General features: G+C 38.7%; 1 protein-coding gene across 1 annotated transcript; it reads right to left on the bottom strand.

The window, feature by feature from the left end:
- Positions 1–25,039: 25,039 nt before the first annotated feature.
- Positions 25,040–55,754, bottom strand: LOC150088593 (lactosylceramide 4-alpha-galactosyltransferase-like). Its single transcript, XM_090370817.1, has 2 exons — positions 55,665–55,754; positions 25,040–26,374 (listed from the first exon to the last, which is right to left on the bottom strand). Exons 1-2 carry the CDS (start codon positions 55,750–55,752, stop codon positions 25,473–25,475), a joined length of 990 nt encoding a protein of 329 aa, XP_090226943.1. The 5' UTR covers positions 55,753–55,754; the 3' UTR covers positions 25,040–25,472.
- Positions 55,755–72,089: the final 16,335 nt, after the last annotated feature.

Raw genomic sequence — 72,089 nt, 5'->3', positions numbered from 1 at the left:
TTGAACTGTGGATGGACCACATTGCACAGTTCTCAAACACTGTGGTCCCGATGTACCTAGGCAACGCACCCGTCAACAACATTCCTGCTGATACGCTCGCCACTGTTCGCATCACAAGGAAGCAGCTTATAACTGCTATAAATGGACTGCCGCCCACTGCAACTGGAGGACCCGATTTTGTGCCACAATTCATAATTAAATGTCTTAGTTCGTTTATCAACGATCCTCTACTATCAATTTTTAACTGTCTTAACACAGCACTACTTTCCCCCTCTCTGGAACAGATATGCTGTGAGGCCACACCCTAAATGCCAATCAGCAACCCTCATTAAACAGTTCAGGCCAATCGCTCATTCTTCCAGCCTCTTTAAGATCATGGAGAAGACATTACTTTCAACCATCACCAATCAAATTATGTCTCACAAACCCTCACAGATTCACTATTCCACTCCAGGAAGATCCACAGTCACTAATTTAACATCCATAACAAACACCATTCTCAATGTACTAGAAGCTAAAGCAGAGCTTGCCGTCACGTACATCGACCTGGAAGCTGCCTTCGACTCCATCAGTATCCCCTCGCTTCTTCACCTTCTAGAAAACTATTTCTGCATAAAAGGTGACATGTTGTGGTTTATCACAACCCTGCTCTCTGACAGAACCGTTCTTCTTCAAGCGTATTAACACACAATCTGGAGAAAGGTCACTGCGGGAGTTCTCCCAAGTGGAGTTCTCTCCGGAGCATTATTCACTGCAGTTATTATTCCGTTTGTGCAAAAGAGAGAAGACATACTCTGCTGTTCCGTTGATATTAAGATATATACTCAGCTTAACCCCGGCGAACATCACTCAAACTTTAATAAAAAGATCAATGAAAAGTTACACTTCTTAAGATCCTATCTCCATCAATTGGCCTCCTGATTAACCAGTCCAAATTGTCTTTTCTCTCAAGCGCCAACCCACTGAAATCCAAGCTTCTCTAGACGACATTCCCTTCCCAGTGGTCAAGATGCATACGGACTTGGGAGTCGTCTTCGACTATAAACTGAGCTTCAACCCCCACATTGACAAGCTTATAGCAAAATTCTGTCAAATGCGCTGGACCACAAAACAACAACTGCTCCATGTTGGGGATCTGGATGTGATTCGTCGGTACGTAAACATCTCAGTATACTCTGTCGTATTATATGCCTCGGAAATTTGGGGAACCGCGGCCCCTGCCAACGTCAAGCGCGTGTACTCCGCCGAATTCAGGTTCCTTCGTTGGATCAGGCATAAACATCATCCACGCCAGCAAAGGACAACTGCGATGACGATCTCACTATATTTTGTCCGACTTCCAGATCTTGTATTGGAAAAAAGCCTTGTTCTCACCCCAAAATGACAACCGGAATGGTCTCGGAGCCAGGCATCTGGGAACTGTACGGCTGGAGAATCCCTCTAGCCGGATTTAGGTTAGCTCCCACGCTCACAGCCCACTATAACAGACTAGCGCTCAGTGACCGCTTTCTCCCTAGGGAGATGCTCCCAACATTCCAATCAATTGACGGCGACCTCTGTAGGTTTGCGAAGGATCGGAGGTACCGAAGACAGATCCTTAAGAGCCTAACCTTGGCCAGCCAAACTTCACATTCATATAGGCAGCATAATAATGCCCAATATATTGTAAATAATGTTCAAAGTACGATGTCTTTATGAATGTGTTGCGAAAAAAGTGAAAAGCAAGAATATATGAATATAAGTATTAATATAAATATAGATATGAATATCTTTATTAATACATTGTAAGCATAATATTCTGTAAATAATATGACACTGATTATATTGTTGCCTCGGGGGGGGGGGGGGGGGGCGTTGATCCTGAACTTCGATGTGGGCCTCGTCCACCCAAGGCTATTGTCCACCAGCCAATGTAAAACTCCTGGCATTATTGCTGGTTGTATTATATTGTATATTGCATATATACAATACAATACAGGGTGTATTGTATATACCACTCTTTTACAATAATGTTACATATATATATAATATTTATATTATATATATATATATATATATATATATATATATATATAAAATATGAAAACGAAGAAGTGGAATTGAAAAGAAAAAGAAAAAGAAAACGAAAAGAAGTAACAGAACGTGTACCTGAATGCGCCAAGCAGCAAAACAGGATACAGGTATATAAATAAGTATTACAAATGAAAGTAAAATGAAATAGAAGCAAATATAGATGGAGAAGTTATTTATATCAAAATGCTAGGCCTAGTTGAAGAAAATAAGAGAGAAAGAATGTTAAGAACCTAAAAAAAAAATCATTAAGTAGAATTAAGGCTGAATTAACAGGCTAATCATATGTACAAAAGCCCAAAAAGAAAAAAGAAGGAGGGTAATAGAGATAAAAATTATAAAATTAAATTAAAAATTAAAAATTGGTACATAGATCAGGTATTTCATCAGGGGGCTACACCTCATCATGTACCAAACACTCTGTTTCTATGCAAACTCATGTTGATGGAGAAGCTATTAAAATGAAATAGATATGAAAAAAAAATTTTTTTAATTAAAAAATTAATCTCCAGAAATATAAGTAAGGTAACCCCAACGCAGTGTGTTTAGATTAATAAATTGAGTCGAAAGTATGTAAGAACGCAATGTGTTTAAGTCGAAAGTATGTAAGTTAAAAGTATGTAAAAAATAATAATAATAATAAATAACAAGGTAGCGGTATAGAAAAAGGAAGTAATGCAAGGTAATGGAGGGAAAAGAAATTAAAAATATAGAGGCGAAGATAGTGAGAATGTCCGAATCACCCTCGCATTACACTAATAGTTCAACGGACGGAAGAACGAAGAGCAGAAAGTATAAAGATGTAAAGAGAAGGAAAAGAGTTTAAAGGATACTAGGCATGCCGGGTGTGTAAGTACCCAACCTCACAGAGAGGGCCTTGGCTACCAATTTAGGCAACTTACAAGCTTCAGATCTTCCATGTCATTGTGATGATCCCATATATGCACCTTACCTGGACATTATTAACAACGTTCCACTAAAGTCTGCCATGGAAAAAAGTTTTAAATTCAGACCCGTCCATAAGGCCAACTTCAATAATATATATAAAGATATATATATTAATATCTTTAACTTTTGCAACCAGTGGCATATAAATATAGAATACCCCACGAAGCTTTTTATAATTGGATAAATGTTACATATCAAGACATTAAAAAATTATTTCTAAGACTTACTTCCTTTACAATAATTCACATATCAGGTACTCTAACCTGAAAAAAGCCATTTCAGATTTACTACAAAAATTTAGTATCACCCCTATAGATAAGGCTTCTAATAAATTTGCTATCTTTTGCAAGCAGTTTTATTATACCACCCTCGAAAAGGAAGTAGAAAGCAGTTCCACCTTTTTACTCTGTAATCTCGGCATTAATACAATCACCAAAAAATCATAGCCTTGCATAAAAAATTACATACTAAAATTCGCAATACTACTTTGCCTTTCTTGTATATGTTAGCCAAATGCCATAAACATCCAGTTGGCTTTAGATTCATCACTAGTGCCAAAAAAAGTGGCTGTTATCAACCAAGTAAACAAATTTTCAAATTATTAACTACCATTCTTATTAATATCCCTTCCACTTGGATCATCAACAATAACCACAGTATCATTAAAATTTTTAATTCCAACACCTATTCCAGCATATTTAGTATTGAAACTTATGACTTCACCAACTTATTTACCTCCTTACCACATCACTTGATTGTCAATGTACTTAATCAATTGTTCCTCAAATACAAAAACGTTATACCAACAGATGAGGTTACTTGGAATAACTACATCAAGCTTTGTATTCCAAATAATCGTATTTACGATGGTAAATACACTTCTAAACAATCTATAGGAGTTCCCATGGGTTCACAAATTTCTAGTATAGTATCCAATTTATTTCTTCATTATTACGATCATCTATATATTCATAACAACCCGAACCTTAATTTTTTTGCATTTCGCTATGTTGATGACATTCTTATTCTCAATATTTATTTTGAAAATATTGCAAAATCCATAAATCCCACTGAACTCACTCTCAATAAAGAAAACATTGGCAACCAACATGCAAATTTTCTTGATTTAAGTATTACTTTAAACAGTCCCCCTCTTCGGTCATAATTTAGAATTATTCGACAAAAGAAGCAAATTTAATTTTAATATTATTTATTTAACGAATTGGAACTCGAACATTTCGATCAAGGTTCATAAAAATATAATCTACACACAAATTATCCGTTTGGCTAATATTAGCAGCAATCAATCAATCACTTTTCGCTGGTGCTTTAAATGATCTCTATACCAAACTTCGCAATAATGACATTCCAATTAATTTCTTAAGTTTTATTATAAAAAATCTCTCTGATTTTATTAAATAAATATTCGGTTTCACCATGTTCCACCTTGATTAGGGTTAATTGGATACCTGTACAGTTGTACATTTGAATGGTGGTATTTCCACTGCTTGGAAAGTGATCACACCTTATGACTTCTATCAGAACGATGTTCGTGTTCTTTCACTCTCTAAGTTTTTCTTTTCATTTGTTCTATTTTATTAATAATACCAGTTGATCAATCTTATTTTCTCTATTTTACTTTGACAACAGAGGGCTCCCATAGTTCTTCTCTTCTGAGCAACTCCACCGTCGTTGTCATAGTTCTCCCTCTGTTTACATTCCATTCTTATTAATCATGTTCGCATAATTGTATCTTCATTTTTTGATTTTATTATATTCCACCTAACTTGCTGCTGCCAAATATCACAGGTATTTAATTTTTCTTCTTTCATTAGTCATTCTCCCGATATTTTATATTTTATATCATATATTTTATATATCTATCACTCAAAATATACACTACAAGCTAGCGGTATTAATTTCTACTTCTACTAAAACTCACAGCCAAGGCCCTCTCTATGAGGTTGGGTACTTTCACACCCGGCTTTATACTTTCTGCTCTTCGTTCTTCCGTCCGTTGAACTATTAATGTAATACGAGGGTGATTCAGACATTCTCACTTTTCTTATTCTCACTATCTTCGCCTCTATATTTTTAATTTCTTTTCCCTCCCTTACCATGCATTACTTCCTTTTTCTTTACCGCTACCTTGTTATTTATTATTATTATTTTTTTTGTTACTTTTAACTTACATACTTTCGACTTAAACACACTGCGTTCTTACATACTTTCGACTCACTTTATTAATCTAAACACACTGTGTTGGGGTTACCTTACTCATGTTTCTGGAGATTAATTTTTTATTTTTTTTTTCATATCTATTTCATTTTAATAGCTTCTCCATCAACATGAGTTTGCATAGAAACACAGTATTTGGTACATGATCAGATGTAGAAATACCTGATCTATGTACTAATTTTTGATTTTAATTTTTTTTTAAATTTTGAATTTAATTTTATAATTTTTATCTCTATTACCTTCCCCTCTTTTCCTTTTTCAGCTTTTGTACATATGATTAGCCTGTTAATTCAGCATTAATTCAGCCTTAATTCTACTTAATGATTTTTTTTAATCTTTTGTTTGATTTAGTTAATTATTTCTTCTCAATATTCGTGTTATGCATTGAATTAATACCATCGAAAGGGTTCAAGGTTTCAAACAACTTCTTGAGCGGAATCCAATTTAAATATTCTGATATCGAGATTCCAAAGACGTGGGTTATTTACCCGGACGTAATTATAATACTAGACATTGAAAGTATTACAGGTTCATAGAACTAATTACAAATTTAACACAATTCTAAAATACATTTGAATAAAGCAGCCCTTTTAAAAAATATTATGAAAATCCCACCAAAATATTTCACCTTTTCAGTTTGTTTCAATTGTTTCTTTGTTAGACATTTTGTGGCTTGTTCTATTTTGAATTTTAGAAGCCAATTCAAAAGAACAGTGCCCAGCGATTTATTTTATAAAAGACTTGCAGCAGAACGAGACTCCGTTAGAGATGAGTCGTAAATTAACCTACCTTCTTTTGAATGAATTTAGAAGCCTCAGAGAGGTTTTCGGGGACATGTGGACATGTGTTTTTGTAAAGGGCGGCTCCTAGAACGTGAGTTCATCTCCGCCTCGTATCTCTGCGAAGAACAGTATCACTACAAACGGGCCAGATATGTGTGTGATGTAGGTTTGTGTGTATTATGTGTGTGTTCTGTTGTTCTGTTCTGGCCTCTTGGCTACCCAGAAGCATCAGTCACCTGGACAGATGATTCTGGTTACTCGTCCACACCACGGGAAGGTGGGCCAGTCCCAATGCAGCACGTACCCTCTCGATATGAGAATCTGAACCACCTTAACCACCAAAAGGTGGGCCAGATTTCTCTGGGGACCCACTCCAGAGAGGGAAAAATAATAAATAAAAAGTAAATAAATAAATAAACTAAAAACAAAAACAAAATATATTTCCCGTGGTGCAAAAAAAAAAAAAAAAAAAAAATAAATAATAATAATAACTAAAAACAATAAAATAAAAAAATAAAAAATAAATAATTATAATAATTCTCTGTGGTGAAAAAGAAAATATATTAAATAAAAAAATAATAATAAAAAATAAAATAAATAAATAAATTCCCTGTGATAAAAAAAAAAAAAAAAAAGAAAGAAAGAGAGAGTTGTCGCACCATCATCTTCAGGTATTTTCAATCCACTGCAGGATGAAGGCCTCTCCAGCAACTTTCCAGTTCCTTTTGTTCTGAGCACTGGCCATCCATTTACTACCCAAAAACTCATGAATTTCATCTATCCATCTCCGCCTTTGTCTTCCAGGTTTTCTTCTAGCTCCTCTTGGGTACCATTCTGTTATTTTCTTAGACCATCTGTCATCATGTCTTCGAGCTACGTGTCCTGCCCAAGACCATTTTAGTTCTTTAGTTTTGATAAGAATGTCCTTTACTTGAGTTTGCTGCCTAATCCATGTGTTTCTCTTCTTATCTAACAGTTTGATTCCCAATATAATTCGTTGTCTGGCACCAATGACAGCCCAAATCCCAGGTGTCAGAACAGAGTGCGAGTAAAAAAAAAAAAAATGACGCTAAGTAAACGAAAAAAAAAATAAAATAAATAATAATAATAAATAAAAATAATTAAAGAATAAATAAATAATTTTAATCCCACACTCTGGCTACAGTGAAGAAGAAGATGTAAGTCAGGTGCCAGCAGAGAGAGAATGAGAAAAAAAAATGGGAGAGTGGTTATCTATCCTGCACAGAGTGAGAAAGAAGAAAAGGTGAGCCAAGGCTGCTCCTAGTTCTAGGGTAGGACCCGGAAACAGTGCAGAACAGAAGTTAGAAAAAAAAAGAAGAAAAAAAAAAGAACAGTCAGTAGAAGGAGTGATTTTCAGTTGGCAGTGGAATTGTTAATGATCGGCATTTCCACGTCGGTGATTGGCGATCAGTGTCCTCCTCCAGGCAAATACCTCAGCTGCAAAGGTCTGGAAGGCTTCGAGGTTGTTCTGGGTACATATCAGTTGATGCAGATCTGCAGGTGGGAAGTCCTGGATCTTATTCTGGAGACGGTTTCTGGTGTCGTTGTAATGTACACACTCCAGAAGCAAGTGTTTCCAACTTTCACTTTGTCCACAAAAGCAGTAGGGAGTGTCGATGAGTCCCAGTGTATGCAGTTTCTCATTTATAGAACCGTGTCCGGTAATGAGAAAGGAAGATTCGAGGCTGAGGGAGAACCATCGGGCGTTATTTTTAGTGGTTGCAAAGGTTACCTCCGGAAGAAAACTCCGAGTTACAACCCCTACAGTAGAAGAATCCCATCTGGTCTGCCATACACTGAAGAGTTTATTGAGACATCGAGATTTCGCCTGCTTTATATCCGTAGTTATTGAGAGTTCTATATCCAGGATTGTTGCCGGAATACCTTTTTTAATTCGATAGAATAGCCCCTTGTAGATTGTGTAAAGGTCGAGTGGGAGGGTGCCTGCTATAACTTGGAGAGCTGCTGTAGACACTGTACGGCAGATTCGATGGGTCGCCAGTAACATAGCTCTTTGTATAGAGTTTAGCTTTTCTTTCATCTTAATGATGGGAACTCTGTGAAACCAGACCCCGGTGGCATAGGTTACTATTGGGAGAAAGACAGCTTTATAATAAAGAAGAAGGGTTCGTTTTGATAGTCTCCACTCACTTCTTGAGATCCGTATAATTGCGGCGGAGAACTTTTTGGTCTTGGAACTCAGATGCTGTAGATGGAGGAAGAAAGACAGGCGGTTGTCTATTACTACTCCCAGGACTTTTGTCTGTTCTATGAAGGTCAGCTGGGTTCCATTGATTTTGACTTGGGGAGGCCTTCGTAAGTCGAGTCGGTTTTTAAACACCATCATCTTAGTTTTGGCAGGGTTAATTTGCAATTTTTTGATTGTTGATTGTCCAGGCAGAGAGATGATTGAGTACTCGCTGTGCTGTGAATTCGAGGGCTGCTCTGGAATGACCAGCGACCACGATGGTGAGGTCGTCGGCGAATGATATGATTTTTGTTTTTTCAAAACTGTTACTGAGCCAGCTCTGGAGCATCATATTCCACACCAAGGGCCCCAGGACAGAGCCCTGGGGACACCTACGGTGGATGGGTTTAAGGACATGGCGATATTTTAACTTAACTACTATTGTACGTTGTGAGAAGTAGCTTCTGAACAGCCAGTAAAGATTGTTTGGACATTCTGCTGTGCGAAGACGTTCCAGTGCACTTTCCCACCATACATTATCGAAGGCCCCCTCGAAGTCAATAAACAGAGCGAGTTCATATTTGGATTGCGAAGTTTCCAGATGTAGGATCAAATCAGAGAGGGCATCTTCACATGATCTGCCCTGGGTGAATCCATATTGGGCTGGTGAAATTATACCTTTGGAGAGAAAGAGATTCGTGATTCGGATGGCCATTAGTCTTTCCAAGGTCTTGCCCAGGTTTGCCAGTAGGGCAATTGGTCTGTACGAACGAGGGTTCGTTATTGGTTTATTTGGTTTTGGTAATAGGCGCAGAAGTGCAGCCTTCCACGGGTGGGGGAACTTTGATTTTTGGAGGCATTTATTGTACAATAATAGAAGATGTTCTGGATTTAATTTGTGAAATCTAATGATGAAGGCATATTCAATTAAATCCAGTCCCGGGCACTTTTTGGTATTTACTTTTTTGAGGACCTGGTTCAATTCCAGACTGGTGAAGGGTTCAGCTTGGGTCTGTGTTATATATTCGGCATTCTTCTTCCGGATACTATTGTGTTCCGGCAAGTCATTCTGAGGGTTGTCGACTGGGAAGAGCTTATTTATGATGGCACTGACAGAGTCAGTCCAGTTGGTGATTTCATTTTGATCAGCCAGGACAGTGCCAGAGATATCTGTTGTGAAGGTTTTTCTCAGTGTTATTTTATACAGTAACCCCCAGGGGTTTGAATTTCCAGATTCTAGGACGAATGTAGCCCAGGTTTCTTGCTTTATAGTTGCTATTGCCTTGGTGTACGCATTCTTTTTATTCAAGTATTCCCTGTGTAGCCTTTCGACGTCTGCTGCTGGTCAGTTTCGTCGGTTCTGATACTGCTTTCGTGCGCGGTGGACTTCCCTCCTTAGTGTCATAAGTTCCATGTTCCACCATGCACAAGGTCTGTTGCATGGGATTTTCTTCCTTGTTGCTCTATACGAGGCTCTGGTAATTGCTGTTTGTATTACTTCACTGTATTCTTCTTGTGTTGCTTCTTCATATTGGAGAGGGTCATGTGTTGGAAAGTCTCTATTGATGGAGAAGTCGAAGGCATCCCAGTCGACTGTTCTTAAGGGAAACCTTACTAATTCTGTCACTCTTTCCTTAGTAGTTGTCGGCAGGCGCCTGGTCCCAATGTGAAAATAGATGACCCGATGGTCACTTATCGTCCAGTTAGGTATTGTGACCCAATCCCAGACGCATGTCCGTAATTCATTGGTGGTTAGTGTGACATCAATATTAGATTGTCCAGTGGTGCTACAATATGTCGGAAGATTGTTGGGTAGGTTATGGATGGTTAAATTTCTGTTCAGAATTAATTCCTCTAGAAGTCGCCCACGTGCATCCAAGGAAGTTGAGAACCATAATGGGGATTTGGCATTAACGTCTGCTGTTATTAGTATACTGTTAGAGTTAAGAAGGTCATTGGCAAACTCAATATATCTGAGGAAGTCATCTATATCCCTGGAAGGCGGACAGTAGAGGGAGATGATATATAGTGCGATTGAAAAGAACCTAACCTGGATGCAAGTAGCAAACTTTGTGCGGGGAACCGCCCGAGATGTGAGATTAATATTCCATGGAAGGATGGATTTGCGATTTGTGCAGTGAATATCTGTTTGGAATAAATATAACGCCAAGAGCGATACAGTATTGTCGATGCAGGGGAAGCATATTTGTAATGTGCTATGCCAAGAGAGAGAGATTAGAAGTCAGAGTAATCCGTAATAGAGATATGTGACCTTGCCTAGAAATATCAGTATCATCGAAGATAAGCATCCTTTTTGCGAATTATAAGAGAGACAAAAGATAAGACAGGTATGAGTTTAAAAGGCTTGAAATCAACTAAGTTATCTATTCCCCACTGAATAATTACCCAGTCAGCATTTAGGAAGTTGGTAGTGGATATTCGAGAAGTTGAAGTTGTTTGTGCAGGGCAAGGTTTCTCAAACTAGAAGGTGGAATGCAATCTGCAATCATCAGCAAAAATATAGATAGGATTTTCTGTCAATGGAAGAAGGTCATTAATATACAAGATATAAAAGAGTTGGAGAAAGAACTGAACCTTGGGGAACATCGGCGTTAGTGAAGAAGTTTAAGGCAGAGAGCCGTCAACCATCACCACTAGTGAGTGGTCAGAGAAAAACCTGAGTACCCAATTACAATGAACAGTCGACAATCCATGAGATGGAGAGTTATTTGAAGACATTTATGACAAACACGGACAAAAGCCTTTGAAATGTCAAGAGCAACTGCTTGAGCTTCAACAAACTTTTCTGTTGAATTTACCCATAGACGGTAACATACGCCAGTATATCACCAGTGGAGTGGATGGACTCTGACAGAATCCATACTGGGAATTCTTTGATCAGATGGAAGGTTTATTGATAATTTAGGACCTGCCGGTTAATAGATTTCTCCATTACTTTAGAAAGAGTAGAAGTAAATATAACGGGACGATAATTGGATTGGAGGGATTTGTCACTCTTTTTAGGAAGTGGCTGGATATGAGAAAATTTCGAAGCTGAAGGGAAAACATCATTGGAATAAGAAATTGCAAAAAAGGCGACACAGACAGGAGTAAGCTCAGGAGCACATTCTCATCCTGACATTCGACTAGAGCACAGATCTAGAGATGATATACTGTTTCTCTGTTATTTTATTAAGACATTTAAGGATCCAGTACTCTAGCCCAAGAAATTTGATGAAGTGGGTTTTAGGGGCTGAGAACCTGATGACGGAGGAATATAATGGAATAGGATAAAGGTAGTGTTGGACATATCGGATGATAAACTGGGGATCATGTATTCCTGTGATCTCTTGACGTTGCAGCAACATTGCTGCATAGGTCTTCGTTTTGGTGGCGCTTAGATTCTGCTGAAATGTGAGGCCCTCATCCCAAGTTAAGCCTTCTTATGTTAGATGATTTTTGCTATAAATTCCTCTACGATACAGATTTGTCTGTTGTTCATTAAGCTTTTGTTTGGAAAGGTTATTCGAACTGATTTAGCATGATTAAGTTCTAGACTGATTGAATCTTGATACATTTCTGAACTGATTGAATCTAGATACATTTCTAGTTGAATTTTGTTGATTGGCCAGTTAATCGATGATATCTTCTTGATTAGGGTTAGATGATCTTATGTAGAATTTAATGTTGTCCGCATAAGACAAAGTCCCGTTGTGATGCAAGAAGAGTTCAAGGGTTGCAGCGAACAGTAAGGGGAAAAGGACACCTCCCTATGGTACTACCCTGGTCACTAGCGGACAAACTTTTGATGAGTGGCTAGAAGCTGTCTAGGTTTTAGAATTGCTTGTAAAATTCGTAGAGCATTACCAATAACTTTGAAATAGTTCTCCAAGATATGTATTAATGCGTCAATACTGACACGGTCATATGCTGCTTTTACATTGAAGAAGACGACACCAAGTTGCCCTGCGCCGCAGACGGTTATTTGTATTCTTTTGTGTCAAGCAGGTTGGTACTAGTAGACCTGCCTTTGATTACTGTGTGGAGAAAGGGAAGCCTGTGGTTGAAACAATGTTCTGTAAGTGTGTTAAGTTTAATAGCCTTCTCGAAGGGTTTTAGACTAAAGCCGAGAATTAGGGTTGAATTTGAAAGTGTCTGCAATTCTGCTCAGACACGTTGAAGGGAGTATATGATGAGAGCCTTGTCGATCAATTCGGCCCTGGAAAGAATGTGCAAGGCTCAAGGGGTAGAATTTTTTTCAGCCTGGACTGTACTTGTTAACAGGAGAGACCGCTTCTATAGGAATGGGATACACTTAAATACAAAGGGTGCAAGAATATTTGCTGATGCTATCGAGGCAGTGTTAGGTGGGTCGGAAAACTGCTAGCTTGGGGGAATACAAGGACTAATAGTTTAACAGTAGCCGTAGGCAGAGGTGAAGGTGATTCTTGCACAACATCTATTAGAATAAGTAGCGACCTGGAGCGTGGAGTGTTGGGGATTTCAGGGACGGATGGCAGTCATCCTGAAATAGGTGGGAATATGAGATGTGTTAGGGTAACTAAGAATAGGAATAGGAGCATGTATGCTTGCATGTATACCAATGCTAGAAGTATAGTAAATAAATTTGATGAATTTGAAGTGTTGGTCAAGACATCAAAGGCGGATATTGTTGGGATAGCAGAGACGTGGTGTCACACAGATATAAGGAATGCTGAACTGGAATTTGGGGAGTACAATGTGTACAGAAAGGACAGACAGGATAGAAAGGGAGGAGGTGTTATGTTGTTAATTAAGAAAAACATAAAATCAAAAGAAGTGCATCCAGTTGATATAGATGAACAGTGCACTGTTGAGTCAGTTTGGTGTGACATAAGCACTGCGAAAGCAAAAATAAGAGTAGGAGTGTGTTATAGGCCTAATGACTCGAATGAGTACAATGAACAATTGTACAGAGAAATAGAGTGGGCTAGTAAATCGGAATGTCTTATAATGGGGGATTTTAACTTACCAGATATTAACTGGAACTTGTGGGTTGGTCACTCACACACTAGTCAGACTTTTGTGGATTTATTGGATGATTGTTTTCTGCAGCAGCATGTTCGAGAGGCAACCAGAGAAAGTAATACTCTTGATCTGGTTATCAGCAGTGATCATTCGTGTATTAAGAATTTGCAGATAAAGGAACCACTAGGTAGCAGTGATCACAGTGTACTGACGTGGGATTTACTTAAAGATTTAATTACCATCAGGAGTAAAGGAAAGGGTTTTTGCTTTCGTAAAGGTGAGTACAGTGGTCTCCGACAGTTTTTAAATTCTGTACAGTGGGATAAACTGACGATGTTACCAACAGTAAATTCTAATTGGGAAGCATTCGTTGAATTAATCGTGGAAGCTACTAAAAGTTTCATACCTATTAAGAAATATTGTTCAAGGTTTAGGCCTAAATGGTTATCTAATGAACTAATGAGACTCGTAACAGAGAAGAAAAATGCATGGGATGCATATAAATTATCAAGCGACTCAGAAGCCTATGGCAGATATAAGCTAGTATGTAGTCAGGTGACAAAGGAGGTTAGGCAGGCGAAGGCAGATTACGAGAAATCCTTGGCAAAAGATGCTAAGAAAAACAGCAAGGATTTCTTTACTTATATAAACTCTAAAAGGAAGGGGATGAATCTGATTGGTCCACTTGACATCGATGGTTCGACTGTTGATCATCCTGCTCAGATAGCAAACAAACTGAATGAGTATTTTGCATCTACATTCACACAAGAGGAATTATTGAGGTTTGAAAAAGGCAGAAGGTTATCAAATTGTAGTAGGATACTTAATGATTTTGGAATAACTGAAAGCAAAGTGGAGGAGAAATTGTTGAAGTTAAACATAAGAAAAGCGCCTGGGATGGATGGGATCTATCCAGTTATATTAAAGGAGGCGGCAAAGCAACTAAGCAAACCCTTAGCCATAATTATGAGAGCGTCCTTGGACTCAGGGGAGGTTCCCACGGACTGGAGATGTGCAAATGTATCCCCAATTCACAAAGGGGGATCGAAGGGTGACACAAGTAATTACAGACAAGTTAGTTTAACTTCTGTTCCGGGTAAAATAAGGGAGTCACTGGTTAAAGATGCATTGCATGATCATCTAGAAAAGACTGCAGCGATAATTCAGACACAGCATGGATTTGTTAAGGGAAAGTCTGGTCTGACAAATTTGATAGGATATTATGATGTGGTTACAAAGGAACTGGATGCAAAAAATAATTTTGATATCATATATTTGGATTTCAGGAAAGCTTTTGACACTGTTGCGCATGGAAGACTATTGTACAAATTGGAGCAGAATGGTATTAAGGGTAAGTTGCTACAATGGATAAAAGGATGGTTAAGTGGGAGAAGACAGAGGTTGGTAATCAATGGGTGCTGATCTTCTTGGACTAATGTTATTAGTGGAGTCCCACAGGGTTCGGTGTTAGGTCCACTGTTGTTTTGTATATTTATCAATGATATTGATGAAGGTATATCAGGCTTAATGTCGAAGTTTGCAGATGATACAAAGGTTGACAGGGTTGTTAATGACAGTAATAGCAGTGTGCTACTGCAACAGGAACTAGATAATTTGGGCAGATGGGCTAAGAAGTGGCAACTGAAGTTTAACCTTGACAAATGCAAAGTACTGCATATGGTAGAAGTAACCCCAGAGATACGTACCAACTGTGTGGTACTACACTTAAGGTGGTAGAAAATGAAAAAGACCTAGGAGTAATGGGGTTTTGTCAATGATATATAGGAATTTTGCTAGCAGGGAAAAGGAGGTGATTATCCCTCTGTATAAGGCAATGGTCAGGCCACGCCTTGAGTACTGCGTACAGGTCTGGAGGCCTCATTTTAGGAAGGATGTAGATTTACTTGAGCGTGTACAGAGAAGGGCAACAAGATTGGTGAGGGGAATGAAGGGATCCTCTTACCAAGAGAGGCTTAAGTTCTGCAAATTGCAGTGGCTGGAGACTAGGCACCTGCGCGGTGATCTGATTGAAGTGTATAAGGCCTTGAATGGGTTGAGCACGCTGAATTCTAATGGGCTCCTTCCCCTTGTTCAGATTACGAACCTAAGGGGGCATAAATTCAAATTAAGAAAAGACAGATGTAGAATAGATGTGCGGAAATTTGCCTTTAAAAGCGGGTGGTTAATTGCTGGAACAAACTTCCATTTGTCGTTGTGGAAATTGATAGGTTGAATAAATTTAAGGAGGAACTGGACAGGCATTTGGAGGGAATGGTGTGATTTTTTTTTTTTTTATCTGATGCTGCATAAGCTCATACACTTGCTTTCTTGCATCACATGCCACTACTACTACTACTACTACTACTACATCCACAGCTGATGGCGATTGGCCTGTACCCCTGCGGTCTTTTCGGATGCTTACATTTTGGTACTGGGCGCACAAACTACGTGTTCCAGATTTCTGGGGGATCTGCTCTAATGATGATTGTATTAAAATATGCACCAGAATATCAACAATGTAAACGCTGCATGTTTGCAAAATGAACAGTGCAAACCAGTATGGACCTACCACTGACTTTAGCGGTAGCTTTTTTATGATCTCGATCAGATGGTCTCTCCTGATAGCAAAATTAGAGACTACGTGTTAGCTCGGGTGTCCTAGCAGTGCAAAGACGGACTGATTCGGCTGCTGGATGGCCAATTTTGCCATTCCCTGAAGGTCTTCTCTTTCATTGTAAACGCGTGTATTATTTTTGAGAGCCCCATCCTGTCAATAATCATCTCCTTGTTAGCCATTCTTTTTGTTTTAAAAATAAAGCACTTTCCCTTTTATATATGATGAAATCTTGTTCATTATTCGTCCTTTTCCATCGTCCGTAGGCCTTTTGCTTGCGATAAATATCGAGTTTCAGGTCAGAATTCAACTATGGGGACGTTCTTGATGTAATCCCAACTTCTTTGGATGCCCCGGCCTGCGCTTATTGTCTGAGTTTTTCACCTAAGCAGGATAAAGCTTCCCTCGGAAGGAGGGTATATAGATTCTTCCAGTTAAACTCTGTTAGGTGTTTAAGAATTATTTGATGTTTGAGATACTTAACTGAAAAGATTGCTTTTGCCTTTATTTGCCATTTAGATTTCGGGAGTGTAAGTTGCATCTATCGTTTCGACGAGGGAGAATTTGAAGGCGATCGGGATGTGGGTGGACTGGAACCTAAAGAAGGGTGACATGATATACATGGTGTCCAAATTATGAGAGAGTAAATCTAAGGTATTATCACCTCTAGTTGGGGTATCTACAAGTTGTATGAGCCCAACCGTATGAAGGATAGAATCAAGGTCCCTTCCCGCATCTTGCTGCCTTGGCAGTGGCATGTTAAAATCTCCTATGATAACTGTAGGAGTTCTAGAATCAAGGATACAGATAAACCACGTCTTCAAAAAGGCATCTTTATGGAGTATGGCTACACCCCCACCTCTCCTGGTGCCTTTCGAGTTTACTAGAGCATTGCATCGGTTGGGCGATTATTTCTAGGTGGTTCCCTTCAAGGAGCCTTAATTCAGTAATGCAAATAAGATCCAACTCAACTCATCTCTCAAGTTTGTTAACAAGGCTTCTGACATTTTGCGCAAACAATTTGACTGATATGTAGTCAATGGTTGTACAAGTGTCTCTGCTGGTTTCTATACAGATGGGCTGCTCATGCTTCTGGCAGTAGGAGATTGATAATTTTTTGTCCAAATAGGCTTGACCAGGGTTCCTTGGGGCCATCGCTCGAGGTCTAGAATACGTTGTTTGTCAGGGGCAGATGTAATGATGAAAGGCGCATAAGTTGGATGTCTCGTCTTCAAGGCTCTTACTTCCACTTGTACCCCATATACCAAAGTAAACAGGGACTTGATATCCGATCCCTTCGTGGACGGATTTAGTCGTGACACAAACACTTTACTTCTCGTTTGAACAGCGGTAACGTTGTATGCTAGGGTGGGATGCAGAGCCTGGGCTGGAGCGGCACTATCCTTATTGTTTTCTTTCCAACGAGTTTATGATCTCTCAGTATTGAGGGATGTCCTGTTCAGTCCTGTTTGACGGTCTTGCTTGAGGAACCTGCTCTGTGCTTTTAGTTACTTCATTTTGTGGCATTGTGGCATTCTTTTGCATCGGTCATTTGCATGGCTGTAATCCGCGCATATGAAGGATTTATGCTTTGGGATCACGGGAGTGCCGATTCATGGTTAATTTATCCTGCATCGCAATGGTCTTTTTGTTCTAGACTCAAGTGGTTGCCATCACCTGCGATAATTTGATCAAGACTATCTTTGGTTTGTAGAGGACACGGTTGCCTCGTAAAGCACAGTGCCTTGGTTAATGGGAATGCTGAGGCACATTGTGCAGTGAGAACGGATTCAAAACAACCCAATTTTTCCTCCGGATGTTTAAGAGTGTGCAGTATTCTTTTTTTTTTTTGCTTCTTAAAAAGAAAATTCCCTTCCTGTAGCATTTTATGTAGAGGGATGAAATTGCTTGAGAGATTTTCACCGTATTCTGTAATCTGCATGAAAAGGGGGCTGATGCAGTCTGCAAGGATGTCTCTTAATTCCGCAAGCGAAACAAATTTTTTAAGGTTTTCTTCCTGCCTTTCAGTCAGGTTATGATTGTTCCTTTGTCTAGCAGAACACCCTTCAGAGTACACGCAGACTTCCAAGCAAATATCGCATCCCAAGGTTTCAAGAATTGATCCTTCCGGATGCTTAAGATGTCATTTCCTAGGTCGGTCTGCAAGAGGGTTACTCTTGTGTTTTGTTCAAGAGCGTTGACGTGTTCTTCGCAAGAATCTTCACAAGTGCCAAGATTCAGTAATTCTTCATTTTTTCCTGTTTGTTGCCTACAAGTGTCACATTCAAACTCGCGTTTTCAAGTTTTGTTCAATCTGTTAATATCGGTGGAAGTACAATTAGGCTTATTGAAATAATTTTGGTGACAAGTAACGCATTTAATTATGAAGTCATCAGACATATGCAGCAAGCAAGAGGTGCGCTAAAATCAGCCATTCTGGATCGAGTAGAGCTGATAACGAATTGTAATAACAGATCGTTAAACGATACAGGAATAACCGTTAAACGAGGCAGTCAGCGATTCCTGAGTTAGGCCTAACAATATTACAACGGTAATAAACTAATATTAATACTTTACAAAATGTATTAAAATTTATAGCCAGTTAGGGAATGACTTACGGACAATTTCTCGACAACAACTGAATTAAATAAAGCAAAATGAATACACTAGGATATTAAATTAATACACTAGGATATTAAATGAAGTGCAGCACACTAAAACGTCAACCGTACTAACACCGACACTAGCGACACCAGCACTTATGTGAAGACTGTTATTAAATGCAAGATTAATTGGTGTGATGTAGCTTTAAAGTGTTCATTAAGTGACGAATTCATTCTAGAGAGCTATCAAAAATCCTACTTTTCATCTTAACTAATATTTGTATGAAATAATATTTATTTTATTTTTATATTAATTAGAAAATAATGTTTGTTTCATGAAATTATATTTATTTCATACAAATATTAATTAATTACTTTTAGTTGCACTGACGTCCGGATCCATCACTGTATGTGTAGAATGAACTGGAAAGGCGCGTCCTTGACACAATCCCCCTATTCACATCACTTCTGGAATTCAGGATAATTTTTTTTATACGAATGGTCCAATATTCCTCTTGTTATTCTTCAAAATGACTTCATGGTATGATATTTTGTATCAATAATTCAGATCAACGGCAGTCTATCACGCTGTTAGCTAGTGGTCCTAATAAAGTAGCCAGCAGTATATGTAATTGGGTAACTAAAAGATTTTAATAATAAATTATAAACAGAAAGTAGAGAAAAAGTATAAAAAAATCTGTTAGTGCTAATGTCAATTTTATATAATAATACTTGTAAATTGTGAAATAACCTACCATCCTATCCTTTACCATAAATTAGAGGAATTCCAAAAAAAACTCCAATGTTACGCGCACTCTCGTATGTCACAGGGCAATGTTCTCTTGCTTGAATCTCATAAGCAGTGTTCCCCAATTCGAATGGGAGTAATTGAGGTGAGTGGCATAAGTGCTTTTATTATATTGTCCTGTTACTTTGGAAGGATTAAAGTAAGCCAATGCCGAGACATATAATAATCGAAAACATCATTGAAATCAATAAAAAAAAACTAGGCGGAGATCCTTCATTCAAGACTAGCATCGGATGGTTGGAAAAATTTAATTTTCTCCATGGTATTCGAAAGTTGTCGATCCAGTGTGAGAAGCTAAGTGCAGATAGCACAGCAATTTCTATTTATCGTAAAAAACTACAGAAGGAAATAGCTGATCGAAGTTCGGTTAAAGACCAAATATACAACTGCGATGAGACCGGCCTGAAATGGAAGGCACTATCTCAAAAGACACTGGCCTAATGACCGGACATATGGCATCGCGATAAAAGATCGCATCATTATAATGGTATGTGATAATGCAAGCAGTAGTCATAAATTGCCTTTGGTTGATATAAGAAAACCAAAAAGCCTAGATCATTTAAAAATATTAATTTAAATGCTTTGCCAGTTAAATATTTCTCCCAAAAGAACGCGTGGATGAGCCAAGATATATTTCATGATTGGTTTCATAAAATATTTGTACCATTTTTAAGATCACATTTGGCATCAAAACCTTTACCACAATACGCAATTCTACTGATGAACAATGCGCCTACTCATTGAATACCCGTATGTGATTTAAAAAGCGATGATGGCAAAACATCATGCCACTTTCTGCCAGCAAAAACGACATCTCTCATTCAACCGATGCACCAAGACGTGATTGAGAGACTTGAAACGTCGTAATCGTAAAACGTTCATTCAAAAACTTGTTTCGGCAGAAAATAAATTAGATGTGATAAGAGTTTTGGAAAAGCTACACTATAAAAGACGCAATTTTCAATGTCGCTGATGCCTGGAATAACGTTCCAGTTCAAACAATACAAAGAAGCTGGAATAAGGTGTGGCCAGAAATATTTTCTTTGATTTTTTTTTATGACATTACTAGACCAATGTAAGTCAACATTTTAAAAATAGGTGATGTTTTGATGACCGGGTAAAAAATAAAAAAATAATAATTAAAATTTAATTAAATTTCATTAGGCTAAGATTTTAATTAGAAGATTTTAAGGTTTAAATTAGATAATTAAAGGTAAAAATTAGATATGATGTTTATTGATATTCAATCTGCTTTTGATAATGACTCAACAAACTTATTGAAAACAACTATTGAGAACTACCACAAATTTCAAATCGCCCTCTCTCCTTATATTCAGGGTGAAGCTTGTTGCACCATCAACGTTAAATATCACTAAAGTGCCCAAAATGAACAGCAGAGATTCTCTTAATACTCACTTGTCACCCCATTTCATCCTTTCCAAAATCACTGTTATAAAAGGAATGTTTCCAACAAATGCATTATCAGCCGTCAGTGATATGAGGATCCACCTCTATATGTACGCAGAGGACAAGAAGTATAAAAAGGAAATTCAGGAAAACATATACAAATACATTTCGGGTTTAAAAAGTCTTAGAATGATTTAATACTTTACTAGATTTAACGGACATTTGCAAAATCTGATGAACAAATGATGTGACAATAAGAGTTCCGATTAAGAGGACATGCAAGCTTGGTAATATCGATCTTGCATTAAAATAAAGGTTAAATTTAGAAATACTTCAGTAATTATATAAATTTTAATTATTACAGTTGTACAATATTTGTAAATTCAAAAGTATATAAGTAAATTTTGTAAATCTGTAAATTTAAATGTTTATATATAAATATATACCACTCTGCAATTGATGTATATGCACTTGCATATCAACAAATAGCCTTCATTTACAGGAATACTAATAAGATGTGCTAAAACTTTAAGCCTTCAGTCTCCAAAGAGCACTTTTTGTAAAATTCCTCCAATATGTTCTGCCAATGGGCCTTCAAATCGGCAACAAGTTTTGCTCTGTTTTTTGGACAGTCTCCCTCAACCGAAGTTTCAATTAATCGTGGGGGTTCTCTATAGAATTGAGGAAAGGGCTCTGGGCTGTACAGTCCCACTTTCTGAAGGTCATGTACTCCAACTATGCTGTCGTAGGCAGCACAGTTGGTAGATTCACCGTCCTTCCCTCACTGGATGGAAAAGACCTGAGTTCGATTCCTGTCGATGACGATACGAATTTTATTGGCCTTTTTTCCCAACTTGACTGAGTTAGTCGGCCTCAAGAGAGACTAGCACGGTTTTTTCTCGCAGAAACTCAATTTTTTGTTAAGCAAACAAAAAATTAATCACCGAACACAAGCATACCAACAAACTACATGCGCCTTCCAACTCGGACCATATTTTCTCTATTAATAGGTTCATATTCTGTCGGTTATTTTAAAGAACAGAGTGAAATTTCATAGTATAAATATAAGGATGATTTTGATTTTTAATCTGTGTTTTTTTAAAACAATAGTTTTTACCTCGTAATATTTTAAGAAAAACGACCCTGTAATATTTTAAGAAATACTATTTGAATGGCATCAAATAAATCGTAATAAAACATTTTTCTCTGTTGTTTACGTTTATAATCAGCTTTCGATTAGTTAAATAAGTATCAAGTAATTGATGTATTTCACCAAAAAGCTAATGTTTTAAATATACTGGGTCTCTTAAGCCTTAATAAGATCCACAAACCATATTAGTGTTGTTCAGATGTAAGTTAAAGGAAAGAATGAAATTTTCTAACATTTCAGTACATTCGCTTTTTTGATAAGAAAAGAAGTTTCCATTCAAATAGGAATATTTATGGAGGTAATCACTAATACGGTTTATGTTTACAGTCATTATAGTATGGCAAGTTTCACAAGTTAATATCGCAACAGTTAATGTAGAGGACGGTCATAATTTAAAGTTCCTACTCGTGGACCTCTGTCTGCGTCAGATACGAGCAGATGGATTCAAATTTGAAAATCCGAATTCAAAATTGGTTAAAATTTCTGAAGCTTGTTTTCGAAACAAACAAAGGGTAATCAGATTTGCTTCCACAATACACAGAACTGAAACTAATATAGATTTCTTAGCACTCACCCAAACTTAGCAGTTGAATTGAAATCAAAGGTAAAAACAGTTATCCGAAAAGCCAAATATTTAAAGAATGCTTTAATTAGACCACATTATTACTTACTTTTAACTTCGATAAGCCGCTTAGAATTATACTTGTACACAAACACACTTGCAATCGCAATAGAACTAATATTTTGAATGCAAACATCCCTTTTCTCTCTCTCTCTCTCTCTCTCTCTCTCTCTCTCTCTCTCTCTCTCTCTCTCTCTCGCTCTACGCACAAATGAAATGAATTATAATGCAATCGCATGCAGTTGTCTCCACAAGAAACCATTTATATGCAGAACTGCACATACATACCAGGTGTCCTTAAGAATCCAATTATACACGCTCGAACGCTTTATCAACACCAGTCTCTCTTCCTTAACTTAATTTAATAATCGTAGTCCTTCATTTAGAGTTAAATTCAGGAAACTCAAACATTCTGCAATTTGTGTTTTGAATAACATGCTTTTGGTCCGATTTCTAATTTGTTTTTCGATTAAGCTCCAAGGCAGGTAAGACCACAGATGTCAGTACATTGCTTATGTAAATTGCATGTGTTCCGTGGTCAGGTTGACTATATTGTGAAATAAAATCTGTCATCCTGGATGAAAGTTTAGAGTGAGATTGTGCTCACTGGATACGAGTGAGACAGATTTTTAATATATATATATAGAGAGAGAGATAATCTTTAATGCCCTTCACGGCCAAAAAGCCAGGGGTTTACATTTTTACAGAATCCCGAAACGTCCGGGAAAATAGAACAATTAATTTACAAAAACAGGTAATTTTACAAAAGAAAACATATTTTGATACAAAGGAGAGAACTCCTTACGAGAATTAGGTCTGATTGAGCTGGCTTAACATCGAGATAAGAGCACCAGCTCAATCAGACGGGAACAGATGCAAGGTACACATGTCATTGCTGATTAGTCCTAGTAGACATAATTTTTTTCCTGTAAGTCCGGTGTTTTTTTTTTTTTTTTTTGATTTGGTAGTTGTTGGCGCATCGGCTTCTGTGGCCATATTGCACCTCCCAAGGTTTTTGCAGTACTTTGATCCAAGCCCGAGGCGAGAATCGAACCCGCGACCTTTGGGTTGCCTGGCAGGTACTTTACCCACTCGGCTAGCCCGGTCGGCGTAAGTCCGGTCAACAGCGAATTTGTTCAGGTCGGCGTCAAGTGCCTGGGTTTGCTTGAACATCTGCTGAGGGAGGAACCTGTCCGAGAGATGGAGTCGCGCTGAATGTGAGTAGAGCTCGGGATTGGCCCTAAGGGCAGCAGGGGGAATCCTCCAGCCACAGGTATCCCAGAATGAAGATGTTGCGATTATGCCTGTTATCATCTTGACTGTTGCTAGGAGGCGTTGGTCGTCGATTAAGGTGGGAAGCCGTGGAATCCCGAGAGAGTTGGCAAGCTGCGTGGTATGAATCAGAGCTGGAAGGTTGTGCTTCCTGTTGGCCCACTTTAGGAGCCAGAATTCTGTGGCAAAGAGTGGTTTCTTTATTGATGGTGCCGCTGACGCCCAAATTTCAGCAGCATAGAGTAAAGGTGGAAAGATGATTGTTCTTATGTACCTCACGGTTGTCTTTTTATCTCTGATATGACGGAGATGTTGTTTTGCTATCCACCGGAGTCTTGAAGCACGTGTGAGGAGCATGTCTATGTGGGCGTTGAATCGAAGTTTGGAGTCGAATACAACGCCCAGATCACGATGGCTGGATGCAATTGGGATGAGGGTGTTGCCGACCGAAGGCTGGAGAGAAGAAGGAGTTTGCTTCAATGAATACACCATGAATTCGGACTTAGCAGGATTGATCTTGAGCCCGAACTGGCAGAGGTAAGATGTGACTGCAGTGAGAGTGTTGTTAATTTCCGTTTTTACCAGATCAATGTCTTGACCAGGGATGATGGGAGTAAGTATCTTGATATCATCTGCATAGCTCAGTAGACATCGAGAATGTGCAACCAGTGGGAAGATAATAGATGAGAACAGAAGGCCGGAAAGGACCCCTCCTTGTGGGACTCCTGCAGTGACGGATCTAGTAAGAGTGCGATCTCCTGTATGAAGCTTTATAACTCTGTTATTCAGAAGAGAGGAGAGAAAGCATAATATATTCCCTGTGATCTGGAAGTGGCATTCCAGGAGAGTGAGTAGTTGGTTTACTTGGACGGCATCAAATGCAGCCTCAATGTCTAAGTAAGTAACAGCTAGTTCGTGCCTTTTCTCGAATGCTGACAAGATAGTATTCGTGGTGGCTAGCAGATTTGTGATCGTTGTTCTGTTTGGAAGGGAATAGTGAATTTGGGCTGGATTACTGGGCATGATCTGCTTGGTGAGGATCGGGAATAAGGTCTTCTCCAGGAGCTTCAGCAGGCTGGAGGAGTTGGAGATGGGTCGGAAGTGTTTAGGTTTCGATGGCGACTATATGTAGACCAAGAACTTTAAATAAATGACATGAACACAAATTAATAAAAACATTTATTGATAAATATCCGTTAAGATGTATTCTACAAAAAAAAATAAATTTAAGTGACTTTGGACAAAATTTATAAGAATTGAACTGTAACATTTTCACACTACTAACCAACCACTATCGGACTCTCTTTGCAGCTTCTTTCTTCAGCTCCATCCATCTCTACTGTTTTCCTCCATATCAATTTGGGTCTGCCTATCTCTTTTTAACTTGAGGATTCCACTGTAGTTCTGTCTGAACAATTTCTCTGTCGGGATTTCTTAAGGTGTATCCAAGTGATGCATTACTTTGCGTTAGATGGCCAGAATATCCCTGGTGTTCTGGTGTTACTTATATAGATGATGGATAGGATGCAATATTGTAGGAAACTTTTACCCTCTATTATCCAAAGATTTCCATGGTGTGGTTTTGCCTTCCCGAAACGGGAACTTTACTTTGATTTTTACTCAACAGATTAAAGACATTCTAAATTTCAGATTATGAACTACTGGATAATGTCATTACAAAATTAAGTGAGTAATGGACATTTATCATTAAAGGCAATCCAAAATAATAATCAGAGAGATGTTTAGAAAACTCCAATGGAACGCGCACTCTCGTATGCCACAGGGCAATGTTCTCTTGCTAGAATCTCATAAGCAGAGTTTTGCCCAATTCTAACTGTAGTATTTTTGCTCAGATTATTATTGAGGTGAGTGGCATAACTCTTATTATATTTTTCTGCAAGTTCTGCTGCTTTTGAAGGATTAAAGTAATCTACCCAGTGATTCCACCTAAGTGGAAACACGGCTTCCGGTTTCTGAAGAGTCATATTGCATTTATTATATCCAGTTTCGCTCACTGATTTTATTCCACAGTGTGATTTTAGCACCCTAGCAATAAGATCAGGACCGTTATGTCCCCATTTATCGCTTCTATATGTTTTCGAAAATTCGTCGACGCAATAATTCAAGAAAGGGTGAAATCTGTCAAAAATAAGGCACACACTTCCTACATTATCGTCATGTAATTTGAAGACTGAATTCCGAAATGTCTTTAACGACCGAAATATTATCATATCTAAATCGAGATAAATTCCACCGTACTTCCAAACAACAGTGAACCTTAATGCATCACTAAGATGGGAAACCTTATACGGACCGTCTCTCCAGTCAGATTTTGAATGCCATTCTTTAAGTTTAGTGTCTTCCAGGAATTCTTCTACATTGAGTGCATGGAAGTTTACATTAGGATATGTGTCGAGTATGTTCTTCATAAGGGATGTCATCTGAACTTCTTGACTTGTGATGAGGACTGTTATCTCCATGGTAGGGTTATATTTAGCTGCAGATTCAATCGAACAAGCTTGGCGGCCATTCAAGTAAGCTCTTCCAGAGGTTTCCGTGAAAAATATTCTACCATTGCTTCGAGTTGTGAGATATTCCTTGATATTACTGCGCCGAATATTGAAGAAGTGTTCTTTAGTATTATCTGTAAGAAAAAAAAAAAACATAAAAATAATTGATATTCGTAACTTTACTTAGTAAACTACATAAGATAGACTGTAGAACGTTAGAAACAATCAAATTTAGCAGGTTTAATTGTGAAATGAATTAGGAACGCTTCCTAATTCATTTCAGAAATATACGTGGTCTCAGTTCTAATCTCAACGATGTCCATTTCCACTTACAGGCTGCCAAATCCCTTGTACTTTTTCTCACAGAATCACAGTGATCGGTTGATTCAACTACTGCTCTCTCAGACGCCTAAATATCTCGCTATATGATTCCTTTCGCCACAGAGGTGGTACTTGTGCATATGTCCGTTCTGATGTTCCCTGTCAGAGACTTGGCAATTTGGAATCTCCTCTCTTTGGTCTTCTCTGGCTTAAAATATCTCTACCTCGTTGTGTCAAATTCATCTGTTATCTCTACCCTTCTCGCAACTCCACTAATCAATTGGAGCTCTTTGACTTCCCCTCTTTGCAACTTGACTTTCTCCAATCCAACTTTCCTAACAGTGAGGTAATTTTCCTTGGTGATTTTAATGTTCACAACTGTAGCTGACATCCGTTTTTTAGCCACACCGACCCAGCTGGTCGAGATGCTGAGGCTTTTGCAATTACTAATGACCTTGCACAGATTGTTCATTTACCTACAAGAATACCAGACAACACACTTGATCTTTTCTCACAAACAACCCTTGGTAATTTTCCTTGGTGATTTTAATGTTCACAACTCCAGCTGACATCCGTTTTCTAGCCACACCGACCCAGCTGGTCGAGATGCTGAGGCTTTTGCAATTTACTAATGACCCTGCACAGATTGTTCAGCTGCAAGAATACAGGACAATCCTAATCATACAGCCAACACGCTTGATCGTTTTCTCACAAACAACCCTTCTAAGTACACGGTCGAAGTGAGAGGTCCTTTAGGAACTTCAGATCACAACTTGGTGATTATCTCTTCTCCAATGGAGCCTTTATCTCATGGCTATTCCCAACCGCGTGTTGTTTGGCATTACAAGAATGCAAAATGGGATGACCTGCGAGATTTCCTTTCTTCTTTTCCTTGCTCGGATTACTGCTTCAAAACTTCTGATGTCAACGTTTGCTCAGATCGAGTCAGTAAAATTATTATTTCAGGATTGGAATCCTTTATCTCCCATTCCACTTTAAAATCTCGTCTTTTATATAAACCTTGCTTTTTCAATAAATGTGCTAAGGTCGTTCAGGAGAAGGATGTTGCATATCGTAATTGGCTTGTTTGCAATTCTTCAGTTTCATTTTCCACATACACCAAAACTCCCAAGAATTGTAAAGCAGTTATTAATCAGTCCAAACTAGATTTTGAACAGGCTAAGAGTAGAAAACTTGCTTCTTGCCCTAATGGTAGCCGAGCATTCTGGTCTCTTGCCAAAGCTATTGGCCGCAACTCATGCTCATCTCTGCTCCCAATTCTGTCCAAACCAGATGGCTCTGTTGTCTTCAGCAAGCATAAACCTGATCTGCTAGTATCCCATTTTTCTTCCAACTCATGTATTAATGATCTTGGTAAAACACCTCCCACCATTCCCAACACGCTCCATTCAATGACCCCTGTGATGTTCCATCAAAAGGATGTCAGAAGGATTTTGACGAATCTTGATGCTAAGAAAGCTCCAGGTCCCAATGGTATTTCTCCACTTGTTCTCAAAGCCTGTGCTCCTGAACTTACTCCTATTCTTTGCCGCCTTTTTTCACTTTCTTATTCCAAAGGTGTTTTTCCTTCTGCTTGGAAATTTGCTGATATCCAGCCAGTTCCTAAAAAGAGTGACAAATCCCTCCCATCCAATTATCGTCCGACTGCAATTATTTCTAATCTTTCTAAAGTAATGGAGAAATCAATTAACCCCCAACTCTTAAACTACCTAGAAACCTTCCGTGTGATCAACGATCGCCAGTATGGATTCCGTCAGTGTCGATCCACTGGTGATATTCTGGCTTGGGTTACCCATTTATGGGCAAATTGAATGGAAAGTTTCGGTGAAACACATGTAGTTGCTCTTGACATCTCAAAGGCTTTCGATCGTGTTTAGCATAAAGGTCTTCTAAACAAACTTCCATCTTATGGTTTGTCAACTGTTTTTTGTAATTGGTTATCCAGTTTTCTCTCTGATCGCTCACTGAGGGTGATGGTAAATGGCTCTCTGTCTTCTAACTTCTCCACTAATGCCGGTGTCTCCCAAGGTTCAGTTCTTTCCCCTACTCTTTTCCTCTTGTATATTAATGACCTTCCTCCATTGACTGGAAATCCTATCCATAGTTTTGCCGATGATAGCACATTGCATTACACTTTCCATTTTGAGAAACCTTGCCCTGCTCAATCAGCTTCAACTTCTAGAATATCTGCTACCAATTCCTTAAATGCCGATCTTCAGGTAATTCTCCAGTGGAGCAAAGACAACTTAGTTGATTTCAATCCTTGGAAAACTCAGCCTTGTCTTATATCTCGCAAAAAGGATTATTCTGCTCCTATGCTTATCTTTGGTGACACTCCGATTTCTAGGCAAAATGATATATCTCTTTTTTTGGGAATTACCCTGACTTCTAATCCCTCTTGGCACAAGCACAGTACAAATATTGCTTCCTCTACATCTAAAATTCTTGGTTTTCTCTTTCGCTCTCGGCGTTACTTTATAAATCGCAAATCCGCCCTACCATGAATATTGTTCCCACATCTGGGTGGTGCCCCCAAAACCGCTCTCTGGCTCCTTGATTCCATTCAGAAGAGGGCAGTTAGGTTAATTAATGATTCATCTCTAACAGAGTCTCTCCACTCTCTGTCTAATAGACATAGTGTTTCTGCTGCATGCCTTTTCTACAGATACTGACATGGGCACTCTTCTGAACTAGCTTCTATAATTCCCTCTCTCTCTCTCTCTCTCTCTCTCTCTCTCTCTCTCTCTCTCTCTTTCAAAACAGTCAAACTTGAAACTCTGTAAGTTTGAAGTTGGACAGTAAACATCCAATTACTGTCCAACTGCAAACTCACAGATCCAACTTTTCATCTTTCTCGTTTATTCATTCAACTGCTGTTTTTGACGGAAATGCGTATGACGGAACAACCTTCCGTCATACGCATTTCCTGAAAATTACAGTCTACAGAAGTTCAAATCCAATATCAACAAATATCTTCTTTCATCTTCTCAACCTCCAACCCAAGCAGGGTACTAAGTACTATAGTACTTAGTACCCTGCTTGGGTTGGAGGTTGTTCCAGAAAACTAATACCTTGTGGGGATTAAGTTTTCTTTTACTTTTTTGAGATTTATTTATATCGCCACTTACACATCTGACTTTGGATTCATAGGGGAATTCAGGTTCAACGGAACTTCTCAATTATGTAAAATTCTCTCCGGAAGGGCTGAGTGTTCAAGAATAACAAACTTACCAAGTAAAAGTAACATAGTTTATTTACATATATATATATATACAACATGATAAAGTGATCAAAACTCTGGCACATACTAATATTATCCAAATTTGCCTATGTAGCATCAGATATATATGCAATTTAGTACATTGGGTTTACACTAGAAGGGTCATTTCTTTCTACACAACATAATTAATATCCTTACAGAAACTGCTAAAGTCCCTTCTTTCTTCACACATGATCAATAAATACTTAAGAGGTTTAGTTAACACCCTTTCTCCTATGCAAGTCAAATTCTTACTTTATAAATTGATTGAGGAATTTCACTCTTAACTTCAGATTTATTTAGTGCCCCTTTTTTCTTGGGGAATATAATTCCACAAACTTTCTCTAATCAAGATAAATCGTACATTTCACATCAATTTCTGGACTACTTCTTGTCCCAAGGGTTAGTTACATTCAGAATGCTATTCCTTTATCTCTATTTCTCCACCCTTCCCTTCCAAAATTTATCATACTTATATGTTAGACAATAACTAATAACAAATATCAAATTTCTCTCCTTTACTTTTCTACATAAGTTTAATCATACATTAATCAAAACCATAACTATCATCTTACTTATCCCTACATTTATATATATATTTATCTTTTAGTACATTCTTCCCTCAGTATCTTTCTAAACTTCTACTAATCTGATATTAGGGTTCCTGCAGTCCTTTATAGGTAAGTGAGAATACTATATAACTAGTCACTTACTTAATTTAAAGTATCGGACTTTTCTGTTTTGGGGTCTTCGGCTCCTTGTTTGGGACTGTCATTATCGTTTGCCAAGGGCATTCATCTCGGGACTTCCAGAGCATTTTCGTGCGGGTCACAGTTCTGCTACTCTGCTTAAACTGACTGTTCCATCTGTCAGGGCTGGCACTTTGTCGTACGGTCCTATCCGTCGTTGTGGGGACTGCAATCTTTCCTACTCCAGCCTTTCTCCATCTGATCGGGCTACTTTCCATTCGCGGCTTTGCCCGTCTATTCGGGCTACTAATTCTGCGGCTTCTCGCAGTCTGCTCTAGGCTGACACTTTGACTTCACCGCCTGTTAGTTTCGATACAGGGGCTGCTTCATACCGTCTGGGACATCGGAACTTGATGCCTTCATCGAAGGGGCCTCCTCCTTTTCCAAACACTTTTGCCTTCGCTGATTTCTATCATTCCATTCCTTTACTAATGGAATGGAATGATGGAATTTCTCCATTACTTTTCTCTCTCTCCCACTTCTCCGCCCCACCTTTTCTTTAAAACTCATTCATAAACAGAAATATTTTTTCAGCGGCCCTCTCTCACTCCGTTTCTCTCTTTTTGTTTCTCTCAAATCCGTACCGCCCATATATTTCAGATCGCCCTTGTTCTGGGTCTTAACCAATCTTCTCATTCTATCAAACATTTCTCTCTGTCCTATTCGCCCATGTTATCCTTTCCCATGCTGTCCCTTAGGTGCTCGATCCAACCTCTCATTTTAATAAAATTGTAAATTTCCCAGACTGTCTGCCCCTTTGTAGTCGGCCGACCAATCCCGCAACCACCTGGTTCTGCTTAGCACCTTTACATAACAAGATCCACAAAACTTGCCATCACAGACAGCCAGACGCCATCTAATCCGAGCATTTGCCAAGTATTTACTTCTCGTCTCCCAGTGATCAAAGGAATGTTCTGATAATACAGTCCTCTACACCATTGTTTCTCCAGAGCCAACCCTTTTCACACCAATTCGACAACAGCCACTGCTGCTTGTTCCCGTTGTTTTGGTTTATTCTCGTGTACTCGGAGCTGAAGTGTACCCCGTCTGCTACTAGTCTTTCTCATGCTTACCCCTCCCTTCTTGTAACCTTGTCTAATTTAATCCCTTGCGAGAGATCTTAAATGATATTTGTGACTTGGCAGGTTTCGCCGCCCCATATTGTTATACCAGAAGCTTTACTTTTAATTAATCTCTCTTGTGTATAAAATTTTTTTCTTTCTTTTTTTCTTGTAAGATTCAATATCTTACAACCTCTCATGTTCGGTGTTTATATAAAAAAGAAGGAAATTTTCAATAGGGAAATAATTTCAGACATATTCATTTGTGTTCTTTCAGTACCAAAATTGTGAATGAAGTGCAGTCCATCTTTGGTCAATAAAAAAACAAAAATTCACGATATTTTTATTGAAAATAATTATAACACTAGTTTGGTTTGTTGTCTGTTGTAAAGTTTTTTCGGTGCATCATTGCCCTGTTCCATAGTACAGTTGGTAGAATCGCCATCTTTCCCACATCGGGTGGAAAAGACCTTAGTTTGAGTCCCGTCTATGACGTGAAAAATTGTAATGGATCTTTTCCAAAACGTAGCTGAGTCAGTCAGTCTCAGGCAATTGTAGCATGGTTTTTTCTCCAGGAAACTGGTTTTCATCAGGCAAGCAGATAATCGACCACAGAACACACTCCATTTACAGACAGTATACACGGAGCAATATGGCCTTAGTCGCTGACGCTCCTAAAACCCTACTAAAACAAAAACAAAATAGGCGCATCAGCAACTGAGACCATGTTTCGTCACATATAATATGCCTGTAAATTGCATGTATTCTCTGTTCGATTTGCTGCTTGCTGTTTGCTGGTGCAAAAAAACAGTTTCAGAGACGAAAATCTAAGCTATCCTCGTTTTGAAAAAAACCCTAACATGTCCAAGTATCTGTGAAGATAAAAAGTTGGCTGATCGTGGAGCGAAGTTGGTAAGAGCAGATTTTTTGGGATGTTCTAAGCCAAACAAGCGGAATTTCGCAGCTGTAAACTTTCCTGATTTTTCTGGATTGCTAATGAGACAAAAATGTTTGAGGTAAATGATTGGTGAGAAAAGGTCATTTTCGATTTCTTCTAAGGAATTCTATATTTGTTTTGGTACGCGTGAAAATTTAAATTATCAGCAGCGGTTTGCATATTTGGTCTTTGGGCCACAAATTGTGTAATGATAGTAAAGATGAAGCAGCAAATGATTGCTCTCTCTTCCTCTGATAGATTCCTTCAGATATCTAGTTGGCATACTCGGCGACCGCGTCCTTTCTTATCCTCATTTATCTCTCAAAGAGGGATAACTCTGAAAAACTTATGGCAAAACCCCTATATCATATGCTTGATGGGTATGTAAGGATGGTGGAGCATAATTAGCTGAACGTACGAAATAAAAATAATAATGAATTAAATATAAAAGGAGAATATAAGATACTTTTTAAAAAACTAGGAAAAATAAAGAATAAAAGAAGGAACATTAATTGGAGAAGAATTCCACAATATTATGTGTGTTCCTCGGAAAGCGGATTCATTTAAAACCATAGTTGTTATAACAATTATGGTTTTAAATGGACCACTTAAACTGTGATTAGGTGGTGTTACCTCCACTGAATATCTTTCGTTCGCATACTCACCCTGCTGTGCCTTCAATTTTACCAGAATTAGAATGATTTCTTTCAAGGTGCAATGTGAATAACGCACCATCCATCGTACAAAATTGCATCTCAATGAATTGAGGAACATTTCCAAGTTTTATAAAATCAGATTTAAATGCAGCTGCGAATGTCTGGGATATGTTGGATAGGATAGTTCCGCTTCGCAGTTCTCTACTGAAGAAGGTCAAATTTGACCATTGCCAACAGTCTAGTTCAGACAGGTAACAAGGAATGTCCATGGTGTAGTATATCGTTAATTTGTATTTTAACGTATTTTAAAAAATAAAAACAAAAAAACTTTAAATATATGGACTACAGAGCTTGGCAACCTTTTGAAGGAGATCTGATTGAAGTTCATCTGTCTGTGTTTGTTTTATTTTAATTCGAAATAAAAAATAAATATTTATTTTGTAGTTTTTAATCTGTTTTAACCATACGCTGCATCAGAATAGTTTGTTGCGTAGATGAAAAGTTGAAGTGACGCGTGAAGCATGCTCATAACATAATACGAAAGGCAGGAAATGGCCGCCTATACGAATTATAATTTCTAAAGATGGAGAAATTTTAATATGATGAGATGCTTAAACCATTTCAGAAGTTGCTACAATTTGAAATTTTCGTTAATCACTCTCCTGCCATGTAAATGAAAGTGCGAAACCATTTCAAAAGTATAGTTTTATTCGCTATTGGGTTTTAGATTAAAATTATACTAATACTTTTCAGAATTTATTGGAAATAAAGTTGGTATATTTTGTGTATGTTGGTCCTGTAGCTCTCTCCATCATGTTGGTCTTGTAGCTTTCTCCAGTGCAGAGTACTTATATTGCTGTCAATTCTGTTTACGAAACTGGTTATGCTGACGTGAAATTTCTCTGTTTACATCTTAGATGCCTAAAGTTTATCCTTATAGTCTTTATAGGCTGAAGATTCCAGCATTATTCTTTATTTGTGCGAGAATATGAGGATTCAGGATCTATTCGATGCATTTAGTCTGGGAGATCTATTGATTAGAGATCCAGTGGCTCTAAGTGGCTTGATTAAGTTCTTAAGTATATCGCCAATGATTTGAAATTTATAGAAAATAAAGAAGCCTCAAAAAAAAAAAAAAAAATGTAGCCAGAAGAATGGATTAAAATTAAGACTGAAAACGAATAAAAGGACATTTGTAAAATCAAGTTCAGAAGATAATAACTGAAGAGGTATTTCAAAATTGGTTAAAAATAACTTTTAGCAGTACTCCCTAACACAATCCATCCTCCCTCGTGAAATGTTTTTCTATTAGCAGGACAATACTGAAAAGGGTTACTTTTAGTCATGACGTTCTAACGAATGCGATTAACTGGCATTCCACTAAATCCAGTGTAAAACCTGGATACATTTCCTCTGTTCATCCTAAAAACATCTCGTCCCTTCATTTTGGACTCCCTTCTAAATGTATACAAGTCCTGAAGGCTGGGGAACACACGCAATTTACAGACAGGTAAAACCCTAAAACGCTACTACAACACAATCACACTTCCATCTCAACATTCAGTAAACTATCCAGCAAATTACTCAGTTTTAAAAATACCACAAGGTTATTTTTAACGTTAACCTCTGTTAACCTCTGAAAATCGCTCTAACGAGTGTTTAATAAAAAGGTTTAACAGTTAAAATAACAATTTTAACTGTTATACTGATTACTATTACATTAATTTTAAAGTAATTATATCGTTATAACTGTTTTAAAAACAACTATTCAACGGCAGAATAAAATTTCTAAATAATTTTACGAAATCTTGAAATAATTTTGGTACGTTTTCCCAAAGATTTTAAATCAATTATCGAATCTCAGTTCGACCACTGTGTTTCCTTATGGCTACTGCACTTGACCTGTTTCAGCAAGCGCTCTTTACTCCCAGAAATTAAGGATTACTGCCCTGTTAACACACCAGCTCCATACCAGAAAAACTCTTAAGTTATAAGATTATATGTTATTGTTGTTATTACGATTTTTATATATTATTAGAAACTAAAGATTATTTTACACAATGAATTTTGTCTGTTGAAGTGAGTGTTCACGCATGCTGTTTTATTACTACCTCCTTTCATTAAATTGAAAAGCAAAAATATTTCAGAACGGATCAAAAATGCTTTAATATAGCATTATCGAAACATTTTAATGTGTGGCTTCAGAAAAGAATGTTCTCTTTCTTGGTATGCATTCTAAACAGTTGATAAAAGGATTGTGCTGCCATCTCGTGAGAAAGTGGGAACCATATATTTTTTTTAAATTAGGCTTAGAAAAAGTTTCCTGGATAGCAATAACACTCGTGTTTTTCTTTAGAAATACACACATACAAAGAGAGAGAGAGAGAGAGAGAGAGAGAGAGAGAGTCATTTGTGTATCCAGCACAAATCTGACGATCCATTGTCCTTTATTGTTTTTGTTTCAGAATTTATTGTTTTGTCCAAAATTACCAAAGGTTTGTTCAAAGGTTTTCAGGATAATTTCCTAACAATTTCAGCATCAGTCCACTTCCAGATTTGCAGTCACATGATCAATCGTCGACATAGGAATTTTCAATGCCGTTGAAATATTAAGTGCAGATTGATTTCTCATATGGCACACAATTTTCCAACTGCCCATTAATTCCATCGATCTTCATTCACAACCATAATACTGTCCCCTCGATGGAGGGCAGTAGTATGATTTTTAGTTGGCTAACTGTCAAATGATGGTTGTCCGGTTATTAACGAGAGAACAGAATAAGTTTTAAGCTTACAATACGGTTATAAGGTATAGGTTATGGTGAATCTTAAGATCCACCCGGTTTACTGCAGAAATTGCGGGTATGTATTTATCACACAAGTAACATTTTGAAACGATAAATGCATTGCTTCTTTTTATCACATATGTTAGCGGAAAGTTTTGGGTCTTAAAGAACTGAAAGTATTCTGTCACATTAGAGAAAAATTTTAAAGTTCTAGCACGTTACCGCACGTATTCCGAAGAAAATTAAGTCTCCTATAGAGGATCAACTTATTTAGTAAAGTAACTCGTACCCTGGTTGAAAATTTGAGGAAAACGGTATTTTCTGGCCACGAAGAAACAGAATTCTAAATTTTCCATATTTGTGTACTACATTGTTTTAAAACATTCCTATGTATGCTTGAAAGAGACTTCCGGCAATGAAATTTCTGTCAACCAACCCCTAATTAAATGCTACATCAGAATGAATATTTTGGAGAAAGATAAATGAGTTTAGTGGTCAGGATAATCCGCAATAGAGATATGTAATTTTATCTCCAAATCTGGGTGTCGTCGAAGATTGATTTAAATCAGTGTAGTCTTTTTTTGGCAGAAATTGGATAGAACTCAGTGTAATCATGAAGGTGTAAAGTTTGCTTCTCTCATTGGAGTTTCCCTGGAGACCAGCATTTGAGGAATAGATGGAAAATATTGAAGAATTAAGCAGAATCTCCATGTCCAGGCCAAGTAACCTTTTTCAGATTGGAAGGTGGATCCAATGTGTTTAAATTAGAAGGTGGATCCAATGTGTTCAAATTATAAGGTGGATGCAATGTGGATATATACTAAAGATTATGCATATACAAATTTCTGTGAGAAAACTCTCTTAAGAATAACCAAAACAAGAATACACATTTCTCGTTCGGAATTTAATAATGAGGCCAGCAAATAAAAACCTACCCGGTCAGTGGGTTTTTAATTTGCTCGTTTTTATCAAAAAACAATAAAATATTACTTAGTGTTGAGTAATGCTTGTATATTATATATCAGTGTATTCTGAGTAATACATATTAGCATTAAAATATTTGTTTTCTTCAAGAATTAAATTATATGAAAAATATTGTTAGCAAACGACGTATCTAGAACACACCAACACCACGTGCAGTTCAGTACATCACAGGACAGTTTTCTCGTGAAATAATTTCAAAAGCGGAATTCTCTCCAATTCGTACAGGATTATCCTTAGTCGCGTGGGAAATAAGATGGACACCTAAACTTTTATTGCATTGGTCAGCAACTTCACTTCCTTTCGAAGGAGTAAACAAACTATTCAACTGATTCCATTGCCGTGGAAATACCTCTTCGACATTAACAATGGTAATGCTGCAATTATTAATTTCTGCCGTTTTCACTGCTTTCACTCAGCAAAGTGATTTCAGTACTCTTTCTAAGAGTCGAGGTCCGTTATGTGCCCATATATTACTTTTGTCCGTTTTGGGAAATTCGGTAATGCAACTGTTCAAGAAAGGATGGTTCTTGTCGAAGATTAATATTCCGTGTGCAATACCGTTTTCGGGTTCTTCAAATAGTGCATTTCGAAATATGTCTAACGGCTTCAACACAATGAAATCTAAGTCGAGATAAATCCCTCCAAACTTCAATAAAACAGCCAATCTCAGTGCATCACTGAGATGATAAATCTTGAATTTACCTTTCCTCCAGTCGGTTTGAGAGAACAACTCTCTCAGCGGAGTGTCTTCCACAAATTTCTGTATATCGAGGTAGACGAAGTTGACGTTCCCATAAACCGCGCTTATACCTTCCATAAGGGAAGTTTCTTTTAAAAGTGACGCAGATATATACCCGATCTGGCAGTTCACTTTTTCTAAAGACTAAACTAATGTACTGAACTGGAACAAACATCCAGTTCTTTTTTCTTTGGTAATTAAGAGAGACAGACAGACGGAGAAGTCTGATGTAAAACTATTTGAAAACAAAATATTAAAAGCTTCTTTGAACTGTTCCTTACTTTTCGTATCAGGGAAACGGCCTACAAACAGAATTGTGAAACCACACTTTCAACTATTACCAGCACTAAAATCTTGAGCCCTCTCATCTCTTGGATAACAGACTGGAAATGGGTGAATAGAGATGTGCATTCAACAGGTTCCAAGTATTGCTTCACATTCTGTGCTTTTGAATAGTTTTGAAATACACTTTGAAATTTTTTCCGGTACATTTACTTTTCCATCTTGTTAAATTTCTGACGAGATTGACAAACACGTTTTGTAGCATTAATATATTTACCCCCTACCAAACTGTTGTTGACTGTTATAGGATTTGATAAGGAGAAGCAATTCGGCTTTTTGGGAACAATCTTTTGTTTGATTTTAGTTCATTATTTCTTCTCAATATTCGTGTTATACATTGAATTAATACCATCGAACCGTTTCCCATTTAAATGTTCTGACATCGAGGTTCGAAAGATGAGGGTTATTTACCGAGACGTAATTGACATTTAACACAATACTAAAATACCTTTGAATAAAGTGATAGTTTTAGAAAATATTTATGAAATGGCCACCAAAAATATTTCATGTTTTCAGTTTGTTTCAATTGTTTATTTGTTAACTATTTTATGACGTGTCCTCTTTTGAATCTGTGAGGAGATTACCTTGCATATTTTCAGGCTATAATTGATAACTGAGCCTTATTTTATGAAAGGTAAGGTATCTCAATGCTTCTGTGGGTGAGCGTAGCCAGTTTCTTGCTTACTGTGGATTTTTTTTTATTTATATATTTTTTTCATTGGACAGTTTAAATTTGATTTATCTTCAGGCAGCAGTTATTTATGAGAACACCAAGAACGAGAGATATTAGAACCAACAGTGCTTAGTACTATGCATGGATAGAAGGTTGAGATGACTCAGCATACTTGTTGATAATAGACTTCAATTTCTGTAGGTATTCCTGTAATTTTCAGGAAATGAAGGGAGTTGTTCCAGAAAACGAACATTGAAGGAATAAATGAGAAAGTAAAAAAAAATGGTTCTGTGAGCATGAAGTTGGACATTAAAAGGAATCTGACTGGTCGTGGAATGTATTAGGACTTTGAAAGAGAGAGTGCGAATTATAGAAGCCAGTTCAGAAGAACAGTGCCCATGGAAGTGTCCACAGAAAACACATGCAGCAGAAATAGAACGTCTGTGAGACAAAGATTGGAGATACTCTGTTAGAGATGACTAATTAATTAACCTAATTATTCTCATTTGAATGGAATCTAGAAGCCTGAGAGGAGACGGGTTTAAGGCATAGACTCAGATGTGGGAGCAATATTCCATCTTGGGGAGGATTTGCGATTTGTACAAAGTGAATGAAAATGGGTAGCATAATATTTACTAGAATATTAAGGGTTTCGAGTGGATAAATATCGTCCGAAAGTGCGTGGGTAGAGTGGAGTTTCGAGCTTTTGGATGTGTTATGAAGAATTAGCTGTGATGGGCTTGAGGAAAGGTTACTGTGGTCAAAATCCGTTGCAGCTGGACCTGAATATTAGTATTAGTAATGCGCATATCGTGTAAGGAAGCCCAAGGCTTATGTTGCACCATTAAAAAAGTAAATAAAATAATAAAATAAGTAATTAATAGATAATAAAAGAAAAGGAAATAGATAACGTATGCATTTTCCCCCTCCTGTATCCAGCTGACCTTTGGATTTCCCCAGACTGTCAGCCTCTGCTATCCACGTAGGGAACTTATTCCAGTAATTTATAACTCGCAGGCTAAAATACAACTGTCTGCAATCCAGTCCAAACATCTCCCCCCATAACTTGAACTTATGGCCCATAGTTCTAGAATCATTTATAACCGTGAAACTTTCGTCCTCATTCATTTTACTTATGCCTCTCAGAGCCTTAAACACTAATGAAGTCTCCCCTGAGGTGACTAGATTCCAAGCTCTGCAACCCACATATTTGAAGTATTTTGTCATATGGGCTCCCTCTTGCCGATTTCACCAAACTCTTTCTACTAGTTCAAGAAGCTCGATATCTTAAATGCGATCTCCACACTTGTACACAAGTATTCCAAGTGTAGTCTAACAATAGCCTTATATAATGTAATTAAGACGTACCTATCACTACTCCCAAACGTTCGATAAATCGATAGGATAACATGGACTTCCTTGCAACCTGCCTATAATGCTCGGAAGGCTTCATGTCTGACAGTCTATGTCTTCCACTACTGACTTTAGTTCAACTCCACCAAGTGTATAAATTATTTTGAGGTTACTGTTCTCTAAGTGTAAGACTTTGCATTTTGCTAAATTAAGGCCTATCTAGGTAACTCTGAAGAAACTCTACTTGGTGGTGATCACTAATTACTCTACCAATCTTTACATTAGCTGAAAATTTAGAAATCACGCCCTCCATCCCTTCATCGATGTCATTTAAGAAAATCAAAAACAGCAGTGGTCCCTTGAAGAACCTCACTTCTTACACCAACCCAATCTGAGAAATGACCGTTTATCACAACCCTCTACCTCCTGCCCTGAAGTTATTCAGCTATCCATCTAAGGATATTCCCTGTGATTTCAAACTGTTCCAGCTTATAAAGTAACCTTTCATGTGGGACTGAGTTAAATGCCTTGCTGAAATCAAAATACACAATGTCGAATTTATTCCCTAAATCTAACTCTTGAGTGAACCTCTTAAAACAGCAAACCAGATTAGTTAAACATGATTTTCCCTTTACAAAACCATGCTGAGTATCCATCGGTATCCCACTTCTATCTAAATTATCCCGAATTCCACCCTTGATCATTGTTCCCATGATTTTCCCAACTACTGAAGTTAAACTGACCGGTCGGTAATTTCCCACTTCACTCTTAGAAACGGCCTTATGTATTGGAGATACATTGGCGCTTTTCCAATCCAACGGAATCACTCCCGAGTCGTAACGCTCTCAAAATTAGCTTCAATGGTTAAATGCACTCACTTGCCCACTCCCTTAAGATATAGGGTAAATGTTATCAACCCCAGTAGCCTTATTGGCCTATATGCTCAAAATTTCACACGTTTATTTTTCATTAAATAAACGTGTGAAATTTCAACTTCACTCCCAGAATTTCTCATTGACGTGAAAAGTTTTTCTTCTGTAAATATCAATGCAAAGTAACTGTTGAGTTCAACTTCAGCTGGGGTATCTAATACTATCCCACGTCCATTACATATGGGTCCGATCTGGTTTGTCCTTCTCTTCTTTTCATTTATATACGTGAATAATTCCTCATCTCCCTTCTTTGCTCTCTTTACTCAGCGATTGCTCATAAAGTGCCTTTGCCAGCCTAATCTTTTCTGGCACTATTACAGATCACTTTGTAGCTGTTATAGCCATAGGCTTCTACTGTAAACAATATACTAGACGCCACTTTTAAATCCATTGAAGGAGACAACACTCCTGAACAGCAACTGCTATGCCAAGCCAACGATGCATACAAATCCCCCAGGACGGAGGAGCCCTTCACCCAAGCAGAACTCCAAATTGCTATTAACAAGATAAGAAACAGGAAAACCCCAGGATTAGATATGCTCGAGCCGGAAATAGTAAGGAAAGTGGCTGAGTACACCCCGAATCTGCTCCTGGACCTTTACAACCACTGTCTCCACTCAGGCTGGTTCCCTACGGACTGGAAGGTGGCAAACATTAAATTGATCCTTAAAAACGCTTCAAAACCACAGCACAAGCCGGACTCCTATCGGCCAATAGCCCTCCTGTCTGTGCTGAGCAAAGTGTTGGAGCAGCTGCTCAGACATAGGATTGAATCACACTACCTCACAGCTAGCTTAACAGCAAACACAGTTTGGCTTTAAACCTGGAAACTCAACCCTCGACGCACTGGAATGTATCCTTAACATGGCGGAGAGCTGCCGACAAAAATACTTTCTCCTCATCTCTATAGACTTTGCGGGGGCGTTCGACGCCCTCTGGTGGCCGAGCGTCCTCGCAAGACGCAGGGCAGCCCAACTGCCATCAAATCTATTCAGCTGCATAAGAAGCTACCTAACAAACAGACGGATCCTGGTACAGGCCCCTTACTGCAAGGTAGATCGACAGATACACCGAGGATGCCCCCAGGGCTCAGTATTAGGCCCCCTCCTGTGGAACTATGTACTGGACGAGTTCCTCTCCCTCGACTTAGGGAGTGTACAGGCATTGGCCTATGCAGACGACCTCTCCTTAGCCCTCACTGCAGATTCAAGAGCCCAATTAGAAACTCTCGCGAATGCAGCAGTAATCACACTGCAAGAATGGACGGAAAGGCATCGGCTCACCATTTCGGCCACCAAGACTAAATCCATCTTACTTAAGGGCTACCTAACCCCAACTAGACCCGCCTCAAATTAGAATCAACAATAGAACAATTAAGCTAGTCACAGAACTAAAGTACCTGGGAGTTATCCTGGACCGTAATCTGTCTTTCACCCCACACCTAAAATATATACAGGCTAAGATGAAAAAATACGCTGCCATGCTGGCCAGAGTCACACGTTGCGACTGGGTCCTGAAAAGGCGCACACTTGCGATCCTTTATAAAGCAGCCATTATCCCGGCAATCGCATACGCCTCCGGTGTCTGGTTCCACAAAGCCTCAACAGCGGTAAACCGCAGACGACTGGATATCATACATAGACCCATCCTATTGACACTCACCCGATCATGCAAGACAGTCTTTACTCATGCACTACAAGTGATCACGGGCGCTCTCCCTCTTGATCTTGAGGTGACTCGCAATGGCATGCTTCAGCAACTCAGAAGTGGCAAAGTCACAACCTTCCAGGACCACACTACGGACCCGGCTAATAACTGTAAAGTTGAGAAATTCAGGCTGAAAACGTACTTGACATCGATATGGCAACAACGCTGGACGATTTCTGACAAAGGAGACATCACACGAAGGTTCTTTCCGAACTTGCAAAAGGTGTACCCAAAATATCCGACATGGCTCTGCCCTGGTCTCCACGTCACCTACCTTCTCACAGGACATGGAGCTATCTGCCACAAGCTAAACCTCTTTGGACTGACAGATAACCCAGCCTGCGCATGTGGTTCCCTCGAGACCTGGGACCACCTGCTACACGAGTGTGAACTGTACGAAGATCTGCGTGGACACCTCATCACACAAGTCCAGTTCAACCCCAAAAATCAGGAGCACTACCTACTGGAGGACGAGGGAACCTACAATGCCCTAACCAACTTTGCTCAGTGCCTCTTTGTAAGACGCCAGACTCTTCCTTTGCCGGAAAACCTAGGACAACTAGGATAAATACAACAACAATCACAACAAATGATGAACGAAGATAAAACTGGACTGTGGCTGAACTGCACTCTTCCAAATACTGACCGATGGAGGACACCGATTCCATTTGAGAACTGTTAACCAAACGCATTGACTACAATCGGACCTTCGGGAGTCCACCCTGACTGTGACTGAAGCCTATCCTACTGAATATCCACCAGTGGACGGACCTGGATCCCACGAGTAACTACTTAATAAAAGACCAAGCATGATCTGCACAAATGTCAGACAGACCTGGACTGAAAACCTGGACAGAGATATCTTCACTCCCTCCTGGGAATACCAAATGGGGTAGCCCTGACGCCTTGGCGCCCGACTGAAGCCACCCCACATGTATGCCCTGTTGGCGAATAGGCCAGCTCCCTTGCCTGGCCTACTTTCTACCCTTCCCTGGCGGGGGATGAGGGGACAGCCCTGCTGTCACCTCCCCTTCTCGCCACCCCTTCTTTTCCTTCTGGTGGGGCATGGGCATGCCCCACTGTAAACTGGAGTTGTCTTCCCTATCGGCTCCATACTTCTATCTATCTCCCCCCCCAGTCTTCAGTCTCCCTCCCCACTCTACCTGCACGCTAGTGAACGCCCCACACAATCTAAATTCCACAAGTGAAAATCAATTTCGCCCACCATTTCTTTTGACCTCCTAGCGCTTCCTCCTCAACGTGATCACATTTTTATTTATTTTTTTTTTATTTTTTATTTTTTTATTTTTTTATTTGTTATTTATTTATTTTTTTTTTATTTATTTATTTTTTTTTATTTTATTTTATTTTATTTTATTATTTTTATTTTTATTTATTTTTTTATTTATTTTTTTTTTTTAGGTCCTAGCCACTGAAATCTCAGGAAATTAGGTGGCAGGACCTGCCAGAGTGAACTATATTCTAGTGGATACCTGGTCTGCCTCCACGGGGCGAAAGTGGGGCAACGTCGGGCCTCAGTAGGGGTCTGGCGGCTAAATGACCAGATGAACAACGGTACAAGGCATCACACATATACAAAGTCCATACACTTTTAAATCTCTGGCTTTTCCAGTAAACTGGTTCACATACAATGTAAACTACGCGGAGATGGGGGGAACCCCTGGTACCGTTTGACCCTAAACACACTTTACACTAGTACTTTTTATTGCTCTGTAGCTTTTCCATTCCGTCTTTTTCTACTCAAGTAATGTGGCAACTTCACTATTCATCCAACTTGAAATCCTCCTCGTGGAGTATTTTTTTAAAACAAAACCCTCGCACCACTTTTGTTTAAATGTTTACGTCCCAACAAAACAGATTCCTTATATTTAAAAGTCTGGCGAAAGCTGATAAAAAATTCCCCCCGAAAGCTTTGCGGAATCCTTGTAAGTCTTGAGGTAACCGACAAGGCTTTCAGCGTATAATCCCTCCTGTCGTGCTTGGGCCTTTCTCCGGAAACCTCAGGAAAATGACTACAAAACTATCACCATGAATCTGAATCATCTCTGGAAAAAGCGCATTGTGGTAAAAGAGGAATAAGTCGAAAAACAGTGTAAATTCAATATCAGATAATAACTCCTAGACTAGACGTTAACTCATGAAAATAACGGTATATGAAGAAATACTATACTGTATTCTTAATAGGACAGGCTAATCACGAAGTTCTTAATAATACAAGTGTTTGTATTTGTAATCTCTATTGAAGATACACTTCAATAATCGAGATTGGGAGAATGGTGGTTAAAGAGCAGCATTAGAAATACATTGTCACTGTTCACCCAAGAGATAATGCAGAGAGAATTGTAGCGCTGCGCTGGAAGAGTAAAAATCCTCAACGTTAGTTACAAATTTATAAATGACAGTTCCTATGCAGTTATTCAAAAATGCAGTAAAGGGAGAGATAAAATAAGTACAATGTTTATGGAGAATACAGCGCAGATATAACAACAAACAGAGAATCCATGCGCATACTTTTATAAAGACTGATATGTTAGAAGTGGGTATAGACTGCAATATTATAAAGAGGTCTTTTTATTAGAAACAAAAAAATTGAATGCTTATCGGTAAAAAGTGATCTTTAAAAGTATAGAAGGTTTCAGGTCCAATGTTTAGAATTGTTAATGGATAGCGACTTCTGGAATCGCTGCTCCCTCCGTTTTTTAAACTGAAATAACACGAGCATGCTTCGAAGCAGGATACCAACCATCGTGTTCTCGTGGGTTGTTGTTGTTTCTGTAGTAGTAGAATTTTAGGAGCACTAAATACTAAGGTCATATTGCGCTGTGTGTATATTGTCTGTATATTGCGTGAGTTCTGTTGTCAATTTTCTTGTTTGTCTGGACAAAAATCGCGAGTTTCCAGGGGAGGGGAACCATGCTACCCTCGCCTGAGATCGACTAACTCATCCAGGTTGTGAAAATGGTCCATAAAAATTCCTCACATCATCGATGGGACTCGAACTCAGGTTTTTTCAACCCTGTGTGGGAGAGGACGGCAATTCTACCAACTGTGCTCCCCATGTGGGCGCGTTAGTTGGTCTCAAGCGAGGGTAGCATGGTTTCTTCTCCCGGAAACTCGTGTTTTTCGTCCAGCAAACAGAAAATCGTCCGCAGAGCACATGCAATTTGCAGGCATTATATACAGTGCAATATGGTCTTAGTAGCTGATGCTCTTAAAAACCCAAAAACAGCAACAACAACAACTACCACCAACCAACCAACCAACCATCATGCGGCAGCAGTTGAAACGATTTATTTTTAACAGCTGGCTCGAATTTTTTAGTTACTTATATCTAGGTGGGTGAGATGCTGACCTTTTCCTCACGAACAACCCAAAACCCTACACAGTCAATATTAAGGGACATCTGCGTACCTCGATCACAATTTTGTAGTGGTCTTTTCTCCAATGGAGCCGCTTTCAAATGGCCTTTCTATAGTTCCTTGTGTGGTATTAGAAAAACGCAAAATGACATGATCTGCGTTATTTATTTTTCTATTTTCTTTTGTTGAATTATTGTATCAAAGACTTCGGACCCTAATATTTGTGCAGATTACATCAGTGAAATTGTTGTTCCTGGACTATTCTTTATCGAAACCGTGGTTTTTCGAGAAGCCTACCAAGGCTGTTCAAATTAAGACTGCAGCATATTACAATTGGACTGGATGATTCTTGTAGTCATGGGAGATATCACATAACTTTGGAAGATTGCCCATAAATGTGCTTAGAGACATAAGGTTCCTGAATGCACATAATATCAAAAAAATTTTCCTTTGCAATGAGCCTGATCTCATCAGCAACGCATCTAGAGTGTTGTGCATTGAGCTGCATGATTGTAAGTTGGAAGAGACAGTCTGGTTCGCTGCCTAGCTATGCAGAGAGAGAGAGAGGGGGCACACTGCCCGTCTCTGGTCTGGAGATCGTTTGTACCGGTGGTTGTTCATTATTATTGCCAAACGGTGGCATTACCAAGAAACCTGCGAGCCATATATCTGTGTTTAGATATCTTTCTATATTGGACTTTTGATCTTAATCCGGAAAGAGGAAAAGGATGGATGCCTGTTGTGGACCTTTATAGGGGTACCGGGTATGTAGAGCTGCTTCAGAAGGGTTTCAATAGCCTCGACAATGATTTGACACCAACTGCTCTCCAGGAGGAGCTGCATCACAGAAACCTTCAGCACGCAAATCCGGAAGAAGAACCCGCCAACTTGATCATTCCCAAGTTCAAGACGAAAGTCAGAACAGGAAATATTTACCACTGGATCGTGGTGTTGTCACCAGCGGCTTGGAGTACGCTTAGCCAGACCGACAGAGTTTTTATAAACTGGGGGCAGTCACCGCTTTAGGGTAGTAGTAGTAGACGTAGCCGTCTCTAAGTGTTTCAGATGTTGCCCGTTTGGGCTTACGACTCATACCTGTGCCCAAACCCAACCCACTTGTGGCCATTGTGCAGAACGTGACCACGACTTCAACACGTATCCGAATAAAGACAAGCCGCCGACCTGTGTAAATTGCAAATTCCATAAACTACCACCATAGCACTCATTTAGGGACAGCGAATGTCCAGTGTACTGTAAAGCAAAGAGCACTTTCCAAATGAGATTAGATTATGGCCACACGCCCTAAATTCTATAACATCAACAGGGTAAAATTCATACAAGTGGACGCACAACGGTCCAAAATAGTAGCGGCGCAGCTCACAAAGACGGGGATGAGGAAAATCTCGACATATTCCTCATCCAGGAGCCATATGCATATCGCAAGGAGGTCAGGGGTTATCCCCTGGCCTATAAGATTTTGCAGGATCCCAGGGAAACACCCTGGGCTTGCATATTGATTCGGAATCCAAATATAACAGCAACAAAACTAACCAACTACTGCACATCTTGAGCTGAATGTGCCAATATTATTACGCCCCTGGGTGAATTTCATGCGGTATCGCTATACTGTCACTCAGGCGAAGATATACTACGCAACCAGATATCTGAGGAGCCTCCAGACAGACTTCCCAAACAGTAAGATTGCCGTGGGAGCGAATGTGAATTGTAGGTCCCCAGCGTGGTTCAGCGAGACCAAGGATAGATGTGGAGAACCGAACGGCCAACGACTTCAATTTTACTTAGCGAATAGTCCGTACACAGTCCTCAACCGACCAAACAACCTGGCAACGTTCTCTAGTTCGATGGGGAGGTCACAAGCGATGTCTCTCTGGCTACCAGATCCTTCACTGGTCACCCAACATCGTCGACCGTCCAAGAAAGCTGGACCACGTCGGACCACAGGGCCATCACGTTTGAACTCCAACGTTCCCTTAGTCGACACCAAGCAGTGAGGCAGGCACAGCCAATATTGGCCACTCTTCCAAGCCACCCTGACCAAAGCAGCCCAATCGCTGAACATCATTGGACCCAGCCCGGATCAGCACCAAATGGCGGTCGCTGGTCTCATTACTGAAGCTGCCAACACCTCTATTAAAAAAAAAAAAAAAACCCAACCCCAGGAGCTGTAACTTGGTGGTCTCCAGAGCTACAGAGGCTTAGGTAGGAGGTGCACAGTAGAAGGAAACTCTACCAGCGGGCAAGGCGCTCCCAGCCGGTAGCGGAAGTGGAGGCACTAACACAGAACTTCCGGGACGCAAGGAACCTGTACACTGCAACCGTACGCGAGCGTAAGATGCGCAGTTGAGAACACCTTGTTTCTACAACTGGGAATGATAACTCCTGGGGTATGGTATACAGAGTAACCAGAAACAAACTCCACAAGATTGAAACCATACCAGCCACGAGGACACGGCATGGTACTTATACCCGGACCTGGTAGGAAACAATTATTAACATCATGGATACCATGTTTCAAGACCATCTTGCCCCCTCAACCTCAGAGCAGATAACCCTCTGTGCGGACAATAAAACCTACTGCACGAACAAGTAGACCCCTGGCTCTGAACTTTTGGAACCAGAGATTCTAAAGAAAGCCGTCGAAACCATTCCAGAGCTGCTTCTTAAACTATACAATAACTGCCTCAAAGAAGGTCTGTTCCCCCAGGTCTGGCAAACTGCAAACTTGTGCCTCTGATCTTTTGGAACAAGAAATTGTAAAGAAAGCCGTCGAAACCATTCCAGAGGTGCTTCTTAATTTATACAACCACTGCCTCAATTAAGGCCTGTTCCCCAGGCCTGGCAAATTGCAAACTTGTGCCTCATTTCCAAAAGTCCCAACAAACAACTGGACCTTCCGGGGTCATACAGACCCATAGCATTCTTATCAGTCCTAAGCAAGCTCTTTGAGCAGCTGTTAAGAAACAGAATAGTGATCCATTACACTGCAGTCGGCCTGCAATCACGCCAACAATATGGATTTGGGAAGGGATTCTCAACCGTGGATTTCCTGGAAAATATTACTAATGCTGGAACTATCTCAGTTCAGAAATACTTTATGGTCATAGCAATAGATTTTGTTGGGGCGTTTGACACTTTATGATGGCCAAACCTCCTGGCCCGAATCCGGAAGCCAACTTACCGTCAAATCTGTATGAAGTCATCAAATCCTACCTGTCGAATAGGTTCGTGACAGTCAGAGCCCATATTCTTCAGTAACAAGAGAAGTATCCAGAGGATGCCCATGGCTCAATCCTGGTTCCACTCCTATGGAACCTGGTTTTAGCCGACTTTTTGAACCTGGAACTCGGCGACGTCGTCCCCCTAGCCTATGCGGGTGATGTGGTTCTGTTGCTGCCTAAGAGGTCTAGGGCGCAACTGGAGAACACCGCCAGCAGAGCAATAGAAACTCTAGAGGACTGGGTTAACAACAATAATTTGAAGATCTCATCCACGAAGATAAGATCTATATTATTAAAAGGAGCCCTAGATACCATACGACCCCCTCAAATCAAGGTACAAAGTAACTCAATTAAGCTTACCACCGAATCAAAGCACTTTGGAGTAGTACTAGACAAGAACCTGAGCTTTACACCATATATAATGCATATAATGGGGTTTGAGGAAAAAAATTCCTCAGCCTCTACTATAAAGCTATTTCCCTAGGAGCGATTACATATTCTGCTGGAATATGGTATCGCTACGCTACCACTGCAGTGAAACCGAAAAAAATGGAGACTACGCAGCGACACATACTCATAACCATCTCGAGACCATGTAATACTGTAAGTACCCACGCACTGCAGGCCCTAACGGGATCCCTCCCTCTGGACCTGGAGATTGTTAATCATGGGCTACTCTTTCAACTGAACAAAGGCAGAACCACAACATACCTCGACTACACCATTGATTTGTCAAATGATCCCAAAGTAGAAAGAAACCGTCTCTCCGCTTACCTCCAAAAAACTTGGCAGGCCCGCTGGGAGACCTCCAGCAAAGGTGCAATAACTAGAAAATTTCGACCCAACATATGGCTGGTATACCAATATTATACAACGTGGCTCTCACCGGACTCTACACCACCTACCTGCTGATGGGACTCGGGGCCATTAGAGACAAACTACAAGGATTTGGACTGAGTGATACGGTGTTTTGCCTCTGTGGTGAACGTGAAACGTGGGAGCACTTAATGTACAGTTGCCCATTATATGAGGACCTCTCATGCAGTTTCATCATCCACAGCTTAACCTCGGTAATCAAGAAGACCTCGCCATAGCTGAAGTTGACACATACAAGACATTTGCGCAGCTGGCCCAGGACCTATTCACAAGAAGGACGCTCCCACAGCCTCAAACACTGCAGTAAACAACCATGCCTTGCAGACCAGCAGAAAGTCTACATAACCACGGAAACCTACCCAGATGATGAACTGACACCAGGGTGAAACAACCAAGGAATTAAACCTCACAACTGAGTCTAACTGAAGTGACAATCCATGACAACTCACAGATGTATCCCTCTGACGTGACAATCTCATTGAACACATGAACGCGACATAAATAAGGTAACTGGACCTGACCTGGAAGTGAAAACTAAAAAAAAAAAAAAAAACACACACACACTGTGACAACCGGATTAGACAACCTTATCCAGCACAGGCATAATCGACAACCTGATCAAGACAACAAGACTACCAAGCAATGGCTCAGAGAAATGACTGCAGCACATTGCTGCCACCTAGCCATATGGCGATCTGGGCTGGTAACCTTGACCAGCCCTCTTTCACTCCTATTCCCTCGCAGGGGGGGAAGGGAGATGGCTCGCTGTCTTCTTCTCCTCCTGCCATCCCCTCTTTCCCTCTGGTGGGGCATGGGCACTGACTGCAGGGGCCATCTACCCTAACGGCCCCTTACTTCTCTTTCCTCCCCCCAGCCTTCAGACTCCCTATCCTTCTCTTGACTATACACAGCGAAAGCCCCACGCATCCAAATTTAAATAAACAACAAAATTATTTTTTCTAGATCATATGCAGACACTGTTTGAATTTCGGTACAAAAGACTGGACAGCCGAAAGTTAAAATTGATAATGTTCTTTTTCTTCGGGCTTCGGACCAGTGGGTGCAAAACAAGTGGCAAAGTTAAAAATCTTGTTACTCAGACCCTCAAATCTGATCTTACGACTGTTAAAATTATGTCCTTACGCATGATACGAAATAAAGGAGTTATTATAGAAACTGCTACCAAGACAGATTTAGAAAATTTATCTGCTTCTGAGTCTCTTACTTCGGCTGGCGCCTCTCTCGGACCCCCTAGCATGGGAAACCCGTCTTTGTTTCTTTACGACGTTCCAAAGGATTTAACTAAAGTCGAAATAATCGAAAATCTTCATATCAAAAACTCGGCTGACAATGGATTTTCCTTAGAGGAATGTAAACAGGAAATTGCTCTCAGATTTACTAGCCGTGCAAGATCGTCGTAACTTGTGAATTGGGTACCAAGCTTCTCGCCAAGAATGTACAAACGCATTCTGTCAAAAGAAAGGATTTTCTTATTTGGAGTTCTCACAAATTTCGTCAGGTTACAACTGTAAAAAAGTGTTACCTCTGTTTAGGATAGGGACACACTACACAGATTTGCTCCCACGAATCCCCTTCATGCGGTCACTGTGCACGCAGTGGTCATGTTTTTTCTGAATGCTCTCATATGGAAGAGGCGGCTTGCTGTGATTTTGCACTCAGTTCTCTACCTGCATTCTTGTCACACACTCAGTAATGAATTTATTTCTATTGCCCTCCATCGGAGGACTTTACTCACTCTCTTGCTTACCTTGAGACTGTGATAAATACTTTGGGACCGAATAGCAATATATTGATCTCATCGGACGTCAACGCAAAATCAAACTTTTAGCACAGCTGTTCAAGAGAGCACGTGGCCTTCTCTTAGGTGAGTTCATAATTAATCATTGTTTTCAATTCACAACAAGCTTAATCACCCTCATACTTTTTCAAGTAATGCAGGAGAATCTACTATAGATATAACGATGACAAAATCTCACTTCGATTGTGGCTTACTCACTGGACTGTGTATACGGATTGGTGCACCAGTGACCATAGAGTCATCTATTATATGCTTTTCCATGATTCTGCCGTTCCATCTACACACACTTTCTCACAGCCAGAATTAATAAGATTTTCCATCAGAAATATTGACTGGATCGCTGTTGACTCTTCCATTCTTCTGGACTTTGACGAACAGAAACTTGCTTCTTTTGAAACCTCACCTATTTCTCATCAAGTGAACTATATACAAAATGTTATAATAAAAGGGTCATATAAGTCTTGTAGGAAAATGATTGTTAATCAGAAGACGTGTTCATGGTGGACGCAGGAGTTATCCCAGTTAAGAAGGCAAATTCATCGAGCCCGTAGGTATTACCAAAGGCATAGACACTGGCCCCAAGCCGACGTTAATCATTTCAACCAGCAGTATTCTTCATTGAGGAAATGTTACGCGAAGGCCATTGCCTCTCGAAAGCGTGAAACGTGGATGAATTTCGTTCACATCTCTGGAAGTGCTAACCCTTGGAGTCTTCTATACAAAATTGTTAGAGGAACGACCTTTGGCTCTAACATATTTGGGTCAATCGTGGCGGACTCCGTGAAAACGCTAAACTGGCATGAATCTGCAAATGCAATTTTAGCTGCTCTTTTCCGTTGGATGATCCTACCTCAGACTTATCTGTTCATTCTGTCTGCGCGTGTAGCACAGTGGTGTCCTCACCGTCCTCTCCACACCGGGTGGAAAAGGTCTGGGTTCGAATCCCGTCGATGACGCGAGGAACTTTAATGGTCTTTTTTCACTCCGTGGCTGAGTTAGTCGGTCTCGGGCGTAGATAGCAAGGTTTTTCTCCCCAGTAACTGGAGTTTTTTCGTCCAGCAAAACAGGCAAATCGACCATGGAACATACGCAATTTACAGACACAAATACGGGTTAATGTATTTAATTACGGGCAACCCTAAAATAATAATTTAATTTTTTATCTGTTCATTCTAAAATCCGATGAGACAATGAATCCTATGTGTCCTCAACAACCACCGAACCTTTTACGTTGGATGAATTGCATCCTGTCTCGCATAAAGTTAATGTTCAGAAGTGCCCAGGACTAGATCTTGTAGAAAACATTTTTATTATCAGAGTCGTGAAATTAAAACCTTATCTTCTTCTAAACTTATTCAACAGATGCCTTCAGGAATAAACTTTTCGGGCAATTTGGAAGGTCGCTCTAGTTAAGTTAATCAGAAAGCCGGATAAGCCTTCTGGAGAGGGTAGATCGTACAGGCCGATCGCTCTGCTGGATAATTTGGGCAAATTGCTAGAGCGACTAATGGCCATTAGTTGAATAACCTACTGGTAGAACAGGATCTGCTTTCAAGGAGTCCATATGGGTTATGTCCCGGACGTTCCTGCGGGGATTCTCTTGTGGACTTTGTCTCTTCAGTTCAAAACTCGGTACTTAAACATACCCTGGCCGTTTTCATCGACTTCGAGGGCGCCTTCGACTCCCTTTGGTGGAAGAGAGTCCTGGAGCGTCTGCGATCGACTAGGTGTTCCAACCACCTTTACTTTTTAATCCGTAATCACTTTGTCAATAGAACCATAATAGTCAAGGCTAAACATAGCCAAGTATCAAGTTGACTGTATGTAGAGGGAGCCCACAGGGCTCTATATTAGGTCCTTTTATATGGAACATGGTGCTGCAGCAGTGGCTCTCCCCATCCTTCAATAACATCAGTATGCAGACGATCACACCATCTTGGTAAATGGTAACTCTAGGGTCGATCTGGAAACTATCGCAAAGCTCTTCACATTCTAGCTGGAACATTACCTTTAGACTTGCAGGTTACTTATAGAGGATTCTTATACAGAATGAAAAACCAGATTGTGACAGAATTTTTATACAGAATGAAACACCAGATGGGAAACAGCTCCCGTTGGTGCAACAATGTGAAAATTTATACCACAAGTTTCATTTCTTCCTGATAAACGTGTTCGATTTTGCTACTGCATGGACATATTCACGTCCTACTTGTTGACAGGACATGGATCGATGAGTCCTTTTAGGTTCAATTTATCACAATCAGACTTCTGTTCGTGTGGATCACCAGGGTGTTGGTATCACATCTTGTATCATTGCTCCCTGTATGACGATCTCAGACTTCCTCTTCATACTCTTACTAATTTTCAACGAGGACAGGAGTCGTCTCTGCTTCAAAGCTCGGAGTCAAATCTGATTCTTCAGGCTTTCGCTCAAGGCGTATTTCTTCGAAGGCCTTCAGTGTCGACAGATCTTAACAGGCATAACTACTCATAACTGCTCATGCATAGCTGGTTAGATCTTTTTTAATAATATATAAACTGAAATCTTCAAGAAGTGAAATTTTTCCTCGGCCCGCAGACAAAATTAAGTGCTTTGCTTTCACGTTTTTTTTTTTTTTTAGAAGCACCACTGCTTTCTTTCTTTTATTTTTATTTCTTTACTTATTTATTTTATTTTTTTAGAAGCACCATTACCTTCTTTCTTTTCGTTTGATTTATTTTTATTTTATTTATTTATTTATTATTATTTTTTAATCTTTTTTTTGTATTTTTTTTATTGTTTTATTTTATTTTCTTCTACTTCATTTATTATTTCAATTTTATTCATTTCTTTTCCATATCCAGCACCATGGGTAGTCGTTTTTTCCCCCCTCTGGAATGGGACGCCAGAGGATTCTGGCCGACCTGGCAACATCAGGTGGGTCAGAGCCCCTTTTAAGACAGTACGTGCTTTTCATGGACTGGCCTACCTTCCCGTGGTGTGGAAGAGTACCCAGAATCATCTGTCCAGGTGACCGATGCTTCTGGATGGCCAAGAGAACAACAGAACACACACACACACATAATACACGCATGCCTACGTCATTCACATTTCTGCCCCTTATAATGCGGTACTATCCTTCACCGAGATACGAGGCGCAGTTGAACTGACGTTCGAGGAGCCGCCCTTTACATATACACGTGTCCAATTTGATTATTCTATTACTGTAACATTTGAGAAAAGTTGGAGTAGTATAAAAAGATTCAATAACTCGTGAGAAAAAGAAATGGTGATAAATATTTGAGTAAAGAATTGACATTTGATAAAACTTTTTCAGTTTTATCAAATGTCCATTCTTTTCAAATTCAGTCCCACATTTACAAAATGCAACAAAATTTTAAGTTAATGAAACGGAACAATGAGTACTGTTTAGATGTTTGTGTGGGTTAAGAGAATTCAATAAAACTTATTTCAAAAATAAACCCGATCTGGCAATGCTTTCAGTTTCTGAAAGAGAAATGAACCTGCCTATCTTTCGTAATTAAGAGAGTCTTCTGATGTTAAACTATTTCAAAATAAATATTAAAAGCTTATTTGAACAGTTGCTTACTTTTCACATCAGGGAAACGGACTACAAACAGAATTGTGAACACCGCACTTCCAAGTAATGCTAGAACTAATACTTTGAGCTTACTCATCTCCTGGCTAGCGGACTAGAAATAATTTAATACAGATGTGCGTTCAAAGTGTCCCACATATTGCACCACAATTCTCTTCTCTCTGGAATACATATGAAGTCCACGCATACACTTTTCTACATGTGACTCAATTTACTATATTAATATGCAGGATGTTCATAAATTATTCATCTCATATTTATGAAGCGCCATTAAAATCTTTATAACAATACGGATATTACAGCAGTTTTTTTTCCTACTCTCAAAAATTACCCCACAGAATTTCGTATCACTCAATCGCAATTCAGTAAACCTCCACATAGGTACCTTTTGGTAGCACCAAGAATGTCAGGACGGTAGCAAATTTCATTCCAAGTGATTTGAAGCGTCCCTTGAGAAATGGAAGTCACTGCCTGTTTAATCCGGTATGACTTTGCTAAATTTTTGCATACGCATTGTCCTTTACGTAGCCCTGTACAAAAAAATCCTGGGAGTCCATGGAGTGGGGCCATCTCGTCCAATCCAATATTTTTATTGAGGAAATATATTTAATATAAATATATTAAAAGGAAAGTATTAAATTCGCAATATGAGCATAAAGGCTACTAGATGGAAATCTGAGAGAAAGAAATCCGAAAATCCAAACTGCTGGACATTATTTTTGTGGCAGTGCAATTAGGTGAAATGAATATACGGGCAATACAGTAATAGTAATAGTGTTCTCGATATAGTGCAAGGAAGCCACAGGCTTTTGCCACACTGACCAAGAGAGAAAAAAAAAGCAGGTTGATAACAATCCGCCTTGCCATCTTTCATGTGCAGTAGGATGACTTCTGCATTTTTCCATGCCACAGATACGTTGTTAAGCAGAAGGAATTTGAAAGTAGTTTGGCTAGAGCTTTACATACTGGCTGGCCTCTAGCTTTCAACATTTCAATAGCACTTTATTGGGGCCTGCTGCTTTGCCAATTTTCATTGATTTTATGGCATCTCCTTCATCTTCCTCTTCTTCCACCAAAATTTCTGGCACAACTTCTGTTGTTGTTATTTGGTTTTTAGGAGCATTAGCAACTAAGGCCATATTGCTTCGGGGATATGCGGTGGTCATTCCCTGACCTTTCCGCATCCTCCGTATTTGGTGGTCACGGGCTCGAGCCCTGGTCTAATCAAGAAGCGTGTGCTACGCACTGCTTCTCCTGCCCACCTGGCTACGGAGGAGCCATGGCACAACTTCTGCATCTGGTGTTGGATCCAGTTGTTTTCCTTAATCCTGATAAATATTTGAATAAAATTCTTCCACTTGTTTTAGTATTTGTTGTTGGGTTTTTGTTATTGCATCGTCCTCAAGCTTCAAATCAAACATTTATGTTCTGTGTGTGTAACCATTTTTCGTTATGCTTTCTTTAGCTCTTCATTTTCTTCTAGTGTTCTCCTGACAAGTTAAAAGTTGTACTCGCGCATTTCTTATGTTGTGCGCTTTCTTGTGATTTTGCATATTTTTACAAATTCTATCTTATTTTTTATGTTACCACTTTGCTACATTTCTCGTCCCTGGAAATTGTTTCTTTTGATGTCCTGGCTTGATTTTCTTGTTTTAATTTAGGTGCATGAGCATAGGCAGTGTCTAGAATAGTCTTAATGACTTTGTCACTTTAGATTAAAATATCCATCTGTGTCAGGAAGGTCTTGCAGCACATAGAAACGATTGGGCAATGCTAGTTCAAAGTTTTTAGGAGTTTTCCATAGTTTGTTAGTGTCGATTTTCTTTACTTTAGTTGACTTTACCAATCTTAATTTTTTTCGTGCTTTCTTTCAATCCTTTTGACTTTTGCTGCCAGTAACCGATGATCGCTTCCAACATTAAAATGGTTCAATGGTGCCAGTATGAAATCCATTTCAATAATATTTCCAAGAGGAATCTCCCACGTCCATTTTCCATGGGCCTTATTCTTAAAGGATGAGTTCATGATGAACAAATTTTGTTTCTGGGCAAATTCAATATTGTACTGCCTCTGTCTTCTCTTTTTCCAGTTGCATACGGACCGATAGAGCTTTCCCCATTATGGATCTTACCAGTTCTCGCATTGAAATCTTCCATTAAAATTTTATAGTGCTAGTCGTCGTGCTTGCGCAGTACATCTTCATAATGGCTACTTGTATGAGAATAAGGTTGAATTATTTGAAGGGAATAGCGATTATTTGGCTTAACACCACAGCAATCAATTCTTTCGGTAATACTTTCTAGTTCTATGGTTGAATCCGTTAGTATTTTGTTGATCAGGAACCCAATTCCACCACACAGTCTATTGTTTGCTCCTTAGTAGTATAGCCAATGTTCATTTTGAAGTTTCACCAAATAAATTTTCACCGTTTCTTCGAATCTCACGTAAACCGACAATGTCACGACCAGTGTTTTACAGCTCTTGTAATAATGCTTGTAGGCGTGAGCCTGTATTCATAGACCGAATTTTAAGCATTCCAATGTCTACAGTTCAAAGGCAACCTAATCGAGCCCGGTCATCCTTAGCACCCTTCAGCTGGTCTCCTGCTGTCTTAGGTAGTAGCTCGCAGGCCTCCGGGTAATGAGGGTCATTTATTAAATATAATATACACGAATCATGGTATATTGAATACGGAACATTTTAAGCATATTTTGATTAACATTTAATATTTAAATTGATGTAAATCGCATGATAATTCTCCATGAACCGACAGGTTCATGGAGAATTATCATGCGCATCTTGTACACCTATGTATTATTATCCTCATTAATAAATTCAGAAAATGAAATGCATATTCTCCTTTTTGGTTATTTTTACAAAATACGACTTTACATCATATTTATTACCAACGTTTGGCACATATTTCAGAAACTTGCTGAAGTTAACACACTACATTCCACAAACTGCAATTTGAGCAAAAAACCTTGCCTGAAAAAAAAGCAGTTGGTGATAAACATTTGATTATTCGAATATCCCTCACGAACTCCTTAAATTCCGATTTACAGGTATTTATCTCTCCAGTGGCATAAAGAAACCATAGTTAATGTTAATCCCTCTAACTTCTCTTCTTTGGGGCTAACTTCCTTCTATCTACTACTCGAAAATTAATATGCACAGGGATTCAAGTCTAACATCAACAAGTATCTTCTCCCTCCACAAACCAAGCAATGTACAGTACTATAGTTTTTATACTCTCGTGCAGCCCCGCAGGTAAAACAGTGAATATAATCACCGATCTATCCTCACCCGAAAAGAAATACCAGGGTTCGTATCACGCAAAGGAAGAAAGGAATTACAGTATGCTTTTAGGTTTCACCACATGTTTGATTTAATTGGAAATGAAAATGAACTTTTTTTTTCAGTAATTTAAATTTCATGTCCTTATCTGCCTCCTTCTACGCCGGTCTGCCTCCTTTTACGCCGGTAAAGAAAATGTATTATCTAACTGTACTACCATGACTTTGTAAGTTGAAAGACGAACAAATTCTTCAGCAGATTTTTAAATTATACATTATCAAAACCGTTCTTGAAAACTCTGATTCCGTCCTGGTAGTTTGCACCAACAAACATACATCATTCAATTCTTGAGATGTAGTTTTTGGTTGTACATATGATCAAAAGGAACTTTAGGATATTTTAATCGCCTTTTTCGACTATTTTGACAAAGAATTCTATGTATAAATGAGAAGGTAAATCACCAGGAACACAGACTGAAAGCCTTTATTCCAGTGATAAACTTCGATACAAAAATGATTTGTTATACGAACATCTAAAGCAAAAATAGTTAATATGGTTGTTTATATTAAAAATGATGCTCTCCGTCTAATAAATATCTTCCTTTGCAGAATGCCAAGAAGTCAGCAGTATATTTGGAATCCAAGTATCGTACACAAGTCTAAATTGTCTTTGAATAGAGCCAATCTTTCTAAAATATATCTTTACAGAATTAGAGAAACGATTCATAAATATTGAACAATAAAGAAAAATCAAAAGTTTATATATGTATAAGTTTATATATGTATATGTAAATCAAAAGTTTATATATGTATATGTATCGTGTCTATAAGCTGGTTGAATTCGATTGTTGGCTGCTTTTCCTGGATGAAAAACCCGGAGTATAAATGAGAAATCATTTTTGTATGAATCCAAAATTCTCTCCTGACAAGCTTGAATACGTATAAAAAGCCCACAAAAGTTCTTCCGCGATTCAAATACAGCCTTTTTTTTATTGAATTGGTCTGCACTCTTTTGACCAACAGGATTTCTTCTTGCCGAGATAAGCAGCCAAGAAATAGTTGAGTTAATATCCATGATATTTAATGCAACATATTTCAGGAAACATATATTTTCATGTAAGTTATTTTAAATAAAGTTGTTTGGACTGTTAATTATATCTCATATCAAGGAAGCTGACTACAAATAAAAGTGTACACTATGCAATTCCAACCAATGCTAGCTCCACTATTTATGAGAAATCGAGAGGTCTCATCTGTTTAATCGATTAGGTTCAATTAAAAAATGGGTTCTAATCATTGCTCAACTAACCCCTATCCTTCAAGTAGCTGTATATTCGCCACATATACAAATTCATGCCAGTGCACGTTCTCTGATAACTGTTACGTCTAGAAAAAGCAGATATAAATGAAAGTATCAGGGAGGACAGAGGCTATTTAATAAAAACTCAACCTTTTGTTTTTGTTGAGAACACCACTCTGCATTGTTTCGATGTTTGTAAACTAATACATTGGTATGCAAAATTTAAGGACCAGTCAGGTTTTCACCTGTAGCTTCTTATAGGAGTGGCCTGGATGTGGTAAAAGCATACCAAAGGAACCTCGTGAGATACAGAAATGATGAAGGAAACAACACCGACACAACAACGGAAAGAAAACGGTACAGAGGGACTTTATTCAAAAATGGCAACATAGCACCGGCTGCCATGATGCAGATACATCACAGCCAAAGATTGAACAAAGGGAAGAGGTGGTCCTCAGTAGGATATATGGCCACCCCTTATATCGATGCAGGCTTTCCACCGCCAGTCTATACTTAGAACAATGTTGTTGATAATTTCTTGCAGTAACATCGTCCGTTCCTCTGTCAGCGCCATCCTCAGCTGGTGAACATTTTCTGGTGGGTGTTGACGTGCCGATAAGCGTCTCCCCAGAGCGTTCCGGATGTGTTCGATGGGATTTTGATCGGCGGAACAGGCAGGCTAATCCCTATGAACAATGTCCTCACTTTCCAAAAGCATATCACAGTTACAGTGTGATGTGGTGCGGCGTTATCATCCATAAACACGAACTCGGGGCTAATGGCATCTCGGGACGGACGCACATGGGGGAGGATTACCTCAGTACAGTAGCGTGCACAGGTTACAGTACTGCCTTCCAGTATCTGGATTGTGTACGTCCATCCAAGAAAACGCCTCCCCTGGCGAGAATACCTCGACCGTCATATCGATCCCTTTCAGCGATGTTTGCGGAGTGATACAGTGTGCCAACCTCTCGCCAGATTATCTGACATCCAGAATCGCTGCTGAGACTGAATCTACTTTCATCGGTAAAGAGTACCTTAAGTAAAGAGTACAATTGCTTGTAGAGATAAGGACGTCATAATCCCATTATATAAGGTCTCCATTCTGTGTTCACTTATGGAGACTGCGCTTAAAGAAAGACATTGTGTTCCTGGAAATGTACAAAGACTAGTAACGCGCCTGGTGAGATCAGCAAAAGGGCGTCCATATGAGGAAAGACTTCGAATATGTGGGTTCCAGAGTTTGGAAATATAAAGATATTTCCAAATTAAATTAGATATTTCCAATTTAAAGATACCTATTATTTACTGAAAAACTAATAACTTGGGCTGAGAGATGCAGCCATTATGACAGCCTCAGGACGAACTTATTTTGTAAAGCAACCCATGCCTGGATGAAATTTTTTAGGAAAGCTTATTTTTTGGCCACACAGAAAAAATTCTGACTTTTCCAAATTTGTGTTCTATAATGTTTTAAAACTTTCCTATATATGCTTGAAAGAGACTTCTAGCTATGAATTGCTGGAATGTGGAGATCTACGCCTTGCTGGAAATGATAAATGTCTGTCAAACAACCCCTATTTAAATGTCACATCACAGTGAAGCTTTTGTAGAAAAGACTGACGTATAATTTTTAAAACCAATCTGACCTTCCAGAGTCACCAAGTCGGTAGTGATAAAAGTATTTTCAGAATTATTTGTGATCTGCTTGTGCCATAAGAGTTTAGTGGTCAGGATCCTCCGTACTAGAGATATGTTATATTGTCACTAAATCTGATTGTTGTCGAAGATTAGTTCAAAGCAGTAAGGTCCCTTCTGCTGGAAATTGAATAGGACTGAGTGTAATCAAGAACAAGGAAAGTTTGCTTCTCCACATTGGAAGATTACCTGTAGAGAAGCAATTAAGGAATTGTTGAAAAATATTGGAGAATTACAGAATTACAGGACAATTTCTATGTGCAGAGCAAGCCTTTTTCAGATTGGAAGGCGCATGTACTGTGTTCAAATTGGACCGTGGATGCAATATGTTCAAATTGGAAAGTGGATGCAATGTGTATATACAGCACAAGACTGAATTATATAAATTTCAGTGAAAAAAATACTCTTGTAAGAAAAACCAAAAATAGAATATATAGATTTCAATTTCGGAATTTAATTTTTTTAACATCAATTGATTGATATCAAAAAATCAATAATCAATAAAAAATGAAAATCAATAATCAATAAAAAATGAAAATCCATAATCAATAAAAAATGAAAATCAATAATTTGCACAATAGTAATTATCCACTATTCTCCCAGTTTCTTTAGCGACGTCCATGACTGCCCATATCTATGTAATTAAGTTTGGAAAAGTGTATGTGAGATTTCAGACTTAATTAATCAATCTGCGACTTTCCAACAAAATGATGAGAATGTTTAGTATATGACTGCATTATTCAATAAAAATTAAAGCACTCTTACGTTTCTCATAACAAAAATGGTAGTAAATAATTAGAACGAATAACTAACATTAAAGATCTGATAAAATGAAAAAAAAAAGTTATGATACAGAATTAAACCTGATGACAGTTCATTCTGTCTAAAAGAATGAAAGAAACTAATCTTCGTAATTCAGAGAGACAGATTGGGGGAGGTCTGATTGGTCTGATATTAAAAACAAAATATTAAAAGCTTATTTGAATTGTTACTTTTTGTATTAGGGTAACGGACTACGAACAGAAATATGAACACCACTTGAATAGGTGCGAAATGCACACTTGCCCTTTTTTTTCCAGAACTTTCACCTTCCAATTTTGTTGAATATCCGCCGTGATTTACGAACACGTTTTGTGGCATTCATTTATTTACTCCCTACCAAACTGTCCTTCAATCATAAGACTTGATAAGGAGAAGCACTTCGCCTTTTTGAGAATAACCTTCTGTTTGATTTTAGTTCATTATTTCTTCTCAATATTCGTGTTATAAATTGAATTAATATCATCGATACAGTTCAACATTTGAAGCAGCCTCTTGAGTGCAATCCAATTTAAAATTTCTCACATTGAGATTCGAAAGATGTAGTTTATTAACCCGGACGAAATCGTACTACAAGACCTTGAAAGTATTATATGTTCATAGCAATAATTACAAATTTAACACAATTCCAAAATACCTTTGAATAAAGCGGCCCTTTTAGGAAATATTTTATGAAAATAATTATGGAAGGTCCACCACAAACATTCACATTTTCACTTTGTTTCAATTTTTGTTGCTCTGCGAAATATTTTACGACTTGTCCTATTGTTAATTATAGAGGCCAATTCAAAACCACAGTGACCTGGGAAGAATTATAGAAAAGGCGTGCAGCAGAAACATCTAGGAGATAGAGAGTGAAGAGCTACTCTATTAGAGATAAGCCATTAATTAACCACTTAACTGCTCTCTTCAGAGTGAAATCTAGAAGCCTGAGTGAGGTTTTCGAGTCGTTGCCCGAGGTGTGAGAACACTATTCAATGGTAAGGCGGATTTGTTATTTTAAAAGATTGAGCTGCTGTTTAGAAGAAAAGTAACGTCGAGAGTGAAAGCGAAAATTCAGTTTTTTAGATGCAGAGGAAGCAATATTTGTGATGTACTTTTGCCAAGAGAGATTAACGTAATCTCTATTACGGTAATCCGTAATAGAGATATATGATCTTGTCTAGAAAATTGAATGTCATCGAAGATCAGCATAGAGGCAAAAGTGTGAGATATAAGACAAGTCAGAGTTTTAGAAGGATTGAAATCAACTAATTTATCTTTGCTCCACTGAACAGTTACCTGGACGTCAGTATTTAAGAATTTGGTAGTGGATATTCGAGAAGTTAATGTTGCTTGTGCAGGGCAAAATTTCTCAAACTAGAAGGGGGATTGCAATGTGCCATCTTCAGCAAAAATATGTGTACCATTTCCGGTCAAGGAAGTTCAGTAATATACAGGGGGAAAAGAGTTGGAGAAAGAAATGAACCTTGGAGACACCGACGTAATTTAAGACGTTTGAAGACAGAAAGCCGTTTGCCATCACCCCTAGTGAGCGGTCAGCGAAAAAACTAGGTACCCAATTACAATAAACAGACGGAAATCCATGAGATGGAGGCTTATTCTAAATAAGCCTCCATCTAATGGATTTTCGACTTTTATGACAAACACGGACAAAATCCTCTGAAATATCAAAAGCACCTGCTTGAGTTTCACCAAACTTTTCCATTGAATTTATCCACAAATGGGTAACATAAGCCAGTATATCACCAATGGATTGGCTCTGAGGAAATTGATACTGGTGGTCTTTGATCACATGGTTTATTTACAGTTTAGGAGTCGGCGATTAATAGATTTCTCCATTACTTTAGACAGAGTAGAAGTAAATATAATGGGACGATAATTGGATGGGAGCGATTTCTCATTCTTTTTAGGAAGTGGCCGGTTATGAGAAAATTTCGAAGCTGAAGGAAAAACATCATTGGAATAAGAAATTGCAAAAATGCGACACAGAACAAGAGTAAGCTCAGCAGCATAGGAGCACAGGTTTCGAGAATAAGTGGAGAAACACCATCAAGACCTGGTTGTTTAATGGCAACAAGACTTCAAAATTCTGCAAACATCCTTTTGACGGAAGACCACATGAGACATTGAATGGAGAGTACTGGAAATTGTAGGAAGCGGTTTACCAAGATTCTCAATACAAGAGTTTGAAGAAAAGTAGGATGCTAGAAGGTCAGCTTTATCTTTAGCCGAGGTGGCAACTGAACCATCTGCTTTTGCAGAGGTGGGAATAGAAATGAAAAAAAATTACGGCCTATAGATTTCGAAAAAGACCAGAATACTCGACTACCATTTAGACAAGAAGCAAATATACGACCGTTTCCCTGTTCAAAATCTAATTTGGCCTAATTAGTAACTGCTGTACAGTTGTTGTCAGCTTTGGTGTATGCAGAAAATGAACTTGGAGATTTCTGGAACAGATTTATTAGAAAATCAAAGTTTAGATAAAGGTTGAGATTTTTAAGGTGGAGTGTGTAATAAAGGATTTTGTTCCTGCTAAAATAATTTCACTGTCGCGATTTGAGCAATCCTTGACACAGAAGATTTGAAACAGTACTCCGAGCAAGGAAAAGAAGAAACAAAATCACGAAGATCATCACATTTTGCATGCTTCGAATGCCGACCAACATGAGGTTGAAAATGGCCATGAGAGAAAGGCACCATTGGAGAAGGAACCATCACTGTGTTGTGATCTGAGGTGCCCAGAGGACCACTCACCTTGACTGTGTACTTATAAGAGTTGTTTGGAAGAAAAATATCAACAAAAAAAGTCTAAAGTAAAAAAAGGGTGTAAAGGGTGATAAGCGAAGAGGGTCAAAGCGAGTTGGAAGATGGAAGGATGAGGAAAGAAGGCTTCCTCCAGAAAGGAAAGGCAGGTAAGCAATGAAGGTATGAACGCTCATGGGCCGGAAGCACAACATGGCCCAAGTAAAGTTGCACGCTGCTGCCATCTGTTCGCTTTGCGTTACATTAACTGCAGAGATAAAATGGCAAAATGCGCCATTTAACACGGGGGAGATGTTTATATTGGATTGCAGGATGTTTTATTTTAGCCAGTGAGTTATAAATTACTGGAATAAGTTAAGTACGTAGGTGATAGAGGCTGACAGGTTGGGAAAATTCAAAGGTCAGCTGGGTAATTACCTACGGGAGGAGGGAAACGCATAGGTTGTCCATTTTCTTGTATCTTATTAATTATTTACTCATTTTAATTTTCTTCTTATTATTATTTTTCTTTAATTTGTTTTTCTGGTTGGTGCAGCATAAGCCATAGCCTTCCTTGCACCATGTGTCCATTGCTAATACCAACCAAAATTTTAGCTTGTTTCAAACAGTGACTGTTTTATATATATATATATATATATATATATATATATATATATTTTTTTTTTTTTTTTTTTTCGGTTGAAATATTTCTGCAAGACTGCAATATCCCTTATCACGTGTAGGAGATAAGTCCGATTTAACCCCGATTGAAAACTGCTGGAGTATTAGGGGACAAAAAATTGCTGCTTAAAAGCCATCACGCAAGATAGCATTGTAAGAAACCATCATCCATATCTGGTACCATGAAATAAACAGTGGATATATCAAGAAGGGGTAAGGCAGTAATTGAAGCTCGTGGTGGGCCAACAAAGTACTAATATTTGCTATACAAGACCTAATGCTGTCCCAAACCTATTTGTTTGCTGCTCATATATTTTTTCCATCTCATTAAAAAATTTTAATTCCAACATTGGTCAAAATAAAAGGGAATTCATACAGCCTGCAGTGTATTTCTGTGTTGTTAATAAAAAATATATTTAAATGGTTTTTACTTTAATTTATTTTCTATAAATAAAATGCATAAATACTTTACATCAGTGGTTATAAAATTTGAGCTATAGAGGCAATTATTTCAAATGTAATGCTTGTTGTAGAAGAAAATTTGCAGTGACGCAATTATGTTGCCTTCACTGTATACCACTACAATGTCAAACAAGTAGGTTACGTATTGTACAGTTACAATGGTTACTTCATATAAGGGGGAGGGGACTGATGTAGTTGACAACTAAAATATGACATCCTATGACGAACTGTACACATGAAACAGTCGCTAAGCTAAATGTGCTAATATAACTACGGGCATTTCATAGTTTTCTATATATTTGCATTCTCTATGTATCTTTTATTACATCATACTAATTACAGCTGCATCTCGAAAACTCTAATGGCACCTATCTTCTCATATGTCCGAGTGCAGTGTTCTCTGGCTAGAACTTCATAAGTAGAGTTTTCTCCAATTCGGATGGGAGTATTTTTGCTCAAATTATTGTTGAGGTGGGTGCCATAATTTCGATTGTATTTTTTCTGCAAGTTCTGCTGCGTTGGAAGGGTTAAAAAAATCTACCCAGTGATCCCAGGAAAGTGGAAAACCTACTTCCGTATTCAGAAGGGTGACATTACTACTGATATATACTGCCTCTTTCGTTGGTTTCGATCCACACTGTGATTTGAGTACCCCATTAGAAGACTAGGGCCATTACATCCCCAATTATCACGTCTGTATGTTCTGGAAAATTCAATGACACAGACAGTTGTGTATGAAAGGATGAAATATGCCGAAAATAAGATAAGAATTTGAAAACAGGCCATCATGTAATCTAAAGATCGAATTTCGAAATTTATGAAATTACTTAAAAACCATGTCATCTAAATCGAAAGAAACCCCACCGTACTTACATAAGAAGGCAAGTGTCAATGCGTCACTGAGATGAGCAACGTGATACTGGCCGTCATGCCAGTTGGATTGCGATACCATTCGCTTAGCGGAGTGTCTTCCAGAAAATTGTGTGCATTGGATGTGAGGAAGTTCACATTGAGATAAATCCGCTGTAAGTCTCGCATAAGGGGAATCATTTTGACATCATCTACGATCATGATCACTCTTACTTCTATATTGGGGTAATGTTTAGCTGCACACTCAACTGAGTGTCTGACGATAATTCAAAAAGGGCTTTCCAGAGGTTTCCATAAAAATAAACTTGTTGTGATCTTCGGAAATCCAAATGTTTCTTTAAAATGCCTGGTAGCTTAATGGCAAAAATGTTCTTCGGTGTTATTTACAAATATAAAAAAAACAGGTTATTAGTTACTATCTTTATTTAGAGAACCGCATAATGTCGAAGGCTCTTATAAGTTGGAGTAAATTAAATTGGTGAAAGTCATGATTCGGCAATGAAAGTTCCAACACTTCGAAATATCAACAGAATCAAAACAGCTAAAAGTGTTAAAATTCCCAAATAATTCACCCATCCATTTTAATAATGTGTCCAAACCTTCAATCGTCTAATCCTGCTTTAATGCCCAATCGTCTAATCCTACTTTAATGCCCGTTCTTCTAATCCCTTTTAATCTTCCAGTAGTCTAATCTCCCTTTAAGAAATCCACGTTGTGATTTCCATATAACTGCATTCCTCTTAAGATAACTCAACATTTTAAACACACATATAAAAATCTAATTTATAGCCTACTAAAGAACATTTACAGGTAATTCCATCAAAAACATGACACACATTCTATCTAATCTTACAAATGTTAAGAAATATTTTCTCAATATCTGCAAACTTATAACTTACACAGGATTAACCTTAACACAGTAATAAGGAATGTAACAGGAGATTCAGGATGAAAAGATTTTTGGTAACAGCACTATTAATAACACTTTGGTGTCCGGTAAGACTAAAGTTAAATGTCTGAGGATTTCGTGATATTTTAATTAGGGGGAACTTAACCCACGTGTTCATTACATAATTTTACTTTAATTGATAATAAGAATTTTCAGTTAAACTGAAATTAAATTGAATTTCTTTTAAACTATTAAAATTAAAATTCTAGTTCCGAGTTAAACTATAAACCAGAATTTTCAAAGCTCTTGACCGAGTACTGCCAGTTTACTAAAACCTTTAGGCTGCTTTTCATGTCCTCCAGATCAGCCTTCTTCCGGTCAAATGGAGATTAAAATTTAGAAAGAAAAAAGGCCTTCTGAGTTTTCATATCGTGGCCTCTTAATCTGCTTCATGTAAGAACGGTATGTACCACATATCCTCTTCTCTCTGTAGTTTTTCATCCCGATAAACCATCGTACCGCTCGCAGAATGAAAGTTATTTATAGACACGATTTCTAATATCTCGATTTGTGATATCAGAAGCATTTAAATGGAAACTTACGAAAAGGCAAATCGTTTTATGACTCTCAGCAGAGGAATTCTTAAAACACTGAACCTTGAACTGTGGATGGACCACATTGCACAGTTCTCAAACACTGTGGTCCTGATGTTCCTAGGCAACTTATCCGTCAACAACGTTCCTACTGATATGCTCGCCACCGTTCGCATCACAAGGAAACAGCTTATAACTGCTATAAATGGATTGCCCCCACTGCAACTACAGGCCCCGATTTTGTACCACAATTCACAATTAAGTGTCTTAGCCGTTTATCATCAATCCTGTACTATCAATTTTTAACCATGTCTTAACACAGCACTACTTTCCCCCTCTCTGGAACAGATATGCTGTGAGGCCACACCCTAAATGCCAATCTGTAACCCTCATTAAACAGTTCAGGCCAATCGCTCATTCTTCCAGCCTCTTTAAGCTCGTGGAAAAGATATTACTTTCAACCATCACCAATCAAATCATGTCTCACAAACCCTCACAGATTCACTATGCCATTCCAGGAAGATCCACAGTCACTAATTTAACATCCATAACCAACACCATTCTAAGTGTACTAGAAGCTAAAGCAGAGCTTGCCGTCACGTACATCGACCTGGAAGCTACCTTCGACTCCATCAGTATCCCCTCGCTTCTTCACCTTCTAGGAAACTACTTATGCATAAAAGGTGACATGTTGTGGTTTATCACAACCCTGCTCTCTGACAGAACCATTCTTCTTCAAGCGTATTAACACACAATCTGGAGAAAGGTCACTGCGGGAGTTCTCCAAGGCGGAGTTCTCTCCGGAGCATTATTTACTGCAGTTATTATTCCGTTTGTGCAACAGAGAGAAGACATAGTCTGCTATGCCGTTGATATTAAGATATATTCTCGGACTAACCCGGACGAACATCTCTCAAACATCAATAAAAAGATCAATGAAAAGGTGCACTACTTGGGATCCTATCTCCATCAATTGGCCTCCTGATTAACCAGCTCAAGCGCCAACCCACTGAAATCCGAGCTTTTCAAATATTTTGATATCGAGATTTCAAAGATGTGGGTTATTTACCCGGACGTAATTATAATACGAGACATTGAAAGTATTACAGGTTCATAGTAGTAATTACAAATTTAACACAATTCTAAAGTACATTTGAATAAAGTATCCCTTTTAAAAATATTATGAAAATCCAACCAAAATATTTCACATTTTTAGTTTGTTTCAATTGTTTCTTTGTTAGACATTTTATGGCTTGTTCTATTTTGAATTATAGAAGCCAATTCAAAAGAACAGTGCCCAGAGATTTATTTTATAAAAGGCTTGCAGCAGAACGAGACTATGTTAGAGATGAGTCGTAAATTAACCTAACTGCCTTCTTTTGAATGGAATCTAGAAGCCTCAGAGAGGTTTTCAGTGAACCGCCGAGATGTGAGATTAATATTCCATGGAAGGATGGATTTGCGATTTGTGCAGTGAATATCTGTTTGGAAGAAAAATAACGCCGAGAACGATACAGTATTGTCGATGCAGGGGAAGGATATTTGTAATGTGCTATGCCAAGAGAGATTAGAAGTCAGGATAATCCGTAATAGAGATATGTGACCTTGCCTAGAAATCTCAGTATCATCGAAGATAAGCATCCTTTTTATGAATTATAAGACAGGAATAAGCAGAAGAATCCTTTTTTGTGAATTATAAGACAGGTATGAGTTTAAAAGGATTGAAATCAACTAAGTTATCTATTCCCCACTGAATAATTACCCAGTCAGCATTTAAGAAGTTGAATAGTGGATATTCAAGAAGTTGAAGTTGTTTGTGCAGGGTAAGGTTTCTCAAACTAGAAAGTGGAATGCAATGTGCAATCATCAGTAAAAATATAGATAGGATTGCCGGTCAATGGAAGAAGGTCATTAATATACAAGATATAAAAGAGTTGGAGAACGAACTGAACCTTGGGGAACATCGGCGTTAGTGAAGAAGTTTAAGGCAGAGAGCCGTCTACCATCACCACTAGTGAGCGGTGAGAGAAAAAACTCGGTACCCAATTACAATGAACAGTCGATAATCCATGAGATGGAGAGTTATTTGAAGACATTTATAACAAACACGGACAAAAGCCTTTGAAATGTCAAGAGCAACTGCTTCAGTTTCAACAACCTTTTCTGTTGAATTTACCCATAGACTGGTAACATACGCCAGTATATCACCATTGGATGGATGGACTCTGAGCGAATCCATACTGGGAGTCCTTTGATCAGATGGAAGGTTTATTGATAATTTAGGAGTTGGTGGTTAATAGATTTCTCCATTACTTTAGAAAGAGTAGAAGTAAATATAAGGGGACGATAATAGGATTGGAGGGATTTGTCACTCTTTTTAGGAAGTAGTTGGATATGAGAAAATTTCGAAACTAAAGGAAAACATCATTGGAATAAGAAATTGCAAAAAGGCCACACAGAACACGATTAAGCTCAGGAGCACAGGTTTTGAGAACAAGAGGAGAAATGCCATCAGGACCTGGTGCTTTCACGCATCAAGACTTTAAAATTCTTGAAACATCCCTTTGACGGTAAACCACAGGCGACATTGAATGGAGAGTACTGTGAATGGTTGGAAGCGGTTTACGAAGATTATCAATACACGAGTTAGGAGAAGAGTAGGATGCTAGCAAGTCAGCTTTATCTTTCGCTAAGGTGGCAACTGAACCATCTGCTTTTGACAAAGGTGAGAATAGAGATGAAAAAAATTATGCCATGTAGCTTTAGAAAGAGACCGGAATACTTGACTACCATTTCGACAAGAAGCAAGTTTACGACCCTTCCCCTGTTCAATATCTAATTTGTCTTAATTGGTAACTGCTTTACCGTTGTTTCCAGCTTTGGTGTATGCAGAAAATGAACTTGGAGATTTGGTTGCAAGCCAATTGCGATATGCAACATTGTTATCTCGAACAGCCTCAGCGCATTTATTGGGAAATCAAAGTTTAGATTAAGGTTGAGAATTTTAAGGTGGATTGTGGAATAAAGGAATACATTCCTACTAGAATAATTTCACTGGGG

Source organism: Mastigoproctus giganteus, chromosome 3 (assembly GCF_048544385.1).
Source record: "Mastigoproctus giganteus isolate SK-2022 chromosome 3, ASM4854438v1, whole genome shotgun sequence".
Lineage (NCBI taxonomy): Eukaryota > Metazoa > Arthropoda > Arachnida > Uropygi > Thelyphonidae > Mastigoproctus > Mastigoproctus giganteus.
This window is presented reverse-complemented; position numbering and strand designations above follow the sequence as displayed.

Bases quoted from the DNA above. Each gene is read 5' to 3' on its own strand.
- LOC150088593 (XM_090370817.1), bottom strand. From the start codon at position 55,752: ATGAGTAAGCTCAAAGTATTAGTTCTAGCATTACTTGGAAGTGCGGTG. The intron at 26,375-55,664 runs GTAAGCAACTGT...TTTTTCTTACAG, and splicing joins CCGTTTCCCTGATGTGAAAA to ATAATACTAAAGAACACTTC.